Source organism: Dipteris shenzhenensis, chromosome 3 (assembly GCF_047967505.1).
Source record: "Dipteris shenzhenensis isolate YYH24624 ecotype China chromosome 3, Dip_SZ_1.0, whole genome shotgun sequence".
Classification (NCBI taxonomy): domain Eukaryota; kingdom Viridiplantae; phylum Streptophyta; class Polypodiopsida; order Gleicheniales; family Dipteridaceae; genus Dipteris; species Dipteris shenzhenensis.
Window position 1 is genome coordinate 64128425 of NC_141598.1, and position 72089 is coordinate 64200513.

At 42.6% G+C, this 72089-nt stretch overlaps 1 pseudogene; it reads right to left on the minus strand.

Moving 5' to 3' along the window:
- Positions 1-44031: 44031 nt before the first annotated feature.
- Positions 44032-45165, minus strand: LOC147904161 (malate dehydrogenase 1, peroxisomal pseudogene; annotated as a pseudogene).
- Between the last annotated feature and the right edge of the window lie 26924 nt (positions 45166-72089).

The following is a 72089-nucleotide window of genomic DNA, read 5'->3' on the forward strand; positions in this document are numbered from 1 at the left end:
TTGCATATCTGGGCATGCACATCCTGCCATATCTGCCAGGTCCTCTTCCCAGCCACGTGTCCTGTGCTGTACTCATGTACATCCTGCTATCCTGACCCGCCTGTACCGTGCCATTATCAGGGTCTGTTGTAGGCCCTTCACCAACCCACCACCCTCGCCATGCTGACGCCATCTGAAGGTTCCAATCCTGTGAGGTGCTACCCATGTGGCAGCCCCCTCTCTTTCTTCTCTCTTGGGCACATCCTGCCCTAGGTCTCCCTCCCCACGCACTCCTCATTTGGGGCTTACAGATGGGGAGGTGACCTTTCCAACATTGCTCTCACAAGGAGTAGCTTGGAGTGGAGGCTCCATCAAAATTCCTTCAAGATAACCATGACACGTGCATCACTGTAGAGACCACACGACCACATTTTTTGAGAAACTTGGCTATAATCCATGTTACATCATCATGGGCATCACTAAGCTTTTCTTGAGGGCATGTTAATGGTCTTTACATCACCTTCCATGTAGGTAGGTCTAGTCAATAGATCTACTTGCCACATCATCCATGCCATGTCAGCAACCTCATCTTGCCACATCAGCATGCACAATCACTAGTGCCACATCACTATAGTCCAATCATCTACACAATCAACAATATGTGCCTTCTATGCATAGAGTGCCACACAAACATAGTTTTTCTTTTTGCATGTGACACACAGCTATCCACACCATCCTTGGCCACATCAGCAATTTGGACCCCATCCTTGGATAGAGTTTGGCCTATCCTTCTAAGGGCCGTACCTTTTGATCCAGAGGGAATTTTGCAGCGCTCCAAAAAGAAAAATTGCTCGCCACCTCACGATTTACGCAATGGCCACATCAAATTTTATATGTGACAATTCCATGAGTCATAATCATTAAATCTTGATTATCAGAACCACCTCTTGATCCTTTGTAATGTACCCAACACTTAAAATGATTCAAGATAAAGTTCATTTGCTACATTTTGCACTTTGCGTGTAGTCTAGTTGTAGACTAGCACAGCCATAGAGGAGATCCAACTCCACCAATCCAAGTCAATCATTGCCACATTACCTGATTAGTTTCCATTGGCCCCAATCCCATTTGGTTCTATCATCGGTGTACACATTCACACATCTGACACTAGCTCAGTCCCTTGGCATTTGCCAATTCATCACTTAGTGTGACACTTGCCAGAGTTTTCCTTCTTGAATTCAGGATTGTTGCACACATCTTGTAGACACATGCCATCACACATTGTTGACTATTTTTGGCATTGGTTCCTGCACACATGCATCAGCCTTGTACAGCCTCTTGGTTAAGCTTAACACTCAGTTATCATATTCAATTTAACATAAGCCCCATAGTGGTGGCAGCTCTCATACAGTGTTCTCATGGGTAGACATTTTCACCGTTACACGGTCAAGCCTCTTGCACAGAGCACAAGACCTCCTCCAGCATGGAGCTCTTCACACATCATGCAGTTGATGAGACACTAGTCATGACTCGGAACAAGATCTAAGAGTGGAAAGAGAACCTTCTTTGACAATTTATTGCCACAAGGTATGTACCATTTTATGACATATACTCAATCCTCATTGGTCTTGAGAGATCAAATGTAGATGCTTCGGATGTTAGCATGGATCAGCCCGTAGTTTTTTATCATGCACAATCCTTGGTAAGCCCTCAGCATGAGGCACACTTCTCAATAATCCCTCTACATGTGGTACACACAGAAGTAAGACCTTAACACAAGGCAAATTTGATAGTAAGTCCTTAGTATGAGGCCGCAGAGTACGAGGCAGTCCCATCTATGTTAGTATAGTCTAATTCTAGTGATGTACAAGCATCACCTTTACACATGGATCCAACTCCATTTTTAGTCACACCAAATGATGCAGATACTCAGCAAGAGTTCAGTTAAAATCATGTAGTGTTTCAGCAGGTAAGTCCTTAGTATGAGGCACTCACATCTCCAACCACATGCCAATATATATGCCACAGTGCATTTAGCTCCTTAGGTGATTCCATTCTAGCATCCATCACTGATGATTTCACCTCTAACACAGAGCATATTTTGGACACGGATTCCACAAGAAGTACAAATCAACACATCAGCAGTCTTGAAGACATTCTAGAATTGACTCAGTTATGCTACATTGCACCACCCTTGGATCCACCACCTCTTTCAATCAACAGATCATTCCTCAACACGAGGATACCTATGCATTAGTGTAGTCCTACCCCATTGTAGTGGACATCATTAGGTTCTTCCATAGTGCAACCTGGGGAGACTCAATTTTTTAGCATGCACATATGGTTGTCATGTACAGTCCATACTTGATGCAGATCAGTGGTTGGATCCACGACTTTAGATTGATCTCTTCCTCGACACCTCATATGCCTCAAGGATATCCTATGTTTTCACAATTGTATTTTGGGCTTCTAGTCCTTTACACTATCAGCTCCTTCTCAGTGAGCCTATGATAGATGCTAATGGATGTTTAGCCATGCACACATCAGACATGATGCAGCTCATGACAGTTGAGCATACATGTTTGAAAGGTTGCCATAACTTATCATTTGTACAGGCCTCTTCATCAATAGAGCAGTGTATCATACTTTACCTTCAGCCTTAGATTTTCAACCCGTGGATCACTGTGTCCACATTGACTATGAAGACTTCTTTAACCCCTCATTATTTTATAGAGATTACACTACTACACCATACATCTGACATTGTTGTCAGCTCTTTTGGGTTGGTGACACCCGTGTATGTCACAACCTATTGGATCACGTCTCCATAGCTACATCGACTAGCCTCACATCTGGATGACTCTTCTATAGAGTAGCTGCACAATCTGCAATGACTTATGAAATGTTCATCCATGACATGTACAGCACGCAACCATACACACCATTGTTCACATAGTCATCTTTCGATCGGTCGATCTTTGATCAAGGTGGACTTCATGTTAAATTACACGGCATAGCGGAACAAAAACTGAACAAAGAATAGAGAGTACACAGCAAATTGGAGAGGAACAAAATTTTCCTTCAATACTGATGTAGTATAGATGATGGCTCCATCCACCTGTGCGCTCCCACAGTGGAGCTTAGATGGTGATCTAGACAGATACTAGTGTTGAGTGTTCACGCTCAACATCATGTGATCATGTGTGCATAGCACCATCACGTGATCATATGTGCATAGCACTAACCTTATAGAGTGCTATAGAGGAAAGGGTTAGATCCCCTAACCCTAACCCTAAAAGGGTTTGTATATATTCTATTTTTTCAACTAATTCTAGTGTACAGTTAGTCATTTGTGGTGTGCTCTCTAGCTGTGCCCTCTTTCCTCATCTCCACTCTTCTCCTCTCCCCTCTTCATATTTTGTCATGGTATCAAAGCTCCCTTGTCTTCCGCTGAGACATTGAGATTCTTGAGAGTGTGAGAGAGATTGTGAGATTGAGAGTTCTCTTGAGTGATTGTGAGATCCTTCCCTTCACTTCTGTTGAGAGAAAATTTCCGCTCATTTTGGAAGAAATTCCGTCCATTTGAGAGGAATTTCTGTTCATCTCTTTTGATGAAAGAGATAGGGAGAATCCGGGGACGAGCATTTTCTGAGCGAAATCTTCCGAGCGTCCGAGCGAAGGAAAAAAAAAGCTTCCAATTATGCATAAATATGGCAAAAATCGATCAGAAGAAAACATAGTTTCTCTTAGAAATATGCAAAGTATTATAGCAATGCCTATTTTATACAAAAATCTTTAGGTGAATCTGTAGGAATGGTGAGAGCATAATGGGATGGCTTTTGAAGAAACCCACATGTAGAGTAGACTTCTCTATGAAAATTCCCTTATGATCCTTCTTACAACTTTTACTTAATAGGGGGTGACATTGAAAACCCTCTCTCAACCTATCTTCATGAAAGAGTTTCTTCAAAGAAAACTCATTGAAGCAAGCCATCCAGGTAGTTTCGCCAGCGAAACCCCTTTGAAGCAAGTCTCCCAAGGTAGTTTCGCTGGCGAAACTACCTTGGACAGCACTTTTAAAAGTGACATAACTTTCATATCCAATGTCCAAATATAGTCATTCAACCACTCAAATTGATTGGAACACCCCATTTGAGCACATCTATGGAGTTATATTTTGGAAAATCTTTCATATATAGTATTAAATATTACATGTATTTTATGAGAGTGATATATAAGCCCAAGTTCATACTTATTTATAGTAATTTAAACTTCTTTAGAAACATGTCCATAAATATGCTATAAAAACACTAAAAAGATATTGCCATATGATATAAATGTGTTAATAAGTAATTATATATCCTTTATCAACTCGGTCTTCTTCAGTGCCAATAGACAGCTTCAACTATCCACATCGATCTACGACAAAGACGACCTGCGACCTTCAAGCAATGCCCTTGACTTGGCTAGTCCAAAGATGGGACTCAGAGATGACCTCTACAATGACTCGACTCCAAAGCTTGGCTCATGACCAAGAGCTCCTGAGGACGAGCCAGGACAAAGTCTCAGCGGCTCTCTCGACCAAACTCGAATGCCTTCGACTTGCAACGTCCAACAAGCTCACAAGAACAGTCGTATCAACTGGCTTCTGCGATTCTCAGCCTCTCCAGCAACTCAAAGGCTCTCTACACAAGGCAGCTCTTGAGGCACAGCCCATGCTACACAACAACCGCTTCAACAAAAAAGGCTTGGCCTTCCTGAGCCCGCTGCTCACTCGATGGCATGTATCTCCATTCAGATTGCAGTTCTGAGCCAATGACGGATTGCTGTTCCAAAGCGCAAGCTTTGATTCTCTTGTGGAGCGGCAAACCAAGAGCCATAGCCTCCAGCACAGCTGCGACTCCCGACGGACCTCCAACATGGGCAACGGCCATCCCTACGTAAGCTCCAAGCTCCCAGCACATCTCCCCTTACGATTCATAGCCACTCTACTCCAACAGCCATGAGCTGTAGCTCCGCGACGGCTCTAATAGCTGCGCCACCAACTCAGCAAATGGCAACGACCAAGTAGCTTCGCCACGGATGAAAACCGCCAACTCAAATGGCTCCAGCCGCAACCCATCTTCTGCAACTGCTCATAGCTCCAGCCAGCCTCAACGCCAAGGCTCCATAGCAAAGCCTCAGCAACGGGAGACGCGAAACTCCTGTCCGACAGTCTAACCACCCGAAGCTCCTCTACGCAAACCTCCGAACGAGAGGCAGCTCCCTCATCTCATGCAACAACGTCGCGATCACCAGCAAGCTCCATTGACAAAGAAACGCCCGACGGCAACGAAATCCACATAGATTCCGATGAATCTTCCAAAGATTCCGACAGACCACGAGGCGACACATGGCAAGGTCTTATCCTCAGGGTCAGGTTTGGTCATCAAGGTGCCACATCACCTTATCTGGTTAAGGTAACCCACGTACCGTAACCCAGGTTACCAAGCAAATAGGGTTGGTCTGTGTATGGACACGTGGCAGATAGGCCCTGACTAGGGTTAGGTCAATTGACCCTGGGTTTATTCATTGGTTATATTTTTGCCACGTGGCAACCTTATCTCCACACTGCCACATCAGCAATCCACGTCATCAGTGACATGTCATCAACCACATCATCTACCACGTCATCAGTGACACATCATCAGGCCATGTCACTAAGCCACATCATCAAGCCACGTCATCACTGCCATGTCACCTCTGCCACCTCAGCAGTCTAGTTAGCACTGACCCTCTGCAGGCACAGTCTCTTGCCAGGCACACTGTGCACACACTGCATGTGCACACTCCTGCCACCTCAGCACAGAGCTTCACTGGCACACCTCTTGCTAAGCACAATGCCACATCATCATTGCATGTGACTCACAGTGATACATCATCATTGAGCACCATTTGCACTCCTTTTACCCCTCCACCTAGATCAAGTCGTATCTCTTGATCCAGGAAGAATTTGAGGGTGCTCCAAAAAGGAAAGTCGCTCATTTTTTCGTACTCTACGTGCTCGTTACATCACGCACACATTTTGGTGCAAGTTACACTCACATTTGTGCCTCGCCGACAAAACCACTTCCTTCACACACATTTGCCTCTACATCGATGCATCTGACCCAGCACTTAAAAAGAACAAAAGAAAAGGAATTATTTGCTGCTCTTTCATTGATCGACGATTGGTTTAGATCTAGATCAGAGTAGACTAGATCGCCATAGAGGGGACGCTTTGAATTCCCCAAGTTGCCAATCTAAGCCATGCCCGAAATTCCCGACTAGTACCTACTCGGAGTCAGTCCATACGCTCACATCCGATTTCACATCATTACATTACCTGAAACCTTACGTTCATCAGTTCAGTGAGCAGACTTTAGAGTTCAAAGGCATTGTAGATTGATTCAGTGGGCAAATATCATTTGATTTCACACACACATGCCACCATTGTAAAGCCTATTTGGCTATCTCACAGCATCATGCACATCATTTTTTAGCCTTGTAAAGCCTCTTGGCTATTCTTGGCATCATTGCCACAAGCCTTGTAACACAGATCAGATCTTATATACTGCAATTCTATCTTCACCGACGGTACAGAGATTTCACTTGGCATCTTCAGTGTATTTGCAGTTGATTCATACAGAGCTTTTCAGGACACTTTTTGAGTACATTGTTTGCACCATGTCGACTAGCAACCTCAATCTGGAGGCATCTGCTAAGTTAGACAACTCCAATTATGGTACATGGAAATACCGAATGGAGACCATTCTTGTGCTTCAGGACAAATGGGAGTATGTCGATGGATCTATACCTAGACCATTGGCCGATCCAGCCACCAGTAGCTCTACTCCATCTGTTGTCACAGCACCAGCAACGGGATCTACATCGGGATCTACATCTACAACACAAACAGTTTCCGCACCAGTAGCAGATCCTGCCATTGCCCGAGCTCAAGCAGAATGGGATAAGAAAGACAAGTATGCCTATCACGTGATTAAGCAGAATGTGCAAGATGTCATGCTAGGACAGCTCAACACAGTCAAGACATCAAAAGAAGCATGGGATATGTTCGCAGCTCTCTACGAGTCCAAGAACACATCCAGGATTCTCACCCTGAGAAACCAGATCAACCAGAGTTTCCGCAATAGCAATGAAACCGGTCATGCTTATGTACTCTGCATCAAAGACTACAACAATCAACTTGCAGCAGCAGGAGAGACTATGAATCCCACAGAAATGGTTCAAGTAATCCTGAATGGACTAGGAGAAGGATATGAGAATCTAGTCCAGAGTATTGCCATCCAATGGCAAATTCCAACACTGGAAGAACTTCAGTCAGTTCTACTTAGTGATGAAGAACTCAGGACTCAGGCCATTCAAGCACATAAAGGTCATTCTAATGATCAGGCATTCACAGCTTCAGACAGAAGCAGAGGCAAAGGCAGAAACAGAGGTAGATCATACCAGAAAAGTGGTCATCATCAACAAAATCAAAGTCAGAATCAGCATCATCATCAGCATCATCCTCAGCAACATCAAAATTAGCAAAGAGGAAATCATTCCAACCGAGGAAGATTCCAAGGACGAGGGAATGCATCCACCAATGTGTCAAACATCTAGTGCAACTACTATCACAAGTTTGGACACTATGAAAGAGATTGCCGCAAGAAGCAGTATGACCAAGGCGGTCAATCCAGCAATAATTGAGGGAATTCCCGAGGAAGAGGAAATCATCGTGGTGGACATTCTAGTCACAGTCATTTTGCAAATGAACATGGCAATATGTTTCTTACAAGTGAGGAATTGCATCAGACTGATACTATGCACCTAGACAATGATTTCAATCCCAAAGAGGATTTCAGCTATCAAGTCGACCAAGTGGAATAGGATCCTTGGTACATCGACAGCGGTGCATCATCTCATATGACAAATCATCAGGAATGGTTCACAGAAATGAAGCCATTAAAAGGTCAAAAGAATGTCATCTACACAGCAGACAATACACCAAATCCGGTTCAAGGGACAGGTGTTATCCCTATGAACAATTTCACTGGTACAAAAGGATTAGTCAAAGATGTGCTCTATGTTCTGAAACTCAGCAAGAACCTTTTGTCAGTAGGTCAAATGACGGAACACAACTACAAAATCATCTTCGACGATGATGAATGCACTATCAGAGACAAATCCAAAAGAGGTCAGCTAGTAGCAAAAGGTGTCAAGGAAGGACGCTTATACAGGGTGCTAGCTATAGTACCAGATAAGCATGCCATGTCAACTCAAATGCAACAGATGCCACTATCTGCAAAAATGGCACAAGAGATATGGTCATGTCAACTTCAAGTACTTGTTAGATCTAAGGAATCAAAATATGGCAATTGGGATTCCGAAGCTACACTTTCTTGGAAAAGTTTGTGAAGCATGCTGCTTCGACAAACAAAAGCGAACCAACTTTGTCAAAAGTACCTCTCGTGCACGAGGTATTCTTGATTTGATTCATACAGATGTATGGGGTTATGCCCAGACCCGCAGCATCAATGGTTCACTTTATTACTTGACCTTCATCGACGACTATAGCAAATATTGTTGGGTCTACTTTCTGAAAGAGAAATCTGAAGTGTTTGCCAGATTTCAAGAATTCAAAGCCATGGTAGAAAACCAAACAAGCAGAAAGATCAAGGTCATGAGATCAGACAGAGGAGGTGAATACATGTCTTCAGCATTCATGAACTTTTGCAAAAATCATGGCATTTGAAGACAATGCACATGTGCAGATACTCCTCAGCAGAATGCAAGAGCTGAAAGGAAGAATGGGACTTTAGCAGACAGTGCTAGAGCAATGCTTAGTGAAAAACATCTTTCGAATCAGTATTGGGCAGAAGCAATAGCTACAGCTAACTACTTGCTTAATCAGCTTCCTACTGAACCGATACAAGGTATGACTCCTTATGAAGCATTCACTAGACCAGGCCACGCATTGGGCATCTCCGCAAATTTGGTTGCAGAGCATATGCCCACATACATGATGATCATCGCAGGAAATTGGATGTGAAGTCACGCAAATGCATCATGGTTGGCTACAGTGAAGAAAGCAAAGCATACAAATTGTATGATCCCATCAACCACAAAGTCATTATCTCCAGAGATGTAATCTTTGATGAGGAATCAGAATGGAAAACCTCACCTACACAGGAGATAGAAGCATCGACTTCACAGTCATCTACAGAACAGGTTGATGAAGAAGAGCAAGAATTGCCAGCAACACCCCAAGCAGCACCACAGCAGCTCAGACAGTCTACTAGGGAAAGCAGACCACCAGCCAGATTGACATATGCTCAGAAAGGCAAAGCAATTCAGGTGGAAACCACCAACTATGCTCTTATGACTACCATCATGGCTACAGAAAAGCCAGTGTACTTCGAAGACGCAGTAGACAAGCCAGAATGGCAAACTGCTATGAATGAAGAAATGGATGCTTTGTATAAAAATAACACTTGGGAATTATGCGACCTTCCACAGGAAAGAAGGCCATAGCCAACAAATGGGTATACAAAGTGAAGTACAATCCAAATGGCAGTACTCATAGATACAAAGCCAGATTAGTTGCAAAAGGATTTGCACAACAATATGGTCAAGATTATGATGAGACTTATGCTCCAGTAGCAAAGATGGATTCCATACGGTTCTTGATATCACTAGCAACACTCAGTAAATGGAATGTGTATCAGCTCGATGTCAAGAATGCATTTCTCAATGGTTATCTAGACGAGGAAGTCTACATGCAACAACCAACCGGTTATGTTGAACCAGGAAAGGAGAACAAGGTTTGCCATCTCAAGAAAAGTCTCTATGGCTTAAAGCAAGCCCCCAGAAGTTGGTACAGCAGAATTGATGAGTATTTTGATGATCTAGGATACATGAAGTCCAATGTAGATCATACTCTCTACTACAAAGTTCAAGGGGACGACATTACTATTGCACTTTTGTATGTAGATGATCTGATTGTGATAGGAAGCAAGGATAGCTTCATCAGCAAACTAAAACAAGACTTATCTGCAGAGTTCGACATGAAAGATCTTGGACTTATGCACTATTGTCTTAGCATTGAGTTCTGGAGAGATTTAGATAGCACATTCATGAGTCAGCTCAAGTATGTTGACAGTCTCCTGAAGAAGTTTCATATGGCAGATTGCAAGATTGCAGCCACTCCCATGGAACAGAGTTTGAAACTTACTAAAGATTCAGAAAAGCCTACATTCAATGACAGATACTACAGGCAACTCATTGGATCTCTTATATATCTGACAATCACATGGCCAGATATTTGTTATGCAGTAAGCTCACTAGCACAGTTTATGGCAAATCCAAAACAGTCTCACTAGAATGCAGCCAAAAGAGTCTTGAGATACATCAGAGGTACAAGACAGTTTGGGATAGAATACAGAGGAAGTCATCCACGGTTGCATGGATACTGTGACAGTGACTATGCTGGAGATCATGAGACCAAGAGATCGACATAGGGATATGCATTTTTCCTTGGTCAAGGTGCTATATCATGGTTGTCAAACAAACAACCAACTATTTCTTTGTCTTCGACTGAAGCAGAATATAGAGCACTCACTACAGGTGCATGTGAGGCTATATGGCTCAGAAGACTATTGTCAGAAACAGATTACTTTGATGAGTCAAAGCCAACAACAATATACTGTGATAATCAATCGGCTCAAGCATTGGCCAAAAATCTAGTATATCACTCCAGGACAAAGCACATTGATGTCAGAGAGCACTTCATCAGAGAAAGAGTGCTACTTGGTGACATCACACTGCAGCATTGTGATAGCAAAGAAAATGTTGCAGACATCTTTACCAAACCACTCGGTAAAGAGCTATTTGAGAAACACCGACTAGCTCTTGGTTTGATGCAAAAGAAGGACATTCCCATTAAAGGGGTGTGATGGAATGTAATGCTCAGTCCTTCTTTGATTCCCCAGAATCATCATCTTGAGGGAAGACCTACTTCATGATGTTGATCTTGAGGGAAGGTGTTGAGAGTTCACGCTCAACATCATGTGATCATGTGTGCATAGCACCATCACGTGATCACATGTGCATAGCACTAACCTTATAGAGTGCTATAAAGAAAAGGGTTAGATCCCCTAACCCTAACCCTAAAAGGGTTTTTATATATTCTATTTTTTCAACTAATTCTAGTGTACAATTAGTCATTTGTGGTGTGCTCTCTAGCTGTGCCCTCTTTCCTCATCTCCACTCTTCTCCTCTCCCCTCTTCATATTTTGTCAACTAGGTGAAGAGCTACAAGGTGGAAGATCTCTGCTAGAAGATCTGATCTCGTACAATGGACTGGGGAGGTTGCCTCTTTGTAGCTATGAGGGCAATAGTTGGATCAACATAGTCAGTGGAGCCAACTAGTCAACCTAGTCGGTGAAGCCGACCAATCAACCTAGTCGGTGGAACCGACTAGTCATCCATGGAATATTTAGGGAATATTCCCTATACCGTCGCCTCGGGGGCTCCCACGCTCGAATCCCCACCAGGGGGGCCAGCGCCCCACGTGGGACCCCCCAACTGGGGGTCAGCTAGCCCCCAGGCCCCAGCAAGAATAGGGGGCTCCCACACAGTCACCTTTCTACCATCAACGGTCTCATTGATAGACCTCATCTGACATGCAAGTTAGGATCCATCTAGTGTCTCGGGCTCACACATGGCTTCTCCTCATATGGGGCCTTACAACTTCAGCACCTTGGACCACTATTAGTTACCAGGAGGGTGGGGCATTGAGCATATCTAACACCCCCCCTCAATCTCCACCCATAGGTGAACTACCTTCTCAGCGCAATGCCGAGTCTCTGAAGATGACCTTGAAGCTGATCCTTTTCGAGTGCCTTAGTGAAGATATCTCCTCCATTTTGCTCTATTGGACAATAGACCAATTCCACTATCCCGTCCTCGATCAAATCATGCACATAGTGATACTGAATCTCTATATGTTTTGTGCACGCATGAAACACTGGATTTTTAGCAATGGCCATGCAACTTTGATTGCCGCACCTCAGCACAGCTGCCTCATCCTCTTGCACTCCCATGTGCCATAAGATCCTCCTCAGCCACACTACTTCACAAGCAGCAAAACATGCTGCCTTGTACTCAGCCTCGGTAGAAGACAATGCCACTGTTGTTTGTTTCTTACTGATCCAAGAGAAGATACCTGAACCTAAAGGAAAACAATATCCAAAAACTGATTTCCTGGAATCAACATCTCCAACCCAATCTGAGTCACAATGGCTAACCAAGGAAGTGCCCATACCATAGGTGATGCCGTAATCAAGAGTGCCCTTCACATACCTTGCATTCCAATGATTCTCCTGGGGCTTATTAGAGAACCTGCTCAAAATGTCAATAGCAAAACTGATGTCCAATCCGATGTTGCACAGATAGATGAGACTGCTGACCAACTTCCTGTACCTCTCGATGTCTACTGGTGGTGAGGCATCCTCCATAGACAACCTCACATTTACCTCCATAGGTGTAGCTATCTCCTTGCACTCGGACATACCAAATGCCTTCAAGATCTCCCTTGCATATTTCTGCTGAGAGATGAAGATCTTGCCTAGCTCTTACCAGACTTCAATCCCCAAACAGTAGTGCATCTAGCCTAAGTCTGTCATCTCAAACTCAGTGCTCAATATCTTTCTTGTCTGTTGGATCATGTGTTCATAGTCACCCGTAATAAGGAGATCATCCACTTATAGAACAATAATAGCAAATTCTCCACCTTTCATGTACACATACAAGTTAGCATCTGAGGCACATCTTTGAAGTTTAATTTATAAAAGAATTTGTCTATCCGTTGGCTCTTGCCGACTATTTCAGCCCGTACAGAGCCTTCTTCAACTTACATACCTTGTTCTCAGAATGGGGGGCCTCAAACCCTGGTGGCTGAGCCACATAGATCTCCTCCTTGAGGTCACCATTCAAGAATGCTGATTTAACATCCATTTGATAAACTGGCCACTTTTTATGAGCAGCCACCGATAGTGTTGTGCGAATAGTGGTCATTTTGGCAGTCGGAGTGAAAGATTCCTAAAAATCAAACCCTTCAACCTGCAAAAATCATTGTGCAACCAATCTGGCTTTGTACTTTTCCAAATTCCCATCGGCCTTGTAGTTTACCTTCCAAACCCACTTGGTGCCAATAACCCTTCTGTTAGGTGGTCGATCTACCATCTCCCAAGTCTCATTCTTCATGATGCTGTCATATTCTACTTGCATAGCATTTTTCCAATCTCGGTCTGCAAGTGCTTCCTCCAAACTCGCAAGCTCCTTAACTTCTGTAATAATCTTAGCCATCAAGGCCATATTGACAATGTGAGCAGAAGCCCTCCTTTGCTCCTCGATTCTCTGACACCACCTTGGTCCATCTACATGGTGCTCAATAGACATAGACATCTGGTTATCATCATCATAGAGCTGCCTTACCCATTGCAGCAATGGCTTTTTTGGTGGTGTAACAACAGGTTGGTGACTTATACCTTCATCATTTGATATTTCCTCCTCCTTTATAGATCCTGGGATAGGTCCATAGTGAATTACCTCTTCGCTTGATGATAAAGTGGAAGAGTTCTTCTCTGCCTCCACTGCATGTGGCTGCTCCCTGAACACCACATCGTGGCTCACTATGATCTCAGTCATACAACTTATAGGCTTTCTTCTCATCACAATAGCCTAAGAAGATACATTTGATGCTTTTTGGTTGTAGCTTGTTTCTCTCTTTGTCTGGTACATGTGCATAGCATTCATACCCAAAAGTTTTGAGATGGGAGACAAATGGCTTCTTATCGCCGCTGTAAGCCTCATGTGGTGTTTTACCTTTGAGTGCCTTTGTATAGCTGCGATTAAGGATGTAAACCACAGTATTGATAGCCTCAGCCCAAAAATGGTTTGGTAGTCCAGCACCTTTCAACATACACCTCCCCATCTCCACGGTGGTCTGCATTCGGCATTCAAAAACTGAATTTTGTTGAGGCGTATGTGGTGTCATCATTTGTTGCTTGATCCCTTTGCTCTTGCAAAAATCTCCAAACTCTGTAGAATCACCACCACCATCCGATCTGATTTTCTTCACTTTTCTCGAGCCTGTTTCATTTTCAACAAGCTGTAGCCATTCTTTCAATTTACCAAAAGCTTGAGACTTTTCATGAAGAAAGTACACCCACATCTTCCTACTAAAGTCGTCGACAATCAATAAAAAATACGAAGATCCCCCCAAGGCCTGTGTAGGCATCTTACTGCAAAAGTCAACATGCACCAACTCTAGAGGAGCGTTTGCTCTATTTTTGCTTTCTTGTGGGAATGACTTTCTCTATTGCTTTCCCATCATGCAAGCTTTACACGGTTCTTTGATTTCTGCTACTGCAGGTAAGTGAGCAACCATACCTTGCTTCTACATCTCCTTCAGCACTGCAAATTTGATGTGGCCAAATCTTTCGTGCCAAAGTCTAATTGTGCCCACTCCAGCGCCAGCTGTAAGAGCACTTAGCTCATACAAGTTGTTCCTCCTACTCCTATGCCAACAAGATTGCCAGCACTATCTAGAATTTTTGCTCCCGTCTTGTTGAACCTCACCTCATGGTCAAGGTCAGTTATGGAAGCAACTGATAGCAAATTTCTCTTGATTTGTGGAACATATAGCACATTAGATAGTTTCTTAACATCTCCATGTACAGAAACAAATGAAACCGTACCTGTACCCTCAATAGGGCATTTTGCGTTATTTCCAATCGTCACGGTGATGGGTTCCTGTAGAGGCTGCATGGAATAATATAGACCCTTCTTGCAGGTCATGTGATGGGAGGCACCACTATCCAACAACCATGAATCAGTGGTTGATGCTTCTTGAACTGAGGAACAGTCTTCCTCAATGGCTAGAAATAGATCCAACTTTGCTTCCACTGTGTTAGTTGTCTCTTTCCCCTTATTTATCTTCTTCAGGGTACTATTCTTTTCATCTGCTTCCTTGACTCGGAAATCTACAATCATATGGCCCTTCTTCTTGTAGTAGAAGCATTCTCCCTGAAACTTCTTCTTGCCATCCTTCTTTCTGTCACCACTAGTAGAGGACTCACCTTTGGTGGAGGAACCACCTTTGCCTTTCGTAGTGGCAAAGAATGCAGCATCCCCATTGCCGCCTCCATCTCGAGCTTTAAGCCTCAATTCCTCCTCCATAAGTAAATCACAAAACTCCTCAAATGACAATGGTTGGGGTCTCACCTGAGTGTTAAGCGCTGTTACCAATCCATCAAACCTTGGTGGACATATCTGAAGACACTGCCGAGCTAGCTCTTTGCTAGTCTTTTGTATCCCAATACCAACCATCTGGTCACACAAATTTTTGATTCGGATTATGAACACCTCTGCTATCTCTCCTTCATTAAACTTCTCTATTCTCGAGGTTCTAGATCCTTGTCTGATTTCGTGTCTCATACTGTCTCTTCAATATGTTCCAGGCCACATTTGCCTTAGATGTATGCTGAATTAAGGTCAAAACACTATCAGTAGTACTTGTAACTAGGGCACATAGAGCATCTACATTCCTATGTTCCAAGCTTGTAGAAGGTTGGCATTAGGAGATGTCATACTCCCCAAATTTGCTAGGTCGGGGGTTCCTTATGGTTCTAGGTCAGTCCCCAGTACTGTCTCCCGAAGCTCATATGAATCCAGAATAGTAGTAATTTTAAGCTTCCATAGAGTGTAGTTCGTACCATCTAGCTTGCCTTTAGTGAAGGCTGGTGGGCGAATCCTCAACGCCTGGATTGTTGGTGCAGCAGCAACTGCTGAACTTGAGCCGCTTCCTGTTGCCATCACTCCGTATGCTATTCAAGCCCTCACCTCTCTTCTATTCTTCGATCCTTAGAGCCACCTGGTGGGCTCTGATACCATGTTAAATTACATGGCGCAGTGGAACAAAAACTGAACAAAGAATAGAGAGTACACAAGAAACTAGAGAGGAACAAAATTTTCCTTCAATACTGATGTAGTACAGATGATGGCTCTATCCACCCGTGCACTCCCATAGTGGAGCTTAGATGGTGATCTAGACAGATACTAGGTGAAGAGCTACTAGCTATGAAAGATCTCTGATGGAAGAGCTGATCTAGTAGAATGGACTAGGAAGGGCGCCTCTTTATAGCTATGAGGGCAGTAGTCGGATAAATGTAGTCACTGGAACCGACTAGTCAACCTAGTCAGTGAAGCTGACCAATCAACACAATCGGTGGAACCGACTAGTCATCCATGGAATATTCAGGGAATATTCCCTATACCATCGCCTCGGGGGCTTCCACCACCGAACCCCCACCAAGGGGGCCAGTGGCCCCTCTGGGACCCCCCAGTTAGGGGCCAGCTACAGGCCCCAGCAAGAATAGGGGGCTCCCACACAATCACCTTTCTACCATCAACGGTCTTATTGATAGAACTCATCTGACATGCAAGTCAAGATCCATCCAGTGTCCCAGGCTCACACATGGCATCTCCTCATATGGGGGCCTTACAACTTGAGCACCTTGGACCACTGCTTGTTACCAGGAGGGTGGGGCATTGATCATATCGAACACTTCACTTTCTGCATATTTCCTTCCTCTTTTTTGGCCTATCTTCTGGGTTTCACAACTTAAGGGGGGGAAATCCATGTTATGTACAAGATCATAAGTTGTACTTGTATAGACTTCCGCTACATAGTCATTGTACTCATACATGCACCTACTATAATTATTTTCACTTTTCTTTCAAGTTTTGGATGCTATTGTATGTACCCCTACTTACCCAGTGCAATTTAAGAGGGCATATTGAGGATGGTGTAAATTGCACCATACCTGTAGGGCATAGAGGCAAAACCTAACCCTAACCCTAAGGGGTTCACACATGTATATCTTCATGTTCATGTTCAATACAACAGAGTGTACAGGTAGCTATATCATGCACGCCCCTCTCTCTCTCTCTCTCCCTCTCTCACTTTTTCTATAAGTGTTCAAACACACACACACACACATGCACGCACGCACGCATGCACACACATGCGCACATGCACATGCACGTGCACACACATGCATGCACGCATGTGCACACGCGTGCATGCACATACACATACACACACACAAGCATGCATATACACATGCACATGCATACCTGATACACACATAGGCAAGGGGTGTATAAACATACACTCAAGCATGTGGTCAAGCACACACAATCATGTGCAACATGCACACCCATACACATATGCACACATGCATCATCAAAAAATCATTGAATCACAATCATCTATCCACATGCATACATACATAGCATACACACACATATAGGAAATCAAACAACCATTCAAGGGATATAATGGAGCAACAATGGGAGGGTTCCCTACTAGTAATAGCAAGCTACAAAAAAGAACTCACAACAAGCCTTGCAATCATATGAAACAAAGTCATATTCAAACTACCTAGCTTGGACTTCCTATTTCATACAACAAAAAGGAAAGAACAAGATGAATAGTATTCATTAGGCATACCTTGAGGGCGTTTTGTAGGAATTGCATGAATTTGTAGGTGATTTTAAGTTAAGAGTTTTTGTTAGATCATGAATGATTTGAGATATGTGCGATCTTGGGTTTATGTCATTGTTGGTTTCTGGATATGCTGTGTATTCTTGTGAAGAGAAAGGTGTGGTTTGACTAGTAAATACATTCTTGTGTGGATATGCTACGGATTCTTGTGAAGGTAAGGGTGTGGTTTGACTAGTAAATGTAGTGTGTTGCATGTTGACAGTTTGTGATTGGAATGTTTATCCAAATGTGGTCTAGTGTTGAGCCATATATTGTTGTAGGTTTTAGAATCGGTTGCTTCATATATGATGTGCCATAAATTCCATTAGTTTTTTCTTGTGTGGTGTAGTATATGTTGAAGTCTCCCAATTGTATGTTGGAGTCATTGGCGGTATTTCATGCGCAGCAGGTGTTGTAGCAATTGAAGCAAAGTGGTTGTTTTCACGGACAAATCTTGTAAACATTTATGACTACAAAATATGTCATCTTAAGTGAGCTAAAAATGGTGAGTAAGCACTCACAACCCTCTTTGTGCATGTAAATACTCTTTGAGATATGGACTTCCTTGTTATAGCATGTAGCAATTCCATTTTATTGGTATCTAGTAATGATATTGAATCGCAAGGAAACCTTTTGTGAAGGTTGTATGTGGATTTCTTGTAGCCAAAGTAATGTTGCATTGAGAATGCTGGTAGTGTGTAGGAAGTCCTTTGCATGGGAAGGAAAGTATCATGTGTTGAGGGATTGCAGTGTTTGCTTGGTGTGCCTCTCATGCATGAAAGTAATTTGGTCATTTTACCAAGCGAAGTTGGAATAAAGCCTTGCATTTTCTTCAAGGACCACCCTATCAACCCCGATGCATTTTTTTCCTATTTTTCCAAGCAAATACATGTTTATGGTATCACATACTCGTAATAGCACAGTATAAACTAATCCATGGATTTTCATGTTGTGGTGGGGTCAAAAGCAAGAGTGTATATTGGGAGTACTTAGGATCGATGTGTTGTTTAATAAAGATAGTGGGAGAGAGGGAAGGAGTCTCACTTGCAGCTTTCTCACATATACAATGGGGGAATACACACAAAGGTGGAGGCTGAAAACAGTTTTCCTCTTCCTAGTTGTGAAAGCCAAAAGAACTCAAGTACAAAGAAATAGGAGAACCCTATATGTGGGTCTCAAACCAAACTCAGCTAACTAAGGTGGCATACTAACTAAGCCACGAACTAGAGTACATAAGGATAGCTGTCATCTAGCTATTATTCATGGGCAGTGTACCAACCGCATCTGCAGCTAACAAGTTAGTGACATAAATGCACAACGGTCACCCTGGCATATCACGAGTGGAGCTCAATATCTCAACACTCCCCCTCGAGCTCAATCCCAATTCCTGCACACCAAGTAGATCTCTGAACTTGCATAGCTTCTCTGCACCCAATGCCTTCGTGAATAACCTAATCCTCTGTGCTGACATAAACTAGATCAATAAGACCTAGTAAAACCTTCTCGTGCACATAGTGATAATGCACCTCAATGTGCTTTGTTCTAGCATGATAGACTGGGTTATTTGCCAAGTGTATACTGCTCATGTTGTCACAATAAATGACAATTGTCCCATCTATAGACTGATGCATATCATAGAGTAGCTTATGCAACCAAGCTACCTCACATGCAACCATTGCTGCACCCATGTACTCAGCCTTTGTGCTCGATAAGGCAACTGTAGGCTGTATCTTGCTACTCCAAGTGACTACAGCACTCCCAAAAGAGAACATATATCCAGTGATAGATCGTCTATCAGAAATACTACCAGCCCAATCAGCATCAGTGTATCCATGCAACTGTATTTGAACCCCAGTCTCATAAAATAGTCCATACTGCAATGTGGACTTCACATACCTGAGTATGCATCTAGCCGCATCCAAATACGGTTTCCTTGGAGCTTGCATAAATTGACTTACCAATCCAACATCATAGCTCAAATCTGGCCTGGTAATAGTCATATAAATCAAACCTCCTACTATGCATCTAGAGATAGTAGGGTCTTCTCGAAGCTCACCTGCATCTGCGCTCAGTTTCACATTCTACTCCAAAGGAACTGAAATAGGCTTACAGCCTATCATCCCATATTTGGATAGCATGTCCAATCCATACTACCTCTGCAAGAGCTGTATCCCACTTGGTGATCTAATCACCTCAATGCCCAACAAATAATGCAGCTCTCCCAAATCCTTCATCTTAAACTTCTGCTTTAATAGCATTTTCACATGAAGGATATCTTCATCACTATCACGTGTGATGATCAAATCATCAACATAAATGACAAGCAGCATAATACCTTTCTCTGTTTTTATCACATAAAGTGAGAAATCTGCCTTGGAAATTTGAAAGCCAATATTGACAAGATACTGTCCTATCTTGTCAGACCATGCTCTAGGTGCTTGCTTCAAGGCATACAAGGCTTTCTTCAACCTGCAAACAAACTCAGGATGAACACCATGAACATAACCTGGTGGTTGCTCCATAAAGACCTCTTCTTGCAAATCACCATGCAAGAAGGCATTCTTTACATCCATCTGATGTAAAGACGATCCCTTTGATGTAGCCATAGTGATGATTGCTCTTACAATTGCCATCCTTGCAACCGGACTGAATGTTTCTTCATAATCAATGCCATATGTCTATGCATACCCCTTGACAACTAATCTTGCCTTGTATCTGTTCACAGAACCATCTGCATTGTGCTTCACCTTATAAACCCACTTACAGCCAATTGCATTCTTGTCTTTAGGCAAAGGCACCAATTTCCATTTAGCATTTTCTTCCAAGGCATCCATTTCTTCATCCATGGCTTTCTCTTATTTTTCTTTCCCATGGCTTACTCAAAAGAAGTGGGTTCTGGATCCTGTATCACTTTGACCATATATGCATAGTGAATGGCTGTAAATCCATCATATTTCAGCCTATCCATAGGATACTTGACTCCGGTAGACCTGCACAAAATAGGCTCACTACTAGGTGCTCTCAAAACATCCCTGGTCTTCCTTACTACAGGTGTAACAATAGAAGGAATACCCAACTCATCATCAATGCTCTGTTCTCAGCCACTTGATTCACCATCCACATAAGAGTGACTTGCATTCACATCAAACATGGGCTGATCTACCTTCTCTTTTCCTTTTCATGATACATGTATACCACTATCTGCATTGCTTTGAGGAGATTCTCCTAATCTCAATCTGCCTGTCCATGGCAAAGTATGTGAACCACTGCTAGAGGATACTGCAGGTCCACTAATATTTTGTGACTGCTGCTGTGAATTCTATGCAGCATTACCATTTTGTGCATCTACATCATCAATCACATTTACTGGTTTATACCAGCTGCTCATCTCATCAAAAACAACATCTCTGCTCACTGTAAACTTATGAGTAGGAGGGTTATAGCATCTATACCCTTTCTATCCTACCAGTATATATTTAGTGTCATGCCATGTATTGCTACAGTGGGAGTCCTGTTCATTATGGAAACTGTTGTAGCAACTGCTTCAGCCCAATTATAATCTGGAAGGTCTTTTTCATTTAGCATGGCCCGGGATACCTCTCCAATATGCCTTTTTTCCTTTCTGCAAGTCCATTTTGCTGTGGGGTATGAGTGCATGAATATTGCCACTACCGGTATGACCTTTCTGTGTGTGTGTGTGGGAGAGAGATCTTTTTTTATACATCCTTTGAGAGTGTGGAATGAAAGTGTGTGGTACAATTATTCATGCAATCATCTATGTGTCTAAGCAAAAGCGTGTGGGTGCATGTGACCTAGTAGCTAAGTAGGGACTAACTATATGCTTTTTTTTGCTAGGATTTTCATAGGGTAGCTAGAACTCATTCATCTGTTCTGAGCTCTAGGTAAAATCGATTGATGCTACCTATATGTGCGAAGACGTACATATGCAAGTGAGTGCTCGTGATATAATCTAATCCTAACTAAGGAAGACTTGGTTTCCCAAATCTTCGTTTTTGTCGGGGATGGCTTGCGTGTTGATGTAGTAGCACTTCAGTCGGCTCCCGTTTATTGTTGTGTTGAATTGGACTCCATCTAGTGTTTCAAGTAGCACAGCTCCGATGGGATTCATCTTTCATACTCGGTAGGGTCCTTGACCTAGATACTTCAGTTTTCCCTTGTGTACTTTGGCATTGTATAACAGAACTAAGTCGCCTTCCTTGATGTCTTTAGCTTTCAGATTCCTGTCAAACCATGCCTTTCGTTGGCGTTTTTCTATTGTCATGGCATGATAGGCAACTAGTCTTGTCTCTGTATGCTTTTCCAACTAACATAGCCTTTCTTTCAAGGACTCATGATCACCCATGCGTTCCTATACTGCGATGCGTAGACTTGGTATTACAAATTCGAGTGGGACCACCGCTTTAAGGCCGTACACCAATTGAAAAGGTGTGTTCCCTGTACTGACCTTAAATGTGGTTCTGTATGCCCATAAGGCTGCATTCAATTTCTCTGCCCAATCAGAACGCTGTGGTTCTACTACCTTGGTGAGGATATTGCATATGATTTTGTTTGTGGATTCTGCTAGTCCATTCCCTTGGGGGTAGTAGGTTCTGACTGCTTTAGCTTCAGCCCATTTTGTAAAGTAATCAGTGGCCACAATGATGTAGCATGCCTGTGTTCCTTTTGCTGCTGGATGTATGGGACCCACATAGTCAATCCCCCATTTTTCAAATGGTTGTTGTGCAACAATTGGTGTTAGGGGATTGAAGTCTTTGTGTTGTGGTTTAATAGTCCGTTGGCATATATTACAGCCTTTTACATATTCATAGGCATCTGCCCACAGTGTTGGCCACCGGATAGGTATCTCTTGCCACAAGGATACTTTAACCAGCATGGACATTGCTTGAGCTCCATGCTGTGATGTTATTATCACTCCATGACTCTGGATACATGGAAGAAGGTCCACCATCAATAATCCAATCATTGCAATCCATTGGAAGATTTGGAAGATCCCCCGCCTGCATAAGCCTAAGAATCCACTTGCAAGAAACCAAATCTTGTTAGCTTGAGATTGATAGTGTCCTAAAATGATACACTTGGATTACTCCACACTCAGACCGATAGACAAGATGGCACATTAGATAGTGTCAACTCAATTTCCTTGTCAGAGTAAAGGAACTCTTCATGCTATCATGCAAAAATGGAAGGCATCCTTGAAGTGCAACCATCGACATGATCTAAAGAATGAAGTAGATCATTACATTTGTAGTCACTTGCACACATTCTCCCAGCTCTCCTCCAAAACTTACAACTAGCTCCATGGCAAGGTCACTGAGGGGTCACTAAGTTGGGTTTAGTATGTTTCCTTGAATATGTATTGATGGAACTCCTTCTTATCCCTTTGGGTGTGTTTATTGCCTACTACTATTTCCAAAATCTCTTTTTTCCTACAATTCAAAAAAGATCTATGTTGGTCTTCACATATGAAAAAGAAATATAAAGAAGGCATGATAGAGCAGATAGTTTAAGAAAAACATAAAAAAAGAAATCATGATAAAGTGAGAGACATTACTTTGTTGGCCCAATCTTTGCTGCACATATTATGCCCAGTTTTCCTCAATGACTTGTTCCCCAAGGACTCCCACGTGAGGGTAAAAAGAACCTGAAAGAAACCTTCTCTGTTTGTTGGGTTGGCTATTGCTGCTAGTTTGTGTCCTTTTAGTCTCACCTTATCCTCTACCCTATTAATTGCAACCCTCCTCACCTTCTCCAATTCTTCTATAGGCATTTGTTCTTCAATGACTTTCCACATCTCCTCTTCCTGCTTCTTGCTAAACTCTTCCTACAACCAAATCAAGGTTGGTAAAGTATAAGTGACAAGTAGGTACACTCCTTTCTTGAGAGAAGACAACAAGACCCAATTGAAATACCTTGAATGCAAACTATGCAAGAATCTCCATTGGTAGGTTATACCCCTGGGGCACCAACTCAATATGTAATATGTTCCTACCCTCATCCAAAATCAAGGGTATGGGGGGACAATGTCCATATAAAATATGCATGGATTGATAAACACACATATTACTCAGTCACCACAGAAAAGGTTGATGAAGAATAGCAAGAATTGCCAGAGACACCCCAAGGAGAGCCATAGCAACTCAAATGGCCTACTTGGGAAAACAGACCTACAACTAGATTGACATATGCTCAGAAAGGCAAAGCAATTTAGGTTGAAACCACCAAATAAAAAATTATGACTACCATCATGGCTACAGAAGAGCTAGTGTACTTCAAAGATGCAATTGACAAGCCAAAATGGCGAACTACTATGAATGAAGAAATGGAAGCTTTGTACAAAAACAATACTTGGGAATTATGTGACCTTCCACCAAGAAAGAAGACCATAGTAAACAAATGGGTTTACAAAGTGAAGTACAATCCAGACAGAAGCATTGAAAGACTAGTTGCAAAAGGATTTGCACAGCAATATGGCCAAGACTATGATGAGACTTATGCTCCAGTAGCACAGATGGATTCCATACAATTCTTGATATCCCTAGAGACACTCAGCAAATGGAATCAGTATGAGCTCAATGTCAAGAATGCTTTTCTCAATGGTCACCTAGACGAGGAAGTATACATGCAACAACCAACAAGTTATACTGAACCAAGAAAAGAGAATCAGGTTTGCCATCTCAAGAAAAGTCTCTACTGCTTAAAGCAAGCACCCAGAAGTTGGTACAATGTAATTGACAAGTATTTTGCTAATCTGGGATACATGAAATCCAATGAAGATCATACTCTCTACTACAAAGTTCAAGGGGAAGACATTACTATTGCTCTTTTATATGTAGATGATCTGATTATGACCGAAAGTAATGATAGCTTCATCAAAAAGATAAAACAAGACTTATCTGCAAAGTTCAACATGAAACATCTTAGACGTATGCACTATTGTCTAGGAATTGAGTCTTGGAGAGATTCAGATAGCACCTTCATGAGTTAGCTAAAATATGTTGACAGTCTCCTAAAGAAGATTCATATGGAAGATTGCAAGATTGCAGCCACTACCATGGAATAGAGTTTGAAACTTACTAAATATCCAGAAAAGCCTACCATCAACAATGGGTACTATTGCCAACTCATCGGATTTCTTATATATCTAACTATCACATGGCTAGATATCTGTTATGTAGTAAGCTCACTATCATAGTTTATGTCAAATCCACTCTTCTCCTCTCCCCTCTTCATATTTTGGCAATGTGGGTTAGCTCATGCAATCACCCCTTGATTGCCTCTGCTTCACCTAAAATGATGCTCAATAGCAAATTGAGGCTTAGGACAACAAAGTCTAAGGGGACAATTGCCTCTAAGCCGAAGCATATGAAAGGGTGTAATATTTGTAGTTACCTTATAAGCAGTGTGATAAGCCCACAAAGCAGAGTGTAGCTTGGTATCCCATTCAAACTTAGCGGACTGTACCGTCTCGGTGAGAATGAGTTTCAATGTCTTATTAGTTGACTTTGCTTCACCATTACCACAAGCATAGTAATAGTGGAGATTGTATGCATGATTTTGAATTCATTTTTGAGTAGCTGCATCACATCATTGAGAAAATGTGTCCCTTGATCATTGACAAGTTGCAAAGGGCATCCATACCTGCATATGATATTTCCATAGACAAACTTAGCTATACTCTGAGCTGAGTTGTCTCGAAGTGCCTTAGCTTCTACCCACTTAGTAGCATAATCAGCGGCAATTATGATGCGGCAATTATGATATACTTATTTTGAGTGAACCTGGTTGGTTTAAAAGGACCAACATCCAAACTCCAGTGTTGAAAGGCTTCCCATAGTATGGTTTGTTGCAAATGCATAGATTGATTAGCTAATAACCATTCAATATGTTAGCACATAGTACATTGTAGATACCCGGTCTAAGCATCCTTGAATAAGGTTTCCCACCATAAACCCACTTGCAACACTTTTCTAGTAGTGAAACTCCCCTTGGAAATGTCCTCATGACGGTGAGTCTCCTGCAACATGATAGCTCATTTATGTGGTAATACCCAACAGTGTAGAAACCCATTTGCACACTGATGATAGAGCTATCCACCAATCAAAGTGTATTTCCAACCCTTTAAAGCTAGTTGTCTGTGTTTGTCTCAAGGAATGGTTTCGAGAAATGTGCCTTTTGACAAGTAATCCACCAACTTTACATATTCATTCTCACTATAATCAACTGCAAACAATCCAGCATCTAGCACTTCCATATCGACTTCATATTCTTCCTCCGGTGCTGGTAACCTAGACAAACAGTCAGCTCCCACATGGCTCTTACCTAGCTTATAAAAAATTTTGAGGTTAAATTCTTACAGCAGAAGCATCCAATGACCAGCCTTGAATGATAGTCTTATTGATAAGATAAAGCAAGGCTTGATGATCCACATAAAACAAAAAGTGGTTACAAATAGTGCCTTAGTTTTTTTACACTAAATACCATTCCTAAAGCTTCTCGCTCAGTGGTGTTATAATTTGATTCAGTAGGTCTCCATAATCGGCTAGCATAATATATTGGATAGTCCAATTGACCATCTGTCTGAGCCAAAATAATATTGGATAATCCAATCGACCATTTGGTTGAGCCAAAATAATACCCAAAGCATAACCACAGAAGCATCCACATGTACATGAAAGAAAACATCCCACTCTGGTTGTTTGAGAATTGGGGTAGCCATTGCTCAATTTTTTAAATCATTGAAAGCCACACTAGTCAGCTCGACATTCTATTCAAACTTAGCATCGTTTTTGGTCAATTCATACAAAGGCGCCGCAATCCTGGCACGTCTTTGATGAATCTATGATAGAAGCTGATAAACCCCAGAAAAGAACGTCAGTGAGTTGTTAGCTACCACTCAGTTAATGGTACTTGTATTATAAAAGGTGAGTGGAAAAGTAGGCGAGAGCGTAAGGAATAGTAGCTGATAATTTCCTTGGAGCTGAATGGGCCTAAGCAGCTGTACAATGAGAGAAGAGAGGTACAAAACAATGCAATGGTTAGTCCACCCTTCAAAAGGTAGATATGTGTATGTTGGGAAGTGGGAGAGTCACAAGTCCATCATGGAAAGAGGAAGTGGAAACTAAAGAGTGCATTCCATTGATTTAAGAGGGAAGCCTCTCATTTTATAGAAAGAGAGTGATGGTGACCTAAATCATAGGCACCTCTCCTACATCAAAGGAGATGACTCCTAAATCAGTGGCACCTCCTCAAGGGGGAACCTTGTACTACATCATCACCGGTGTCATGGTCTAGACATCTCATAGCACTAAGTGTGCTTCACATAATCACACACACACATGATCATATGATTGCTACTAGAGCAAGCCCTTGATCACACAATTCCCAACATACCCCCCCTCAAGGGTTTGCCTCATGCTATGTCAAGGATACATCTAGTCACATAATTTCACATGCCATCTTATGGTGGTCATGGATAAATCTATGGCTAGGAGGATCTCATGCTAGCGAGATGCTAGCAAAGGTGCCCAAGGGTCAAGGTTTACAAAATGGGATAACCCCCCCCCAAATGGTTATCTCTCTTGCACATATGAGGATTGATCTTAGGCCTTTGGTGGACCTAGTTTCTCATGTCTGCAAGAGGTACTATGGAGGCAAACACACATCACATGGCCTACATCATATGGAGACCAGAGGTGATTTACAAAGACCATAAGGATAAAACACATAACATTCTTTTTGGAGTACTACTTCAGGTAGAGAACCTCAAAATTGACTACATGACCAAGTGATGATAAAAGCTCAAAGATATTGAACCTTAAAAGATAAAATATCTATTTTCTTCTGTCACAAAGTCTGTTACTTCATTTGCTAATGGAGTTTTTTCTTCAACCAGATTTGCCATGCCTTTCTTCTTTTCATTGCAAAACTTCTCAGAGTGATTGTTTTTGCCACAATAAGTGCAAGGATTGATCTTATAGCAATATTTTTCAAGATGACTAGTCTTTCCCCAATGCTGCATTCCTTGTACTTTCCCTTTGATGAAAATTATCAATGCAAGTGCTTGAGTTTGATCTTCTACCTCCCTTGAAGTTTTCTTTCTCTCATCTTCTTATAGAGCACTGATGATGCTCTCTAGTGTTGGTTGGGGAAGATTCTTCAAAGTAGTCACAATATAGTTAAAATTTTAAGGCATACTCTTCAAGAGCATAGCCATTGCATCATCTTCAGTGTACTGGAGAGTTGATTGAAGCCAATTTTGTCATAAGACTCCTCATAGTTCAAGAACATAATTTTCAAATTCAACTTAGAAGTATGAGAGCTAGCACCAAATAACACATCTAACTTATGCTAGCGGGCCTCACAAGGGGATTCCAAATCTAAATATGATGCACATAATCATCTCCCAAACCTAATGCAATAATTGCATGAGCTTTCTCTAGCCTTTTAGCATCTGTTGATGTAGTTGAAGTAGAGTCACTTGCCTTCTCTTTACCTTTGGTTGTGGTGGATTCACCTTCTTGTGTTGATTGATTCCCTGGCTTGACCAAATCCCACAAATTCTCCTTCATAAGCACAAATTTGATTTTCATTTGCTAGTAGTGTCCGATCTCTTGCAACAAATAACTATGAGTCTTAACAATACAAGTGCATATTGCAAGCCATAAAATCATTAAATCCTAATCTTTTTGCATCAAAATAATAGTATGGTTTATGTGAGTTTTCCTTCACAAGTTTTGTCACCTTCTATTGACATATCTAGGTGCTTGTTTCTTCTTCTTTGCTTTCATATACAAAGCATTGGAAGAGGCACAAGAGCTAGGCATTCTAAAAAAATATTACTAACTAAAAGTGTTACTGGTAGCAAATCACCCTCAACACTCACATGAACTGAATTCTATCATCAAATGTCAAAGAATTTCCACAATGACTTGTAGAGTACTAGATCAACTTGGTAGGCAAAATTCACATAACTGGAAAAGCTGGGAAGTGGCTTTCTATGCAAAAGTAAAGCTTGTATACCAAAGAAGAGCTAGCAGAGAGCATTGTTAAAATTGTGGGCTATAACTCCCGGTAGAAGTGCACCATTTCTGACTGTTGTTTCTATGATTTCACCTCACTCCAGCAAGCATTTGGGATCATATTTGAGCACAACATAGATTATGGCATATTGCAAGCCATAAATTCATAAAATCCTAATCTTTTTGCATCAAAATAATCGTATGGTTTATGTGACTTTTCCTTAAGAATTTACATGTTTTGAATCTCCAAAAAGCCATGGCCATGTGTATAGTGTATCCTAATTCTTGCTCATGTGCCATGTGTGTATTTGTTGTTGATTTCTAGATTTGACAAAGCACAAGAGGGTGAAGCGCTGCTTGCACTTGTAGAGGTGAACATGCAAATTACTTATTACTTCTGCTGATAGTGGATGGGTCATGTTAGTGTCCTTAATCTAACCTCGTCATATTAATTTCTCATTTTCTTGCACTGTTGATGGTTGGATAGAGTCCCTTTGCCAAGCACATTGGCACATGACGTTTTCTTGATTCAAACGTTTGGTTTGTCAGACAAGAAAACATTGATGAGATACTTTAGCGATGAAGAAGAAAAAGATTGAATTGATGCCCTTGAGAGAGTCTAGTAGAATGAAATGCACTCCATGGTATAACCCTAGGACGCTAACTCCCTTTAGTAAGAAAACCCATCAAAATCTTGAGTATGAGATGAATTTAACAATATGCCATCAGTAGAAATTATTCAAATTAACATGGTTGTGTTCTACACTAAAAGAGCTTCCAATATGTCTTTACACTTTGAAATTTGGGTAACACATGAAAAAGTTACATTAATTTGAAAGGAGATGGGTTTTCATATTTTAGTGTATTTTTTGTTTTACCCCCCCCCCATCCAAAAGACACCCCCCTTGGGCCTCACATATTATGAAAAATATGTACAAATCTTGAAATCTTGCATATTTGTAATGTATATACCTTATATTTTGAGGGTGGGGGGACATGAAATTTTTCCCTTGCATATTTGAAATTTTTAAAGCAGTGTACCTGATGTTTTCCATTCTGATTCCTCATTAAAGATTACATCTCTGGAGATAATGACCTTTCGGTTGATGGGATCATACAACTTGTATTCTTTGCTCTCTTCACTATACCCAACCATGATGCATTTACGTGACTTTGCATCCAATTTCCTACGATCATCATCATGTATGTGGGCATATGCTATGCAACCAAATATGGGGAGATGTCCAATGCGTGTCTTGTGTCCAGTGAATGCTTCATAAGGTGTCATACCCTGAATTGGCTCGATCAGAGGCCAATTAAGCAAGTTTTTTGCAGTGGCTATTGCTTCTACCCAATACTGATTCAAAAGACGCTTCTCACTAAGCATTGCTCTAGCACTGTCTACTAAAGTACTGTTCTTTCGTTTCAGCTCTTGCATTCTATTGAGGAGTACATACAAGTGAATTATCTTCAAATGCCATTACTTTTGCAAAAGTTCATGAATGGGGAAGGCATGTATTCACCTCCTCTATCTGATCTCATGACTTTGATCTTTCTGCCCATTTGGTTTTCTACCATGGCTTTGAATTCTTGAAACCTGGAAAGACTTCAAATTTCTCTTTCAGAAAGTAGACCCAACAATATCTATTGTAGTCATCGATGAAATTCAAGTAGTAAAGTGAACCATTGATGATGTGGGTTTGGGCATAAACCCATACATCTGTATGTATCAAATCAAGAATACCTCGTGCTCAATAGGTGCTTCTGCCAAAGTTAGTTTGCTTTTGTTTACTGAAGCAGCATGCTTCGCAAACTTTTCCAAGAAATTGAAGCTTAGGAATTCCAATTGCCATATTCTAATTTTTTATCTCTATCAAGATTTTGAAATTGACATGTCCATATCTCTTGTGCCATTTTGCGAAAAGTGGCATCTGTTGCGGTTGACCTGACATGGCATGGAAATATGGTATTGAAGCTAGCTTTCTGAACAAGCATCCATCCTTGACTACTTTTCCTACTAGTTGATATCCTCTACATTTTTCAAATATGACTCGGTAGTTGTGTTCCATCATTTGACCAACTGCCAAGAGGTTCTCGCTAAGTTTTGGAACATAGAGTACATCTTTCACCAATTTTTTTTTACCAGTGAAATTGTTCATAGAGACAATGCCTTTCCCTTGAGTTGAATTCAGTATACTATCTACCATGTAGATGAGATTCTTTTGTCCTTCTAATGGTTTCATCTCTGTGAACCATTCCTGATGTTTTGTCATATGAGATGATGCACCACTGTCGATGTACCAAGGATCTTGATCTGCTTGATTGACTTGATAACTGAATTCTCCTTTCGAATTGTAATCTATGTCAAGATATATTGTTTTAGTCTTCTGCATATCCTTGCTTGCAAGAAACATATTCTCAAGTTCATTGGCATAATGACTGTGGCTAGAATGTCCACCGCAATGATTTCCTCTTCCTCAAAAATTCCCTCAATTACTACTGGATTGTCATACTGCTTCTTGTGGCAATCTCTTTCATAGTGTCCAAACTTATGACATTAATTGCACTAAATTTTTGACACATTGGTGGATGCATTCCCTTGTCCTTGGAATATTCCTCAATTGGAATTATTTCCTCTTTGATGATGCTGATATTGCTAAGGATGATGCTAATGCTGATTCTGACTTTGATGCTGACTTTGTTGCTGATGATGATCACTTCACTGGAATGATCTACCTCTGCCTTTGCGTCTACTTCTATGTGAAGCTGTGAATGTTTGGTCATTGGAATGACCTTTGCATGTGTGAATGGCTTGTGTCCTGATGAGTTCTTCACCAAGTAAAACTAACTGGAGCTCTTCATGTGTTGGAATTTGCCACTGGATGGCAATACTCTGCACTAGATTCTTGTATCCCTCTCCTAGTTGATTCAAGATGACTTGAACCATTTCTGTTGGATTCATGGTCTCTCTTGCTGCTGTGAGTTGATTGTTGTAATCCTTGATCCTGAGTACATAGCGTGACCAATTTCATTGCTCTTGCGAAAACTCTAGTTGATTTGGTTTCTCAATTTGAGAATCTTGGAAGTCATCTTGGACTCATAGAGAGCTACGAACATATCCTATGCTTCTTTTGATGTCTTGACTGTGTTGAGCTATCCTAGCATGACATCTTGCACATTCTTCTTGATTAGATGATATGAATACTTGTCTTTCTTGTCCCATTCTACCTATGCTCGCGCAATGGCAGCATTTGCTATAGCTATAGATCTCGTTGTTGCTGGTGCTACAACAACAAGTGGAGTAGAGCTACAGCTGACTGAATCGTCCAATGGTCTAGGTATAGATCCATCAACATACTCCCATTTGTCCTGAAGTACAAGAATGGTCTCCATTCGGTAGTTCCATGTGCCTTAATTGGAGTTGTCTAGCCTAGCAGATGCCTCCAATTGAGGTTGCTAGTCATAGACATGGTGCAAGAAATGTACTCAAAGTGTCTGTGAAATCACTGTCTGAATCAACTACAAAACACTAACTGCATCAAGTGAAATCTGAACTATCGGTGAAGATAGAACTGCAATGTATAATCCAACCTATTACAAGGCTTGTGGCAAATGATGTCGGGAATAGCCAAGAGGCTTTACAAGGCTTGAATGAAGTGCACAATGTCGAAAAATAGACAAATAGGCTTTACAATGATGGCATGTGTGAAAAATCAAATCATGTGCAATCTGCCCACTAAACAATCAATCAATACCTCTAAACACTCTGAAGTCTGCTCACTGAATTGTGGAACGTTGGGTTTCAAGTAATGTGATGATGTGAAACTGCATGTGAGTGAAGGGACTAACTCTGAGTACGAATTTTTTGGCATGTCTTCGATTGGCTGCTTTAGAGTTCTCTCCACTATGGATGATCTAAAATACTCTGAACGAGATCTATACCAACCATCGAGCAATGAAAAAGTAGTAAATAATTCATTTTCTTGTTCGTTTTAGGTGTTGGGTCTAAAGCGTTGATGTAGAGGCTGATGTGCATGCAAGAAGTGGATTTGTCATCGAGTCTCAAAAGTGTGTGATACTTGCACTAAAATGTTTGTATGATGTGACGAGCACGTAGATCATGAAAAATTGAGCGTTTTTTCTTTTTGGAGCACTCTCAAATTCTTCCTAGATCAAGAGATATGGCTTGATCTAGGTGGAGGGGCCAAAAGGGTGAAAATGATGATGTGGTGATGATGTGGCAACTATGCTCACATGCTGTGACTGTGCCTGCCAAGGGGTTTGCCTCCGGGGCACTGTGTGATGAGATGGCAAGAGGATTCACATGCAGTGCACAGTGTGTCTACAGGGGTTTGTGCCACATGGCACATGCTGAGGTGGCTACTGAGGTGGCAGATGGATGACATGGCTATGTGATGAGATGATGTGGCTGGAAGAGCAAGCAGGGTGCATTCGTTAGTGGTGTGCAGTGAAGATCTCCGATCACATATGGCTATGACGTCATAGGGCAGTGCTGAGCCGATTAGGCCTTGCTGAGTCAATTGGCTATGTGGCTGGCTTGTTAAGCGCTAGATGGCAAGCTCGGTGGATGCCAGTTGGCGTAGGAGGCATTGTAGTTTGAGGTCCCTAGGAGATTATTACTGTTGTGAGGTGGTCCATTGAGCAGGTTGGTGGGTGGCTAATGGACTAGTCGTAGGATTCTAAGGGTCATTGAGAAAGTCGTAGTCCTTCATGTCAATGGATGGCCAGTCGTCGCTAATGAGCTCATGGACGATCTGCTTGGAAGCAGAGCTATTATGGCATTAGAGACCATGGAGAGGCTGGTTGAGAGCTCGGAGGTCGTTGCCCATCATGTTGGATGAAGTTTGTTGCTCGTCGATGCTAGTGGCTGCTGTGCTACATCAGTTGGAAGAGAGGAGGTCACCTTGCTTCAAGCAAGGTGCATTCATTAGTGGTGTGCAGTGAAGATCGCCGGTCACAAATGGCTATGAGGTCATAGGGTAGCGCTGAGCCGATTGGGCCTTGCTGAGTCGGTTGGCCATGTGGCTGGCTCGTTAGGCGCTAGATGGCAAGCCCGATGGAGGCCACTTGATGTAGGAGGCATTGCTCCGAGGTCCCTAGGAGACTATTACTATTGCGAGGTGGTCCGTTGAGTGGGTTGGGGATGGCTGATGGACTAGTCGTAGGATTCTGAGGATCATTGAGAAAGTCGTTCTTCGTGTCGATGGATGGCCAGTCGTCGCTAATGAGCTCATGGGTGATCTACTTGGAGACGGAGCTGCTATGGCATTACAAACCATGGAGAGGCTAGTTGAGAGCTCGGAGGTCATTGCATCATGTTGGATGAAGCTTGTTGCTCATCGATGTTGGTGGCTACTGCGCTACATCAATTGGTAGAGAGGAGGTCACCTTGCTTCAAGTCACAATGCCTTGTGAAGCAGCTCGGGTGCTAGAGCCGCCAGTAGCTATTGTTGCCTGCGGCTAGAGGTCCGGTTGGAGGAGTCGTCGATGGGCTTATGGCACTGCAAGAAGCTTGTTGGATGCAGCGGAGCTTGTTGGAGTGAGTGGAGAGCCATATGCTACCTCGGGCTCTTCACTGGATGGAGCCTGTTGAAGTGTCTCTTGCATGAAGGCTTGTTGCTAATACCAGAGCCGTATGCCCGTAGGTGCTACCTGTTGAAGGAGCTCATTGAAGTTATGGAAGGTGTAGTAGCCTTGCTTGGTCATAGGAGCCTTTGGAGGTAGGCTTAGCCTTTGGATTCGAGAGTCAATGAGATGCTCTTATTAGAGCTTGGCTAAGCCGATTAGAGCTGAAGGCACTACTCGAGGTCCTTGATGCAAATATCTCTCTTAGTGAAAGCACTTTGCTCCATTGAGAGCATTAAGAACTCTCTCTCTCTCTCTCTCTCTCACACTCCCTAGAAGTGGAGAAAAAAGCATGGGAAGGAGTATCAAGGGAACAAAGACTCTGCCAGCTATGCAACTTAGATGAAGTGGAAAATGAGGCACATGTTCTTTTGACATGTCCGCGATATGAGCATCTAAGAGAAGATTTCAGCAATGTCACGCAGCATCACAACAGTTTGGAGAGCTTACTTTCCCATCCTCACCTCGCAGCCTTGGGCAATTACATTACCAAGGTCCTTGCATACCGTGACCAATGTATTACACAGGTAGCAACATGCTAGCTGTCCACTCCACCCTTCTTCAAAGAAGGAGACTTTTTGTAACATTCCATTGGGTCCCATGGGTCGATTTCAAGCCCCCAGAGGATGATAATAATAGTTTCTTTCTTTCTTTCTTTCTTTCACACACACACACACACATAGAAGACTATGAAGTGAAATCACAAACACTCAAGAGAGAACAGAAATATGGACATAAATTTTCTCTCAATAGAGGAAATTTTCTATTTCTCACTGGAAATCTTTCATCATCATCAGAATGAAAGGATGGAAACACTCGATAATCTCTCGATCGATCTCTCTCACTCTCACAAGAAGGATGGCACCTCAACGAAAGGCAGAACTATGCTATGATACCATGACAAAATATGGAGGGGAGAGGAGAAGAGTGGAGATGAGGAGAGAGAGCACAACTAGAGAGCACACCACAAATGACTAACTGTACACTAGATTTAGTTGAAAATGTAGAATATATACAAACCCTTTTAGGGTTAGGGTTAGTCTATTAGGTTAGTGCTATGATCACATGATGTTGAGATGGTTTCTCAACACACCTAGATAAGTTATGCCTTTGAACTACCTAGTCACAGATGGTAATACAGTGTAGAAGGAAGGCATGGAATGATTGGCATATTGTGCCTAAGCATTTGAAGAAGGGTATGCTTGTGTTACTCTATATTGCTAAGTTGGGGCCTATCAAAACCAATTTTAAGTTCGGTTGGAATGGACCCTACCGCATAGTGGAAGTCTTTGATAATGGGATAGTGTAACTCGTTGATTTGGAAGGTAATGTATTTTCAGAGTTGTACAATGGAAGAAAAGTAAAGCCATACCGAGCAGCGAATTCTTCATACAAACAGAACTCGGAAATAGATAACTTGATTGACAATGCCTCGGTAAACTTTTCAAAAGGCAACATGCTAGCTAGCTATTTAACATGGTGGAACAAATGCATCATGTTCCACCATGTGCCATATTAACTTTGAAGGCTTATTAGTGGAAAATCATCATGTTGAAGCAAGGGAGGCTCATGCACCCATTGATTTAATAGGAACTACAGTTGCAGATTTTGATCAACTACATTTGGTCAGGAACTTTACTGATCAATCTCACTTGCAAACTCAATATACTTCATCATCGTGATCTTCATCATCTTCAACAACTCCGTTTGTGCTTCCCCTTGCTACCACTTTTGTGTTTTAGTCATCCTCTTTGAGCTCTCTTTCTCCATTGTGCCAATCTATTCTCAATCTCTAGCATTTTCCTTATCCATCTTCTTTCTCTGTGTCACCATCTGTGTCATCTTTGTCATCATGGAGAGAGCAAAGCGGCAAGTCCGTTAAAAGAGAAAATGGAGCTCTTGTATGTCTCCCCCACACCCAATAGAAGACTTCTCCAACAACGTTCTTACAAGCATCTTGAAGTCCAACCGTCTTCTGAAACTCACAGAGCTATCGTGGAAGGATGTCTACGACGAGGAGTTGGCGGAGGATCGTAGACTCATAGAGGACTCATATGATGCGGATGAAGAGATAGTCTTGTCATCAACAAAATGCACATTAGTATCACCTCAGAGTGGCTAAAGAAGGCCTTCTGGTTGAAGCAAAGCACCACTTCTACAAAGTTGGCAGATGCCAAACAGTACGATCCTTACTTCGAAGGAGGAAGCTACTCATGGAATCATAGGGATATCTAATTAACAAAGTCCTGAGGATGAGGGCTTGAAGCCAACCTGCAGGTTCCTAACCAAGTTCATCGAACTCAAGAAAAACATGGGGTATGTGTAAAGGCAGTATGTGACTCGAGTCATCAACATAGCAAAGGACCAGGTGACAGTCAACTAGTTCTCAAATTTTGAAGGCATTTGAGAGCGCGGTCAACAAAGTCCAGACCCATTGCATGCTCGGCCCTCACCTGTGCATGTTTTACCATCAGCTGATGTTCGGGCAAGAGCTTTGGCCAGGAGCACTACCTTCAAGCAGAGCCAATCCATTGGGAACTCAACAGCGAGCCTAGCAACCATGAATAGTAGGATGAACAAGGGACAGGTGAGCATGAGGTGGAGAAGGACAAGGAACAGAAATGGGAATGGGAGGAGGAACAGCAAGAACAAGAGGAGGAGAAGCAACAGGATGAGCAAGCCACTGGACAGCAAGAGGAAAAGAGGCCAAAGGGAATAGCGAGCATGGCACCTCCTAGCCAAAACAGGATATCTAGTTGGGGAACGGTGACAAGGGCACCTCCGAAGGGTAAAAACAAGATAACTCAAAGATGAATAGGTAGAACACCTCTGAGGATAAGGAAAGGGAGCAGGGTGAGGAGACAAGAGAACAAGAAATGCCCAAGGAGGACCGAGCAGATGATGCAGGGTTGTCACACCAAGTCGAGCAAAAAAGGGGTAGCTCATCACTCGCTCCATCTATTGTGCCTCCACCTCCTTCACCTCTTCAGAGCCTCACATCCATAGAGCCATTTCCCCTATACCCACTTCTTACAAAGGATGTGTGAAGATTGTGGGAGAGAGGGAAGGAGTCTCACTTGCGGCTTTCTCACATGCACAATGGGGGAATACACACAAAGGTGGAGGCTGAAAACAGTTTTCCTCTTCTTAGTTGTGAAAGCCAAAAGAACTCTTTTACAAAGAAATAGAAGAACCCTATATGTGGGTCTCAAACCAAACTCAACTAACTAAGGTGGCATACTAACCGAGCCACGAACTAGTGTAGATAAGGATAGCTGTCATCCAGCTATTATTCGTGAGCGATGTACCAACCGCATCTCCAGCTAACAAGTCGGTGACATAAATGCACAACAGTCACCCTGGCATATCGCAAGTGGAGCTCGATATCTCAACACTCCCCCTCGAGCTCAATCCCAATTCCTGCACACCAAGCAGGTCTCTGAACTTGCGCAGCTTCTCTGCGCCCAATGCTTTCGTGAATATGTCAGCTACCTGATCCTCTGTGCTGACATAAACTAGATCAATAAGACCTAGTAAAACCTTCTCCCGCACATAGTGATAATGCACCTCAATGTGCTTTGTTCTGGCATGAAAGACTGGGTTCTTTGCCAAATGTATACTACTCATGTTGTCACAATAAATGACAACCGGCCCATCTGTAGACTGATGCATATCATAGAGTAGCTTATGCAACCAAGCTACCTCACATGCAGCCATTGCTGCACCTCTGTACTCAGCCTCTGTGCTCGACAAGGCAACTGTAGGCTGTTTCTTGCTGCTCCAAGTGACTGCAGCACTCCCAAAAGAGAACACATATCCACTGGTAGATCGCCTATCAGAAATACTACCAGCCCAATCAACATCAGTGTATCCATGCAACTGTATCTGAACCCCAGCCTCATAAAATAGTCCATACTGCAATGTGGACTTCACATACCTGAGTATGCGTCTAGCCGCATCCAAACGTGGTTTCCTTGGAGCCTGTATAAACTGACTTACCAACCCAACAGCATAGCTCAAATCTGGCCTGGTAATAGTCATGTAAATCAAACTTCCTACTATGCGTCTGTACATAGTAGGGTCTTCCAGAAGCTCACCTGCATCTGCGCTCAGCTTCACATTCTGCTCCAAAGGAACTGAAATAGGCTTACAGCCTGTCATCCCATATTTGGACAGCATGTCCAATCCATACTGCCTCTGCAAAAGCTGTATCCCACTTGGTGATCTAATCACCTCAATGCCCAACAAATAACGCAGCTCTCCCAAATCCTTCATCTCAAACTTCTGCCTCAATAGCATTTTTACATGAAGGATATCTTCATCACTATCACCTGTGATGATCAAATCATCAACATAAATGACCAGCAGCATAATCCCTTTCTCTATTTTTCTCACATAGAGTGAGAAATCTGCCTTGGAAATCTGAAAGCCAATAGTGACAAGATACTGTCCTATCCAAGCTTGGAATTATAGGACCTCTGCATGAAATAATATTTTGTACATCGCAATAGCTTCTAGGAATTATTTACATAATTTCATTCTGGGAAAGAAACTTTAAGTTTCCAAAGTATGAAAGGGAAAAAGAGCATGAATCTCCAAGTCTATGGAGGCACAACAGTTTTGTTAGGTACTATTATGCTTTGCCTATTAGGGCAACACCTTGAGGGACATGCTACCCTTATTTTGGAGACCCTACAGAGAGCATCCCTCCTCTCTTTCAAAGCACCACTTAGATCCTCCTTTCCCACTTAATAATGGCTTTGCATGATAAGGAATGGAAGCAATTCATACAGCACATGGTAGAAGCACAATCACTTGATTGTGGTTCAAGGATGCAATGAAACTTAAAGATAGTTGGTCAGAAGGAAGAAGCGATAATCTATGGGTAGTACATGTAATGAGACTTTCTATACTCCACGTAAGCCATAGACTTAATTGAATGGAATTTAGGCATTGAATTCTAGCCAAGAGTTCCCTATCACCATTTTGGACTTTTGGTGTTAAATTCTAGCCCTATCACAATTTTGTATGCATAGGTTTGGAAGATAAATGCATTCCTTCTTTGTCATGCTCGTACCTTGGATGTTTTAGAGCCTCACTCAAGCCCCTATGGGTTCTTTGGCACAGAATGCCAATGCCAATCAATATCAACCCAAAAGACTGTAGATAGAGATCTCTTGTTCTCCTTGCCAGGCTGCCCCCCCTTCTTCTATCCTCCTAAGCCTTGGCATTCCCCTTCCTCTAGCTTAAAGCCACCCCTTCTTGCCTTATCTTTCTCATCCCTTTAATCAGTTTGCTACCACAAACTCTCTTACCATTTTTCATCCCTCTCAAGCTATAGATGCTACTTGGAGTAGATGTAGTCTGACAAGAGGTGTTCTAGGGGCATCCACTCCCCTTTGAAGCTACCTTAGTGCTATGTGCACTTATCGGGAAATCCTTGTTTGTTATAGATTAGCTTGGGCTCATGCAAAATCTATGAAGGCATTCTCTTCCTCAAGTGTGCTACTTTCTTTCCCTCTATTCACCACCTAAGGAGAGACTTTGTTTTACTCACATGCTTCTGGAACAACTCTCTCATAATCAACCAATCTTTGATCCTCCTAGAGGACTTCATTCTTTCTGGCACAATTCCATTAATCTATTTTCTGGGTTTTGTTCCCAAGAGGGGAAGTGCAAGTAAGTGTGCAAGATCTAAGTTCTACTCATTGTATATAGATTTCCGCTGCATAGTCACTGTGCTCACTCATGCACATCCTATCCTAATATTTGTTGAGTTTTTCATTTTGTCCTTTTGTTACTAGCATATGCAACAAAAATCCAAAAAGATCTTGTGCATATACCCTTTGCTTATCTAGTGAAATTTAAGAGGGGTTGTTGAGAATGGTGTAAATTACACCACAGAGATAAGCCCTGTAATGGTGCATATTTCATCAAGGTGAACACCAAGAAAAAGATATGTGCCTTCTATGGAGCACCCAATCATACTATGGAGTATTGCCACCTAAAAAGGTTTTCTCTACAGTTGCTCTCCAAGAGACAAGCCCACTACAACTCCAAAGAGAATGAAGCATATCATGTGAAGAAGAGCTACATCAATAACAAAGCAAATCTTGCTAAAGGAAGGACTCCATCAACAAATGAAGAATCAAATTTTATGGTAGATTGGGCTTTCTAGAGTCCAACACATTGAACTTTAGTCATCACTTGGTCAATTTTGAGGTTCTCTGCGTGGAATAGTACTCCAAAAAGAATGTTGTGTGTTTTGTGTTTTATCTTTTGTAAATCACTTTTGGTCACCATATGATGTAGGCCATGTGATATGTGTTTACCACCCCCATGGTACCTCTTGCAGACATGAGAGACTAGGTCCTTACAAAGGCCTAAGATTCATCCTTGTACATGCAAGGGAGAGAGAACCATTTGGGGGGGTCTATCCCATTTTTGTAACCTTGGGTAACTTTGCTAACATGAGATCCTAGCCATAGATTTATCCTTGACCACCATGAGATGGCTTGTGAAACTATGTGCCTAGATGAATCCTTGACATAGCAAGAGGCAAACCCTTGCAAAGGCCCCCACATAGGGTGGTACCTATGATTGTGGAGTTCCTATGATTTAGGAGTTACCTCCTTTGATGTAGGAGAGGTGCCATTGATTTAGGCCACCCTCTCTCCATTTCTATAAAAGAGGGACTTCCCTCTCAAATCAATAGAACACCCATTGTGATCTCTTTTGTGTTCTCACTCCTCTTGCCACAATGCACCTATTCTTTCCCACGTTCCAACAATGGTATCATTAGGCTAGCTACCAAGGTTAGGTTTAGACCTCAAAGGAGTCATTACCATTTTATAGTGTGCCCTTTGAATTAATAAAGGCACCTATATGTTCAAGATCTTGATGGGACATTGTAATTAGACACTACTTATGCAACATTGTACTAGACTTCTTCGATAATATTCTCATCTCAAGTTCGCCTAAGCAAGGCATTTAGAGCATATGAGGTTAGTTGTTTAGGCAACAAAGAATAAGTCCAAGTATGATTTTTTTGTAAGTCAAGTACCTGGGTCATATTCTCTCTATATAAGAAACATGTATGGATAAAAACAATTCTTATGCCATTTTCATGTGACCTATAGGCTCATCGTGGCTTGCTGACCACATAGCAATATTCCATTGGCAAGACTATGCATCACTAATGCAACGTTGTATTAAACTTCTCTGACAATATTCTCATCTCAAGTTCGACTAAGCAAGCACATTTAGAGCATTTAAGGTTAGTCTTTTAGGCAGGAAAGGTGTATGTGAAAAAGTCCAAGTGTTACCTTTTTGTAAGTCAAGTACGTGGGTCATATAATCTCTAAAAAAGGAACATATATGGATAAAAACAACACTTGAAGCTATTTTATTGTGACCTAGGATCACAATGGATTGCCGACCAAATCCATTGGCAAGACCATGCATCACAAACAAGAGTCTTGATGTTTTCAATGGTGCCCGAGCTTGCCGGGAAGAAGCTACTAGCTGGTCTATCAATGACCCAACAGCGACCTCTCCTATCGGAAGTGCAAGGTTGAGCGCCAAGTTGGGCAAAGATGGGATATGTTGACAATAGATTCTCCACCTCTTCATATGCGGGTTTCGATTCTAGGCACGATGCTTACATCTCTCTCACTAGTATGCGCGTCGTCAATGGATTCTCCATCTCTTCATATTTGGGGTTTCGTTTCCAGGCATGAAATTTACATCTGTCTCATTAGTATGCCTTTACTGACAGTCCAAGAGATCAATGTTCAAGCATAGCGAGATACTTCTTCTAATACAGCCTAGAACGGGCCTTAATGTTGGGAAATACTATGCCAATAACAGGGTACAATCTCAAAATAATGGTCCCGTACAACGGCATGTGCAGGAGAAGAACCATACCCAACAATACTTACCAAGAGTCTACACAACTACTTACAGGAAGTCTGACCGAAAGTACTATATTCCAAGCTATAAACCGCACATCGAAACTGTCACGGCTATGTCTTGACCATCTCTGGCGGTGGACCCAAGTATTGCATGGGAAACTTTTCAGGAGAGCAAAATATAAATTTATCTTGCAGCCAGAATGAAGTTTAAAGCTGAAGGCACAGATATCTACTAAGATAAACTGAGAAAAACCCTAAATTTAAAGAGACAGCAAAGTAACTACAGAGGTGGCTAAAGACAACGGCAACCCAAGTGGGTAAATAATACAACTTAAATGCCATATCTACCTTACAAAGGCCTCGAATATATATAATCTTACAAATTCAATTTATTTGAAAAAAAAAAGAAGAGTGCGCCTGCATGTGTGTGTGTGTGTGTGTGTGTGAGAGAGAGAGAGAGAGAGAGAGAGAGAGAGAGTCACTTGATAAGCAAAGCTATGCTTACATTCTCATCAGTCACCAAGCATAAGTAGCCATCTAGCACGTAAGCAAGAGAAAAGAAGACTTGTGAAATACTTGCTCCCCCACATGAGAATAGACTTGCCGTACGCTACAAATCGATTTGTCTTAGTTTCATCTCCTTGGTTTATTGTTTAATTCATCCGTAGATTACTTACCCATAAATGAAACAGAAGAATTCACTCGATTGATAGGTTGGTCATGATCCAACGAGAACATGTTTCTAGTGCCCTCGAACCCTGATGCCCACTCTACATTTCAACACATAAACCTGGACATTGGGCTACAGAAACTGTAAGTAGCAACACCTCTGGACTACGAGTGAAAGCATGTAGTTACATGAAAAAGTCACCATGAGACTAGCAAATTCACTTAACTTGCATCCCAATTTTTAAAAGTATCAATGCCATTTGCACCTGGAAGGCACTAATGTCTATACAGACAAACACCAACAGCAAAGATTTTTCTACTACATGAAATCTGGAGAGGAATTCCGTGATGCAGTTTTCATCAGCTGGAAAAAGGCCTGCGGTATCTAAAGTGGCTCAGCTTCAACAGTTGCCTCTTTATAGAAGCTAAATTTTATAGACTGAAAACTCAGTCTGCACTCAGGTCTATAGAAAACCTCTCCTGTGACAGCTGAGTTCGACTCATGCTTTGTATCACGTGAGTCGTATAAAAACCATTAAAATGAGGGGAAGAAGGAGAATAAAGTTCCTGCATAGTGGATCTAGGCATAATTGTCGTCTAATAGTTGTACAAGGTAACATAAACCTGCAGGGCACATACTTCAAGGATCCAGAGCAAGAAAAAGTTTCAGCCTTGTGTAAAACACCTCATTACTAGATTCATCTCATGGATAGCTATTCAACCCCAAAAGAGCCAACGCAAACCAGGAAAGGACGCATCTTTAAACCGAGACTACAACTTTAAATAAAATTCGAAGCCAGGGCATCTCTGTATCAATGCTATGACCTTGAAGAAACGGAGCTACAGTTGAGCTCATGCAAGTAGAAATTATACTCGCATTAATGATTAGGTCACTCAAATCCTTCTCGATCGCAGACCAAGATTGCCGTTTGGTACCTGATACGTCGTTGCGCTGGCTATCACGCAGAGGTAGGATAACCACAATCATCTCCCGAGATATACCTGCCAGGTCCCGACTCACTGGAAGACGGCAGTACACATTAAAACCAATCATGGTACCAATTAAGGTTACTCTCCTTCCTCTGGCAATCATTGTTTGACGTAGTCTGCAATCCGAAAGTAGCGCTCCAGAAACGTTTTGCTCTGGACAAAACTAGGCGGTTCCCACTACGGAATCTTTAGGGGCAAACTCCAAACCTCTCTCAATGTTCGCCTTCAAAACTGGCAGAAGTGCGTTGTAGGAGGCTTCCTCGTACTTATTCATGTCAACAAAATCCTTTCCAACCATGTACTGAACGCCGGCTGGACACAATTTGAAACGGGTGGCAAAGTAATTCACCCGCGTAACCGCATTTTGGACTAGGCCAAATTCGAATATATCATCCTCCCCAGCTAGAGCTCGTAGACACGAGTTTATAAAAATTACAGCAGCCCTACCTTGGGCCTCGGCATCCTGCGTACCAGCTCTGATCTGCGTCGTAAGGTGCTCTATTTCTTCCTGGGTGAACTGACAACTGGGCTTCGTCTTGGAGAGAAAAGGAAGAATTGTGATCCCATCGTGACCTCCAACGACAGGCACCTCGACATCCTTAGGGTTTAAGTTCTTCATCTCCGCTACCAATTCGCTGGCTCGGACCAAGTTGATTTTGGTCACTCCAAAGAGTTTGGAAGGGTCGAACACCCTGTAACTTCTAAGCACGTTTGCTGCCATAGGTACCATGAAGTTAAGTGGATCCGTGAGCAGATGTATCCAGGCCTTAGGACAGTTCTGGGCCACGGCTTGAACAAGGGACTTTACTGTGCCTGCATTAATCTCAAATAGCTCTTCCCCCGTCATACCGGGCCTTTTTGAAGCACCAGAAGCAATCACTACCATGTCCATGCCGTTGAGGCAGCCCGCCAGCTGGGGAACGCCCTGGAATCCAAGCACCTGAGCAGAGGCATCGGATTTGCTCACCTCCGAGACGACCTCGTCGACGTTGACGACATCGTAGAGGTGAAGGTGGGAGACTAAGGGCGAACGCCTGGTGAGGAGGGAGAGGGGAGGTCCGACCCCTCGCGAAGCGCCGAGGAGGGCGATTTTGAAAGGGCCAGGGGAAGAGGCAGGAGGCGGAGGGGAAGGGGAAGGGGAGGCATGGGCGGAGCGGACGAGGGGGGGACGACGACGACCAGAGGAGCAGCAGCAAGGTGCCAAGAAGAAGAAGAAGAGGGGTCGCAGGCGACCAGCAACAGAAACAGGAGGAGGAACAGCAAGAGGACGAGCAGCAGCAGCAGCAGCACTTGCCATTTCGCCTACTCGCAAACCGTCCCTAAAACCCTCCCCAAAAAGAGCACCTGCATTTGTTGCCCTTTTGCACGTGGAGGGCTATCGGGCTTATGTGAGGATTCTCTCCGAGGTGATAGTGCTATGGTGGTGCACACGGTTGTGGAGGAGGATCCCCTCTTGCATGCACGAGCTCTGAGTGTGGTTTTGTTCTTGCTGAGTTGTCTAAGGGACGTGAGAATTGGAGTGTGATGAAAGATGCATGTGCTAGTGGAGGCGAAGTAAGGGCATGGATTGCAATGTTCCTATTGAAAACTTCAATTTGAGGGAGTCAAATAGCATGCTCCAAGTCTTCTTTCTTTGGGTGTTGAAGCTTAACGGCAAGTTGTTTCCTACAGAGAGTCTTATGAATCTTCTTTCTTTAGGATGATGAAGTTATCTTTGGGTATCTCTGTGTGCCACATGATAACGACTATCCCCTTGTCGTTATCATGTTGAAGCAAGTTGTTTCCTACAGAGAGTCTTATGAACCTAGACAACTCGTCTAGGCTTTGGCTATTGTATCTTTGGATGGAACATCGATATCAAGTGCCGTCGCAAAATTGGTGTGGTCCTCTTGACCTAGCTAACCGCTCTTACCACTTGATGCCCAAATCCTTGCATAAGTCACGGATATTATCGCACTTCACAGATTGTCACTGAAAAGCTTGACAAGAACAACTTCCAGGCATGGAAGTTTAGAATGACGAATTTCTTGATGGGAAAAGGCTATTGGGAATTCATTACAGGAAATGAAGAAGAACCTGTTCTTCCTAATGTTCCCAGTCAACAGGAAATGCAGGCATTTAAAGGATGGCATGAGAGAGCCAGGAAAGTTATGTACTGGCTGTCTATCAGTATTTCGGACTCCATGATTGTGCATATTCAGGATGCAAATACACAAAGGAGGCATGGGATACTTTGGCAAAAATGTATAGCACAAATACGCAAGCCAGGAAAATGCAACTCAAATAGGAGTTGCACAATGTGCAGAGAGAAAATTTGAGCATAAATGACTACCACATGAAAGTGAAGAAAATTGCAGATGCACTTGCTTCCATTGGGTCGCCAGTGGATGATGATGATTTGGTTTCTGTGACCTTGAATGGTCTAGGAAAGGATTATGCACAGTTCCAGACATCCATTGCCGTCGGTGAAAAATTTCTTGATTTTGAGGAGTTGATTGCTCTTCTAATTTCTGAAGAGCAGAGAAATGGGGGTGCATCTTCTTCAGCAGGAACTTCAAAAGAAACTGTCTTCTACTCAAATGCTGGCAGAGGTAGAGGCAGAGGTAGAGGAGGCCGATCTGCAGGCCGTGGTAGAAATCGGAATATGCAGCAAACGCAAGAAAACCAGTCCTATGCAGGAGGACGTGGTAACTCTAGAGGCAGGGGGAGCCAAAGAGGTCGTGGTGGATGGCAGAGAAGCCAAAATGCAAACAGCAATGTTGAATGCTACTATTGTGGCAAAATGGGTCATATGGCTAAGGACTGCTACAAAAAGCAGAATGACATTATGAATGGAAAATTGCAGCAAGGCAATTATGCATCTTCTAGCAGGCAGGGTGATGACAGAAATGAGCATCTTTTTATGGTGCAGCATATGACCAATGCTGTGACAAGTACAGAAGAACAAAATGATGTGTGGTATGTTGACTCAGGTGCGTCAAACCACATGACAGGTCATGCAGAATGGATGCAAGATGCAAGGAAGCTGGAAAAGCTAGGATTTGTGGAGACTGGTGATGATACTGCACATCCTATTGTGCAGATTGGCAAAATTCCTTTGTCTATGCAGGATGGGAAAAAGAAATACTTGTCTGATGTATTTCATGTCCCGAACATCACCAAGAACCTGGTTTCTGTTGGTCAGATGGTTGAGCAGGGCTTGCAGGTCAGATTTAATCCTCATGGATGCTTTGTTGAGGATATGAAAAATAATGGTCGCTTGATAGCAAAAGGAAAGAAGAAGGGCAGAATGTTTACGTTGGATGCAGACATGCCTGAATTGAGTGCAGCAATGTTTGCACATGGGACCGGTGTAGTTGCAAATATTGATATCTGGCACAAACGCATTGGTCATGTTAATATACAGCGACTTAAATCAATGCAAGCCCAAAATATTGTTGCAGGATTGCCTAAATTCAAGGTTGCAGAAATGCACAAGGTTTGTGAAGCCTGTCAATTTGGGAAACAGGTAAGGAAACCTTTTCCTAGGCATATTCAAGAGAGTAAAAAGCCATTGGAATTAATCCACTCTGATGTGTGGACTACAAAAGCTGCATCTATTGGAGGCTGTCACTATTTTGTCACATTTATTGATGACTTCAGTAGAAAACTGTGGGTGTATTTTATGAAAAAGAAAAGTGAAGTGTTTGGGCACTTCAAAGCTTTCAAAGCTATGGTTGAAAAAGAAACAGGCCTGCAAATAAAATGCCTAAGGTCAGATGGAGGGGGAGAGTACCTCTCAAATGAGTTTGCAAGGTTCTTGCAGGAGCATGGTATAAAGCAGCAATATTCATGCAGCCATACCCCACAGCAAAATGGAATTGCAGAAAGAAAAAACAGGCATATTGGAGAGGTATCTCGGGCTATGCTAAATGAAAAAGATCTACCAGATTATTATTGGGCTGAAGCAGTTGCTACAGCAGTCTATATAATGAACAGGACTCCCACTGCAGCAATACATGGCATGACGCCAGAGGAGATGTATACTGGTAGGAAACCAAATATTTCTCATCTGAAGATTTTTGGTTGCATTGCCTATGTCCATGTGCCAGATGAGTTGAGGTCCAAGTTGGATCCAAAAGCTGAGAAGTGCGTGTTTATTGGTTATTCTCTGCAGCAGAAAGGGTATAGATGCTATAACCCTTCTACACGTAAGTTCACAGTGAGCAGAGATGTTGTTTTTGATGAGATGAGCAGCTGGTATAAACCAGTAAATGTGATGATTGATGTAGATGCACAAAATGGTAATGCTGCACAGAATGCACAGCAGCAATCACAAAATATCAGTGGACCTGGAGTGTCCTCTACCAGTGGTTCACATACTTCGCCATGGACAGGCAGATTGACATCAGGAGAATCTCCTCAAAGCAATGCAGAAAGTGGTACGCAGGTATCACGAAAAGGAAAAGAGAAGGTAGATCAGCCCATGTTTGATGTGAATGCAGGTCACTCTTATGTAGATGGTGAATCCAGTGGCTCAGAATAGAGCATTGATGATGAGTTGGGTATTCCTTCTGTCGTTACACCTGGAGTAAGGAAGACCAGGGATGTTTTGAGAGCACTTGGAAGTGAGCCTATTTTGCGCAAGTCTACCAGGGTTAGGTATCCTGTGGATAGGCTGAAATATAATGGATTTATAGCCATTCACTATGCCTATATGGTCAAAGTGATACAGGAACCAGAACCCACTTCTTTTGAGCAAGCCATGGGAAATGAAAAATGGGAGAAAGCCATGGATGAAGAAATGGATGCCTTGGATGCTAATGCTACATGGGAATTGGTGCCTTTACCTAAAGGCAAGAATGCAATTGGCTGTAAGTGGGTTTATAAGATCAAGCACAATGCAGATGGTTCTGTGAATAGATACAAGGCAAGATTAGTTATCAAGGGGTATGCACAGACATACGGCATTGATTATGAAGAAACTTTCAGCCCAGTTGCAAGGATGGCAACCGTAAGAGCAGCCATTGCTATGGCTGCATCAAAGGGATGGTCTTTACATATGGATGTAAAGAATGCCTTCTTGCATGGTGATTTGCAAGAAGAGGTCTTTATGGAGCAGCCCACAGGTTATGTTCATGCTACTCATCCTGAGTTTGTTTGCAGGTTGAAGAAAGCCTTGTATGGCTTGAAGCAAGCACCTAGAGCATGTAGATCTTCTCCCTGCACAATTGAAAGTCCACTTGTACGGCCACAGTTTGATCATCCATAGGGTCTAGTCCTTCTATTGCAGCCTTGCAAATTGATACAAGCCCTAATCGTTTCAATTTATCTTGGCAAGCTCGAGCCTCTTCTATTGCCTGCTTTTTCATCCAGGCAACTTTTTTTTAAAGATCCTTTTCTTAACGAATGGCTTGTAGTGTTTGGAGAGCTAAGGGGCCATAATAATGTTTAAGCTTACTCCCGTTAATGTAGCATCCATTTTGACTCCATCAAGGGTCTCGATGTGGCGTGACCCTGATATGGGCCCATTCCATGATATTTAAGCTTATGCTTTTGGTATTCATCATGTTGTACAATAGCACAAGGTCATCTTCCTTAAGGTCCTTGTTTCCTAGGTTGCAATTGAAGCACCTTTTTCAACAAAGTTTTTTGACCTTGATAACATAAGATGCTCTTAATCTCATTTCATTGAGCTTTTCAAGATGTATTAATCTAAATGGCCTCTTCTCATAGCCTATCTCAGACTACCACCCTTAGGCTTGTTGGCACTATAGATTCCATGGGCATTACTACCTCAACCCCAAATGCAAGGCTAAAGGGCATGGAGTTGGTCATGATGTTGTATTTTGTGCAATATGCCCAGAGTGCAGTGGTGATTTTGTGCTCCCAGTCATTGCAGCTAGCCTCTGAGTTTTAGTAGAGCTCTTGGCTTGGTTGTTTGATCTAGCGTAGTAGGCAGTGGATTTTATGTGAACAATCACGAACTCACTCATTAGAATACGAATTGTGTCATAAAGTGAGTTCCACAATCGCCCATGCTTTTGAGTGGGAGGCTGAAGCATGATATAACATTCTCATATAGGAATTTGGCCATTGCGCATGTGTCAGCCTTCTTGGTAGCCTTGGCTTTTGTCCACTTTGTAAAATAATCGGTAGCCACAATAATATGTCGGTCGGGCTTGGGTCCCTTTTGCTGCATTGGATTGATTGGTCATATAAAACAATGCCCCATTTCTCAAAACGTTGATCAGTAGAACTCCCCTTCCATCAAAGGCATATAATCTTGCTTATGAGGTATGGAGGTTTGGCCTAGTAGGGGTCGCAACACTTGGCCCAACATAGGTCTGCTTGTAGCACCTTACGGGCTGTGAGCTCTCCTGCAAAGTGCCCTCCTACAATGCCCAAATGGGCTTCTTCCAACACCTCTACGAACTCATCCTTGTGGACATAACTATGTCATCCTTACCCATTCAATAGAGTTGGATGGCTATCAATTGATATAGTGCCGTGTCTTTGAGTGAGTTTTTGAGGAGAGTGGGAAATCTCGGCATAGTTATAGATAAATATATGATAGTAGCCCTTATGCCCATTAAATCTCTACACACCCTTTGCATTGGTAGGGGGCGATAGCTCCAAGGTGAGCTTAATCATGTTGTAACCCATAGAAATCTCGTTCTTGGATACAACATGGCCTAATATAACCTGTGCTTAACCCAAAATTGGCATTTGAGTGGATTGAGGCAAATAGAGGTGACACCTCTTAAAAAAAGGTTAAAGATATTTATCCCATGCAAAATGTATGCATAGGTCATCCAAAAACACCTCTAGGAAATCCCTCAAGTATTCCTTGAAAGTTGTGATCATCAACTGTTGGAATGTAGTAGAAGCATTGGTGAGCCCAAAGAGCATTGCCTTGGAAGAGTATACTCTCCATTCCATGGCAAATGTTGTCTTATATTGATTCATTGGTGCTATTGATACTTGATTGTACCCCAAGAATCCACCCAGGAAGCTATAAGCCTCCTTTCTTGCAACTCTTTTTTAGCACATGATCTGTAATGGGCAGCAAATAATGGTCTTTACGTGTTGCAGTATTGACCATTTTTAGATTTTGACACATACTCGGATTTTGGCATTCTTTACCAGAACAATGACAATGGGGGACACCCAGTCTGTATGTTCGATCTCATAAATGAATCTTGTGTTGATGAGTTTTTGTATTTCCTCCCTCACAATCATTGTGTATTTGGGATTCATAATGGTAGGGCCTTTGCCTCATCGGTCTAATGTCATCCATATTTGGATGGCATGTTGCACGACCCTGAGGGGCATGCCCTTCATGTCACTATACTTCCAAGCAAAGCAATCTTTGTATTCTCATAGGAGGGAAATCAAGGCCTCTTCTTGCCTGATTGTGAGGTCATTGACTATATAGACCGGTTTAGGGTCTGTCCCTCAGGACTCCCATAGGTTGGGATGTCACTCCATCCACCAGCTTAACCATAGGTTGACCCAGCACTATCGGGTGACTTTGCTAACACATGCACCTCCATCCAAGGTTGCAGTGGCACTCTTGTTTCGGTAGGTGATTGGGAGCACAGCATTGGTGTCATCACTTTCAAAGTATCGGCCTAATTTATTGATTGGCATCTTAAGTAGGTTCTACTCCTTGTAGGGGCTTCTATCATGGGTAGCTCCTCAAGGTGGCCATCTATCAATTGATCCAGGATGGGATTCCCTCTTAGTAGGGTTGGAATATGCATTTTCACTTCTATGAACAAGAATGTGGTTAGCCTGGGTGATAGGCTCTCAACCTTCTAAATCTAGCTCTTCAAAGCCATAAAAGGACATAAGGTCCTCTTCTATAGCCTGATGCCATGTGGGTCCTCTTCGAACATTTTGTGCCTTAAGAGAGTGTCTCATAGATATGCCACCTAATTCTTCCTCATCCACCTTTTCCAAGATTCATAGTTTGGATGTATCGTGTCCGCACCCTTGATTGTTATGAGCCATTACTCAAATTTCTCTTGATTGTTGTGCCTCAACAAGGCATTGCTTTTCAATATCAGGGTCGAGGTATTCATTATGACCCATAGGAGCTGTAAGATGGTACCCCTCTTGCCTTATCCTTGCTCTTAGGCCGTGGATGGTTGGATTTGGAGCTAACATGGTGTGTATTAAAGAAGTGGAAGTGGATACAATAGCAGTGTCCTCACTGGACCTGCTTTGAAAAATAACTCTGCCTGATCCTTTCCTACTTTCACAGCACCCTTGTGGCTCATATCCCTAAGTCCCCTCTCGATACTTAACAAATTAATGTTGGTCTTGGGATCTGTGGTCGTTCTACGATACTTTGCATTAGGAAGTCCTTATAAAACGATGGTCCACCTTGCAACCCAAACACAATGGAGCATTCAAGTTATTTGCATTTGATGTGGGCATTGGTTGATCATCCTTGTAGGAGCAGTCCTTCAAGAAGTGAGGTCATTGGCATTTTTAGCAAGCCACTGGTTGGTCAGCTAGCATGTTGTAGGGACACTCACAAGCTCGGTGTGGTCCTTGACACGTATAGCATTACATAGCTGGTCTACATGTCAAGCTATTAACATTCTGATCTCTTTGAGTGGTGGATCTTTTTGGTACATCGGGATCTATTGTTCATCTTGCATGATGTAATGGCTTATCTAGGCGGACTGGTATAGGGAACTCTCATATTGCAAGGAGTCACTTGCCAAAGGGGCATAATCTAGCTCCTCCCACTCATTGGGTGGCTCCTCAACGATCACTTGGTTCATAGGGGTGATCCAAGGTGGCGGAGGTTGAGGTCCTAATAGGTGGAGGTAAAGGGAGGTTTTGAGCCCTATATTGCCCTTGGTTTGGTGGAGGGGGCTTTGATCCCTATATTGCCCTTGGTTGGTAGAGAGGGCTCCTTGAATAGCCAATTTTCCCTAATTGAAATAATTTGGCAATGAGAGCAAGGTTAGAGGCTTCCTTTGTTGGTACATTGGCTAGGGGATAACCTTAGGATGTTGACACTAAGATGCCTCATGATTTCCTCATCTAGCACAATGGGCACCGTAGAGTGTCGACCTCACCCTAAGGTGGGGGCACTCATTGGTGGGATGGTTTCCCATGTAGATGCCACACCACACATTACCTATTTTAGGATATAGGTGAGGATTGCTTGAACCTTCCCTTGTTAATACCCCCTTAAATTGTTGGGCTACCCAATTCAAGAGATGAGGGATCACCTCATCGATATTCATGCCTTTAGCAAGTGAAGTTGTCTCCCTATCTTTACCCACACTAATAGTTTTACCTTGTGGGACACGTCGAATGAAGGCACTTGTGACTTTTCCACTTTGGATTTGTCTTTCATATTGTCCTCTAAGAGTACTGTAGTCTTGCTACACAACTCAAATGATGTGGGGTTGAAGGTGAAAAGATGATGATGAAGCTTGGCATCCCTTAGCAAAATGAGGAAGCGCAATAGAAATCGCTCATCACTCATCCTCTCATGAGGCTCGCAGTGGGCATTCAAGTGTTTGATTCTCGCAATATAGTCCCATGAGGTCTCGTTGTCCTTCTACTTTACCTCATACAATTGGTTAATAGGGATCCACTTGGGACCAGTGGAGACAAACCCCACTATAAATACTTTTATTTAGAAGCGTCTCCTAGTTAATTTTCTCTTTAGCACTTAGAGCCCTATACCATTGACCTTATCCAAGTCACCGATGTCCATGAAGGTCTCGCAATTTTGTTCAAACCTCTCCACATGGGACACTAGATCTCCCTCTCTTAGGAACTTAGTGATAAGCTTGGAGATGGTGATTGGTCTACTCATTGAAGAGTTGGTATCCCTTCCGACAAAGGTTGGTGGCACGTCCCCCTTCCTAGTTCTTGCAATAGGATCCTCATAGCCTCATCAATGAGTACTATTTGTGGCGCAAGAGCAATTGCTAGCAGGGTTGGCATGGTGCCATAATTAAGTGGCACTAAGGGTGCATAGGCATTGCATTAGCGAGTCCCAACCCACTAGGACCTAGAACTAGCACTAGTGGTGGCCTTGGTTGTATTGGCTACACCACTGAGGGCCTATGAATAGGCACACCAAGGTTGGTAATTGATTGATAAGGTGTAGCCACCAAGGGATAGGGAATGTCTTCTGGGGCTCCACCTGGGCTCCCACCCAAACTGGGTACAAAGGGGGGTGAGGAGCAATTGTTTGTGGGAGCATGTACCCCCAAAGTCCATCTGTTCAATTCCGTACATCTCAAGGCTTGGCAGGTAGAAGCTAGGTATCCTAGGCTCAAAGGTTCCAATGAAGGATGTCTCTCCCTCATAGAACTGCACACAAGGCCCCACAGGATCCATCGTTGAGGTGGGCATTGGGATGTTTTGCAGCTTCCTGATGTAAATATTGGTGGAAGGCGTGTGGCTCCTCAAGCACTCTAGTTTGCCTTGTAAATTGATTAGCCAAATGAAGGTTAAACAAACCAAACCTCCCCATAAAGTTGGAGAATGATTCCCTAAGCCGTGAGGATGTAGTTGATGGTGTGGGAGATTGGGGTTTGATTTGAGCTAGAGTTAGGAGCCATGGAGGGCCCCCAAGATTTGGGTTTTTACCCCACTTTTGCATCAAAGCTCATTGCATCCTCCAAGATCAAGGTGTCTGTGTGTGCAATACTATGCACCAAGTATGAGCTTAATGTCAAGACCTCAAAAGGAATTGCACTGAGGTGTTCACTCAACCAATTACAATATTATTAGAGGCATCCTCCTCAGGCTTGGGTTCAATTCCTAGCATTCTACTAGACCTCATGTGCATGCCTGCCAGGATGCTCCAGTTAGTTTCAGTACACTGTGCAATTCTAGCCTTAAAGTAGTGAGTCGCTGCATTAGCCTTAACGAAATGATGTGGGTCACTACATTATTTGCTGGTTGATGCGTTGGCTTATCCACACATAGTGGGCTGATTTCGAGTGCATCTTATGACTACTATTCTTAAAACTACCCTATCAAATGGAATCACTTGTAAAGGGCTATCCAGCCATTGATTTAAAGGTATATTATTACAACTCATCTGAATGGATGACTATGCTAGCAAAGCAGTGACTCCTTAACGTGGTGACTTCAATGTAGCGACGACTTTGTATGGAAGTGACTTGATAATAAAGAGACAACTTCTTAGCACATCAATTGGTTTATAGCACTAAGACTGTGAAGTTGTAGCATTGTCCATAAAGCAGTGACTTCAATATAGTAGCAAATCCTATAGTAGTGACTTAGTGGTTGCTACGTTAATCCTAATGATGTGAGGTAACCTTCAATATGACAATTGTCAGCTCAGGTACTGCCAGGCGTCAAGTAGGTCAAGTAGGTGAGGTAGGTGTCAAATAGCAGTTAAAGCTGCAGGTTGATGCTCTTTCAGATTTTTGAGTTTCTATGCAAGGTTTGAAGGCTATAGGGGATGCTAGATGTTTTCAAAAGGGTGACTGTAAACACATTCAAACCACCTCTAAATCTTCCTTATAACTTCATTTCTTAGTGTTTGTTGTGATGTTTGACTACATACAAACCATTAGCAATCCTCTCTACTACCTATTCCTATGAATCAACACCAAAAACAACAAAAAAAGCTCCAATCAATCAAAATGCTTGAAAAATAGAAAAGGAAAGCTTCTTGTTTTCCACACTCAACTATCCACTCACACTTCACCTATACTACAAAATCAAATCACCTAGTTAAGCTAGAAACAATGAGCAATGGGTGGACAAAGAGAGAAGGCTTATGCATTGAAAAAACATACCTTAAAGCCCCCTACAATGGTTCCAAAAATTTGCAATCTCTGGCAAGGGCTCACATGTTGTGGGCATCTTGAAGGTTGCCAAGGGAGCCTCTCCTCCTGCTACTCCTTGTGGAAGCAATGCAATCACAAACCACCCTTGATTGTCACACTCGAGACTCATGAATTGTTGCAATATATTTCCAAGAGAGAGAGAAAAGGGGGAGGGGAGATGGAAGAAGAGAGGGGAGGTAGGAAGAGAAGAGAAAAATGAAGGGGGATGGAGTCAAATACAAAGGCTCTACAATGGAAGTAAGAGAAGACGCAAACACATTGAAGAGAAAGAGAGAGCTCTTATTCCAAACTTGTGCATATAACAATGAACACCAAAGTCGACCATTTAGCCTTTTATACATTCCATCTTTTGAAGAGAGGGACAACCCTACTCTCTCTCTCTCTCTCTCTCTCTCTCTCTCTCTCTCTCTCTCCCTCTCTCTCTCTCTCTCTCTCAAATCCATCTTTTGAAGAGAGGGCCAACCCTACTCTCTCTCTCTCTCTCTCTCTCTCTCTCTCTCTCTCTCTCTCTCTCTCTCTCTCCCTCCCTCCCTCCCTTCCTCCCTCCCCCCCTCTCTCTCTCTCTCCCTCTGTCCCTCCCTCCCCCTACCCCCCCCCCTCTCTCTCTCTCTCTCTCTCTCTCTCTCTCTCTAAATGGCCTTAGAGCCAACCCTTCCTCCCTCCCTCCCTCCCTCCCTCCCTCCCTCTCTCTCTCTCTCTCTCTCTCTCTCTCTCTCTCTCTCTCTCCCCCCCCTCTCCCCCCCTCCCCCCCCCCCTCTCTCTCTCTCTCTCTCTCTCTCTCTCTCTCTCTCACTTGGCCCATACGGCTCCAAGTAAGATCGTGTATAGTCTACCTCTCATCCTATCATTCTTCTCTGCTCTACCTTGCAAAACATACGTTCTCTTTGGCTTGCATAGACTGTTAACCATGGCGATAACATGTCCCTTGGCAGTAGAGAGCATGAAGATGAAAAGACCCGGCCACACACATGAAGAGAATGAATACTATGTCAAGATCAAGAGTGAACTAATCCTTGAGTTGCACCCAATACATCCCGAGGAGCTAGTTGTGGAAGGTCCCTTGAGGCAGTGGCATGAAGACTCCAAACATTTTTCAACAAAGAGCCAGGATTTAGAATCCATCTATGAGTAACAGCAGCAAGCTGAGCCATGAGCATGGCCATCAACCAATTGAGCAAGCTTCAAGTCTAGAGATGAAGCACACCTTGAATTGGGAACATTACACAGCAAAGGAAATCCATGAGCAAGCCAATGATGGTTGACGAGTCTTATATCAAAGGCAATAAAGATCTACACAAGTAAGGAAGGTGGTGTAGGAGCTGAGCCATGAGCATAGCAGCAAAGTTTCATACCATGCCTTAAGCCCTAGGGGGGTTCACCTAAAAAAATTTAGTGTACCACATGCATTCAAAAGGAGGGGTATTTTAATCTAACTTGTTGAAAATTTTTAACAGAATTACAATAACAAGAGGGGGTCTTTAATTAAATTTTTCAAAAAATTCACTTAGTTCATAAGTGAAGAGGAGTGTTTTTATTGTGGGAGAAATTTTAGTTGAGGGGTTTTTTTAATACCCTTTGAACGCATGTAATACATAGGGTTTCTTAGTAGTGCACCCCCTGAGCTCAAGCCCTTGAATCAAGACAAGGTATTGATTGAGAATAGTACGTGTGATGGGAGCCAAGATGTTTTGAGTCTAGGTAAGCATATGATAACGAGAGTCATAACTAGCTCAAGGAAAGATAAGCAAAGTCGAGATGAGTTTCTAATGGTCTGAATACTGCATGCAAGTATTGATGACTCTTTATAAAACTCACTACGGCGTTAGCATCTTGCAGTACTAGTTGCCCAAATGGCAATTGTCCAATATCCTTCAACAATAAGTTGAGAGTATGAGTGCCACATGGCACCCATGTCAGAGTGGGATACTTTGCCATGACCATCTCACTTGCGGTCTTGCAATTCGACGCATTATCTATTACTAATGCAGTAACATTCTCAGTACCACCAACTTTGCGAATTGCTCTTTCGTATTTTTACAATATATGCCGAAGTTTTTTCTTTTAGAGACGTATCAATACTCTCCAAAGACATAGTTCCCTTGGGAGTAATGGACATTACATTTATCAAGGGTCTGGCCTGCTTGCTAGTCCATCCATCAAATGCAAGAGTGCACCCATATGTAGGAATAAAGTCCAATATCTTTTTTTTCAAGCAATCCACCACAGCTTGTTTGACTCTATCAAGATGATCCGTATGCATTTTATTATAATCTGGCAAAATAAATCCTGGTCTAGCACATGATTTCAAGGCATTATGAAACATGTCATCTCTCATGACATTGAATGGTATACCATTTTTAACAAATGCTTCTGTCCATCTTAAGTGCTCTTCATGCACTTGTTGTCGAAGAAATCCATCCTCCATAGAAAATTGTTCTCCCTTTTTCCTCTTCTTTACCTGATAGACATTAGTCACACCAAAACTCACCTATAACCCGCTTGCTAGCATATCTACATCACTTTCATGTATGGATACACTCCTCGCATTTATTGGTGCTTCTCCTTCAACTGTCTCATCAACCTTAGTGCTCACATCTTGTTGATTTGCACAATTTCTTACTAGGTTCGGATTAACCACTTTCTTCACTTTCTCTAAATATGATTTGCTCTATCACCTATCATATTCTTCTAATTCTGTAGTCAATCATTGTCCAGCAATTCTCATTACAGCGGCTTCGCTTGCTACCCTAGCCGCAACATTAAATCCTTTCAACAATCATAGATTTCCAAATCAAAATAGCAAATCTATAGCTCTTAATGGCTTTAAGCGATTGTGTCTCTTAGAATGAATAAAATCGTATGCACTCCAATTTCGCTCACATGCACCTGATGATGCAGCAACAGAGAGCACATGAGTTGCAACATGCTACAACTCCAATGTCTCTCCACCATATTCCTTCCACCAAGCAGGTGCAATAGTCGTCTTAATAGCATCAAGATTCCAAGGATCTCCAAAAGAGCCTTCACGATTTGTATATCTCACTCGTTGCTGTAAGCCAGTTTTCCTTGATCTCCCAGAAGTAAGTTTTTACAAACCTATCGAAAGTTACTTATGACTTCAAGATTCTGTGATTGAGCATGCATTTGATATTGTGGATGTACTGCAAATGCAGCTGCATGCAAAGGGGTCTGCATTTGCTTCCATCTCTTATCAGCCAAATATACCACTTGTTGCTTCTCCCTCGAGGCAAAGCGCACAAATTCTTTAACTTGTCGTATTGCTTCTGACATCTTCCAATATACTTTACCCATAACAAAGGCATCAGCATCAACCATCCTCAATATTGTTAAAAATGGCTCTACACCTTTTATTCTTTCGACATTTTTCCAAAATAGAGATGAGGTAGATGGGCATACAAAGGCCAAACAATGAGAGATTGATCTAGATTGTTGAGCAGTCCATGCAAAGGCAACAAAGGCCATTAATGCCAATGCAATTACTCGATCTTAGGGAACAATACCTAGTACCAAAAGAAACCACCTACAACCAAAGACATGATTGGAAAGAGTAGAAATAGGTGGTATCCAAGGTGGCAAAGGAGCTCAAAGAAAAAGCACCTGCAAATTGATCTACCAACAACCAGGCAGAACCTTGATCTACCAGCAGTTGACTAAGCAAGGTGCATCCTCGATGAGCAAGTCCAAATTCAAGATGAGCCAACCAATTGGCCTGAGCTCCAAAATGACCCAAGCATGGGAAGAATTCTAAAATATGAGTAAGCCTGACAATGGTTGAGATTTTCCAAGTGCCTCCTTATTGTTTTGAATTCCTCATTGAGAAGCATAAATCCGACTAGAAGCCTATGTTGATGGTGGATTCCCTGGTTGCCACTTTGGTCATTGATCACCCTATGGGTGATGAGGTAGTGAGTACTTAATCTGAGTAGGCATCATCTATGAAATTGATCAAAGCAAGTGGCTATTTCCAATTGTGGTGGTGCCCAAGAAGAATGGGCAGGTTTGAGTTTGGATTGATTACCAGATGCTCAATGCTCAAATATTGTTAGATCCATTTCCAATTCATGTCATTGATGGCATCCTAGACCAAGTTGTATGACACAAGGTGTACTTGTGCATGGATGGGTATAGCGGGTATAATCAAATTGCATTGGCACCCGAAGACCACCAAAAGATTGCATTCATTATCGACTTGGATGCATATCCTGGCAAAGTTATGCCATTTGGTCCATGAAATGCACCATCAACATTTCAAAGTTTCATGGTCGAAACCTTCTGCGAGTATTAAACTAAGTTTATTTGCCATATATCTAGATGATTTTGTGTACTTGGTGGTAATCTTTGTTCATTTGGCTTGCCTTGAGAAATTATTTGCCAAGTGTAGGTAGGCAGAATTCTCCTTAAATCCAACCAAGTGTGTATTTTGTGTCAATATTAGTATATTATTCAATCATGGAAGGTATTAGAATCAAGCCAAGCAAGATCCAAGCCATCAAGAAGATGCCAAAACCTCAAGAATTTGACACAACTCAAATCATTTGTTGGGTTTAGAAGATTTTATAGGAGGTTTTTAAAAGGCTTTGCCAAAATCATAGCAACTCTTTATGAGCTCATCAAGAAAGACACCAGAATCCTATTGAATGAGTTGTCATTAGTGACATTTCATGCTCTTAAACAATGAGCAATTGAGATGCCAATTCTGAGGAAACCTAGATGGGATGTAATCTTTCATGTTCATGTTGATGCATCAGGGTATGCCATTGGCATATATTTGGCATAGTTAGATGGTACAATGGATTACCAGATTTACCATCCTACTGGCTTATGACACCTCCCAAGCACAACTATAGCACAATTAAGCAAGAAGTTCTTGGGATGATTTCTAGCACAACTATAGCACAATTAAGCAAGAAGTTCTTGGGATGATTTCTAGTGTCGAAAAATTTTGACACTATTTGCTTGGTAATCCTTTCTTTTTTTATGTTGATCACCAAGCTTTAATGTATTTGATTAGAAAATAGTCATTCAAGGATGAACGACTAGTGCCTTGGATGCTACTGTTATATGAATTTAATTTCAAAATTATTCACAAATTGGGAAGTCACATGCAAGTGTAGACAGTCTCTCATGTTTGCTTGCCTTGGATCAAGACACCAAGTTTCATGTTGCATTATGAGCATATCGGATGGCTTATAACATGACCATAAACTTGACTCCATTTCACATGGCATTTGGTCTAGAAGTTGTGGTCACTTTTGAGTTACTTGTTTTTCAAGTCTCTTGTAGTCATGGAGCATCAGCTCGGGGAACCAAAAGCTAGCAAAAAGTGCATACATTAACTTGCAAAGCTAGATAAACTACAAATTCTAGCAACATGGTCACAATAGCATTCAATGGTTTAGAAGGCATGGCATGAAGGGCACATTAGTATAAAGAACTTGATGAAGGGTATGCTTGTTTTGTTATATGATACCAAGTTGGGTCATCTCAAACAAAATCTTAAACTTGGATGGAATGGATTGTCATTGGTCCGCCCCCCTGACTCGAACAGGTCCATCTCTGATAACACTATGGCATTCGACACTTAATTGAGGTAATTCAACCTTAGTCGGAAGCTGCACTAGAGTTAGGCACATATTTGGAGAAGGTGGTTGAGTAAGGCCATAGGAAGTGTACTTTCACATTGGTGTGGTATACTAGGAGTATCTGTGCATTTATTATAGGAGCCACATGTGCAAGTGAACATTAGTAGAGGTGGAAAAGAGACATTGAGGAGACCTGGGGTCCTCCTATTTTATTGTATGCCCACCTTTTGTGAAGGATGGATTGATTGATACAAGATGTATGTTTGGGAGTTGAGCAAGAGCTCCTCTAGGAAAACATGGTTTCACTTCTTATTGCAAATTCTATATCTCTCTCTCTTTCTATTTAGATACACTTTTAACAAGGAACCTTCCCCCTATTAACACTCCTAGATTTTGTTATCCACACTCCTCAAGGAAGTAACTTACCCACCCTCCTCATGAATCTGAGTGCTATTGCAAAAAGTTTTTTGCAAAGTTTTGATTGCAAAGTCTTGCAGGTAATTCTCACACTAAAAGAATCTTTCTGAAGTCGCACTATGTTGCCTCTAGTGGAGATTGATATTTCTATTTGTGGCTTTTTTTTGTAGGCATGGCCTTTTGCTAGCCCACACTATGAAAGCCCCTCTATTCCTTGATTGCAAACAACTTATGTAGGCTCATGTTTGAAGGAGTGGGTGGCATTCTACTATCACAATGATCCTCGATACCTTTCTAAAGTTGTCACAGTGGCAATTCTTCTTTTGAACACGCATGTAGATCTAGCTAACATGGGATGCATGCACAAACTACTTTTGTATTGGACTTGGCAGTAGCTGGAAGGTTTTTCCTCCTTGGAAATCTTGAAAATAAAGACTTGCAGAACAAAAAGAGGAAAAGGGTAGTCCCAAATCCTTGATGGGTTGAAGTCTGTGTAGTCTAGCGGTGGTGAATCACGTGTTGAGGGGATATTGGAAGAATGTCATCAAAGCCTTTACTCTAGAACAACTCCTTGTGGGAGCCCTTTATGCACAAGCCACACTCTTGTGTCACCCAAGCATCTACTGGATTGTGTGTGAGCGATTCCACAAGGGGAAAAGAGAGATGGGGGGAACTTGGGGAGAGGGAAAGGGAGCAGGAGATAAGAGAAAGGGGAGGGAAGAATGGGGGAGGGGGATGGTGGCAATCACAAGATAACTTAGGAAGAGGGAGCAAGAAAACTCAATGCTAGAGAATGTAGAGAAAGAGAGAGCTTTTATTCCAAAACTTGCAAGTACACAATGAAGACCAAAGTCAAACTTTTGGCCGTATATACATTTCCACCTTTTGAAGAAGGAAGGGCTAACCCTTGTACTCTCATGTACCTCTCTCATGCTCATTTTACAACCACTTGGGTCCATTTGGCTCCAAGGCAAATATCATATTTTGGTCCTCTCGCTCTCTCCTACATCTCGCTTACTTTACATGGTACATGAAGTGGCTAACATGCCCCTCTTTATATTCACAATCCATCCTTGGATTGTGTTCTGTGCATGATGTTGAGGTCTTGAGGGCATTGTTCATGATGTAGTATCGATCGAAGGTTCTATGGGAGATGCAAGAAAGTGGATGGAGCAGCTTCCAAAAGTGTGTCTTGAACATATCTTCGAAGGTCTAAATGTGATGACCATGAAGATTGTGGACACATATATAAAGGTGCATTACTTGAGGAAATAAGGGATTCTCATTCAAATTGGGGAAAAAATCGGCACGGAGCTACAGATGATGCTCTTCAGCCACCATAGGGAGAGTGTAGGTAGGTCCCATAGCAAAAGGACTAGCAATCAAAAGAAATGCATTGTAGAAACCACTACAATGTCAGGGACTTAGGAGAAAGTATTGTTAAACTCCTCCATTTGAGCATCCAAGGCTAAGGAAGAGGCAACTTCAGTTAAACCAGGGGAAGTTGTATGCTATATTGGGATCCACTGCATGCATCTTTTTAAAATCAAGCTAGCTCCACCTTTGTTCTAGTCCTACAAAGCAATAGGTTTGCCAAAATGTTGTATGCTTCAAAAATGGAATCCATCATTGAGGCTGTAGACCTGCATCTGCATCTACGTGGGGTACTTGGTTGTAGTTTGTCTTGCTGTATCTACCCCATGTATGCCCTTCATTCTAGTGCCACCACTTTTGGAAGATGCATTGGATGAGTTCAGTGAGAGCTCGCACCTCCATGATGTCTTTCTAGGTGAGGTGGAAGCTTTGCAGCTTGCCTTTCCATCTATTGACATTTGCCACGTCCACAATCATTTGAAATGAAGTGATAGCATCATACCATGTGTCGTGGTCGAGAGTGGTGTCTTATGGTTGTTGGTCCTCTTCTTTGTGTGGATGTTGGTCAACCCGTTCTTGACCTTCTTCTTCATATGCCCCCTCCACATCTGAGAAGAGCATGGGTTTGAGTATGTTGTACCAATGAGCGGTACCCATATCTTCTGGCCCCTCTTGTTCAAGAGGCTATTGTTGCATGTTTGATGTGTTGTGTTGTGATGTGGAGGGCTATGAGGTGGGGCTAGTGCTTGTGTGGTTCCCCATGACTAGAGAGTTGGGGCCTGTGCCAAGTGTTGTGTCAAGATGTGAGGAGAGTGGTGGTTGTGGGGGGGTCGAATTAAAAAGGTCCCAAACCACATCCATATCATCAGGTTGTAGATAGATAGGGTATGCCACATGTGAATCATCAAACTGACTTATGCCAGTTTGAATCATATTATGAAGGGCTTGGAATATATTATTGTACAGTACTATAATGCCGATAGGGGGATATCTTTCACTAGAAAACTTGAATAGGTAGTGGAATATATACTTGACATCATTCCTATCATACCCTTGCATCCATTCAAGACTTCTGTGGAGGATTCCGAGATCATAGGGTTGGTCTTCTAAGGCTGATGCCTTGACAAGATCTAGAAGAGGCATAGCCATGGTGAAGTCTATGGAGTCTTGTAACACTCTAGTCCATGCCATGAAATTATATACAATGGGAGGGTAAAAGAGTGTGAGGATGTCCATACCAATCTCCAAGACTATATCCTCATGGAAATACACCATAGTGATGATTGGATGGGCTTGGGTGGTAGTGTGGCGAAAAACCTTGTTGAGGTCATGTAGTGTAAGGGTGTTGTCAAAAAGTATGTCGTGGGGAAGGACGGCGGCAGCTATAGTATGAAAAAAGTAGTGGAATGTGTCATCAAAAAGTGCGTGAGTTGAAACAAAGGTGGAGGCATGGGACAAAACTTCTAGCAACCTCTTGTGAATAAGACCTTGTTCCTCCTATGGAGAATTTGATGCCCGATCTGCATGCAGGCAAGTCTGGACTATTAGGGTTTGATGTTCACATGATCGGGGGTAGCTGCATGCAGTTGGTCAATTAGTGCATTCTCTTGCTGCACTTGAAGCTCCAAGGCTCTTTTTTCCTCTGCTACTTGTGCATGCTGCTCTTGGTCTAGCATGGCCTGTCTCTACAAAGCCTCAAAGTCTACTAGGAGGGTATCGATTTGGGAGCATTCTATGGCCAGGGCTTCTTGGATGAAGGCCATCTATTTGTTTCTAGCCTGGCTATCCTCCACCATGAGTTTTTTGTACCCCTCATTAAAAGTGTAGGTGCTGGATACTATGCCTCTACCAGGTGTTGCTTCTCTAAGGCTAGATTGGGGTATTCATTTTGACCCATTGGGCTTACATCCCATCTACATGGATGTGCTTCACCTATCGTATCCCTCTCCTCATGACATGGTGTAGTGGGGTTTAAGATCGACCGTGCACGTCCTGATGATGTCGAGTGGAGACCATTGTAGTCTCCTCATCTGAGCCACTCTAGATGATGACCCAATCTGAGACTTTCCCTACCTTAACTACACTTGTGCGGCCCTTACCCTTAGACTCAGAGGTGGTTTCTTTTTCCCTATTAGCATTTTATGGATCTCCTTACTCATGGCCTTAGCTTGGGTCCTCATGATCACATTCAAGGAAACTGAGGACACTTAGCCTCTCTCAATACTTAGTAGGTTAATGCTGGCTTTACGATTAGGAGCTAATCTGGGAGTCCTCCTCATGGGACAATCTTTATAAAGATGGTCCACTCCACAACTAGAGCATAAGAGAGTGTTCGAATTGGTTACTGTTGTCTCGGATGTGGTTTGGTCATCCTTGTATGGGCAATCTTTAAGGAAGTGTGGTCCCTGGCACTTATAATAGGCTATGGTTTGATTGTTGGTAACTGCCTTATAAAAACACTCACTAGCATAGTGCGGGCCTTTGTAGCATTGGATAGCTGGTCTCTTATTCACAGTGTTCATATCCCTGGCTCATTGCATTGTAGGAGCCGTTTGATGGACCAAAATATGTTGCTCATCTTACATGACATAGTGACTTATCTGACTTATTTGATGTGCAAGACTTTCATATAAGTGGGGTCAGATGCCACGGTAAAACATAGTCAGGGTCCTCCCATTCACTCGATGGCTCTTCAATGATCACCATGTTTTTGGGAGTAATCCAGGGCAGCAAGGGTTGTGGACCTAGAATCGGCAATAGCAATGGTAGGTTTTGATCCTATAGCGGCCCTTGGTTGAACTAGGAGGGCTCCTTGTATGGCTAGTTGGCTTTGATTGTACTGATTTGGTGGTGTAGGTAGGGACAATAGTTGCCTTTCTTGGAACGTGGGCGGGGGCATTGACTTGGGGTATCTACACTGTGGAGTCTCTTGGTTTCCCCATCTAGCACAATGGGCACAATAAAGTGCCAGTTGTAGGTGAGGGCACTCATTTATAGGGTGGTTGGCCATACATATTCCACACCACATGTTGTCCTATCTTGGAAACAAGTGCAAATTACTTGGGCCTTCTCTACCCAACCCACCCTTGAGATGTTGAGCCACTCATTAGCACTATCAAGTCTAGGGACGCCACCCAAGTGGTTAAGGGAACAAAAATAGATGAGCTAGCCACGGATCTGTTATGTCTTGCTAGTGTGAGATACTACAAAAGGAGCAACGGGTGATTTTTCCGATTGTGCTATATCCTTCATATTATCATCCGGAATCATTGCAGTCTTGCTATATAGCTCGAAGGATGTGGGATTTAAAGTAACCAAGTCGTCATATAACTTGGCATCCCTTAATCCAATGAGGAATCAAGGCAAAAGCCATGCGCCACTCATCCTCATGTAGTTTGCAGCGATAATTTAGGTGTTTAATCTTGGTAATGTCTTTCTAGAGGGTTTCGTGTTCCTTATGCTTAACCTCATACAACTAGTTGATCAGGCTCCATTTCAGCCCCATGGGAGTGAATCACACTATAAAAGCCTTCCTTAATGTTTCCCGATTGATCCTTTCCTTAGCTCCTAAGGCTCTATACCATTGTCCTACATTTCCATCGAGGCTAAGACGGAGTGCATTCACTTTATCCAAGTCATCAATGTCTCTCTTCTAGTCCTAGCCTCGTAGGACTTGGGGCTGGCATGCGTGGTGGGCTCCGGTCTACTAGTCTCATTGGTATGGGCCTTAGCATACTTACATTTATGTTAGGCATAGACCTATAAGATGGAGCCATGGGAAAAGGAGTACCTTCTAAAGCTCCTCCCAAGTGATATTGATTCATATGAGGGACCATTGGATGTGGTAAGGTGCTCTCCCCAAAGTCATTTGATCATCTCCCTACCCATTGGGGCTTGGCCAAGACTTAGACGTTCTTGTGCAAGATGGTTCACCCTCATAGAATTGAACACGCAGTCCTGTAGGTTCCCCAACTGCGACGGATATAGGAGTTTTTTAGCATTACCTGATATGGACATTGGTGGGGGGTCTTGCAGTCCTTCGGCCACTCGTCTGCCTAGCAAAGGGGCTGACTAGGCCAGGGTTAGACAATCCAAAGCGTCCCATGAGATTTGAGAATGACTCCCTCAAACACAAGGCTATAGTGGAAGGAGTGGGGGATTGGGGTCTTATGGAGCTAGAGTTAGGAGCCACCGAGGCCCTAGGATTTGGGTTCAAGTTTTCCCTCATTTCAACTTCAAAGTTCATAGCATCTCCTGAGCTCGAGGACTCCGTGTGTGTGGGACTATATACTACATATGAACTTAAGGTCGGTCGAGATCCCAGATGGAACTGACAATGCGGTGTTAGATGGACCGATTAGGATGTTGTTTGAAGCGCTATCCTCCGATTTGGGTTCAACACCTATCACCCTCCCGGACCTCAGGTGCATGTGTCACCTACTCTGCCTGGCTCCCCAGTCAAAATCAGTCTCTATGCCTTTCTATCCCTTAAAATAGTAGTCGTTACATTAGCCTTAAAGTAGTGACTCAAGGAATCATTGCGTTGTCAATTGTGTCAGTGTGTTAACAATATAATAGCAGCTACTACATTAGCAATATGGCAACGAACTGAATAATGTGATGGGTGAGTAAAGCAGCAAGATTGGGAAAGGTTGATTGGTAAAGCAATGAGGCGATTGCGCAATGCAACGGGTCAAATATAACAGGTCGATTGGTAAGGCAGCGGGTTGTAAGTAGCTGCATTAGCCTTAAGGCAAGAGTTGAGCTTTGAAGTGACAGTTGGGAGTTCATTAACTACCACATATTATTAGGTGAGGTGGGTAGGGTGGGTGGCAACAACTAGTAGTCCACGTGTTAGTCGTTGTGTTCTAAAGCAATGACTGATTGGGTCCCTAGTTTTATAATGTAAAGTAGCGACTCACTGACCATCCTCTCCCAAGACTTTTGCTCTAACCACTCCACTAAGCCACAAATGTTTTCTTTTCTCCCCAAAAAAGGAGGACTCTATTAATGCTTGAAAAAACACCATATGAATCAGCTTCCAAGAGGAGTAAGGACGATAAGTGCAAATAGGAAAAAGACAACCCTTAGAAGAGAAACCATGTGTCCATAGATCCTAGCTCACTACCTAGGGTATCTCTAGAATGGGAGCTAATAGCCAAGGTGGTGGTCTACATATCTAGTAGATATACCCCAAGGAAAGGGTGTAAAAGAAGATGCCTACATGCTAGGCCTTACAGAAATGCTCCTGCCTATTGACAGTTGCTCTCAATCCTAGAGTACCACGCTGCCAAATGGTAGACATGTTTAAGATGATATCCTGCCATATGGCAATGAGGGTAGCTATTGTAGTGATCTGCTATCCTCCCATCACCCGACTACACCACGTGACCTAAATGTTCTAAGTAGCAATGTTGGACACCATCTCCCAAACACTGACCTTTGGCAAGGGCATCGAGCATACATGGGAAGGTAGCAATGCATCATATATTTCTATCTAAAAGATCCACTAGCCATGGATCAATTGGGAAGGCATGCCCTCCCTCCATGAGCCATCCCCCCCTGCATGTGAGCCACTATCCTGAAGGTTGCTGAGCCAGATTCTCTATGTTGTAGAACATCCCCACATGCACTAGGGGAACGTCTCCAAAACTCCCTCTATGTAGCAGAAGCATCTACCATCTACCTCTCCATCTGCTCTAGTTGGAGGCCAATAGGAAATTCAAGCCACAAACCTTGGTGGAGGGAAGGGATTACTTATTTAAACTTGTTTGGCAAGTTAAGAGCTATGCAAGGAAGGGCTCATTTAATATAAACTTACTTTGGTGGAGGGAAGGGCTCATTCAATATAAACTTAACCACCAAATTAAGAGCCATGGATTAGTACCTCGGCTTCCGACTTTGGCTTTTAGGCTCTCCAGTCTTCAACCCTAGTTTCAAGCCACCTTTTTTACATGTCTTTTTAACTTTTCTGCACTTTTCATCATGACATGCTTGCGTCGCTATTGTAAATCAAAAAATCTTATCAAAAGAATGCCCATGTTGGTCATTTTGCAAACAATCTGGACATGACAAAAAGCATTGCCCACATTAACTATGTACTTGTCCATCACTCCAAGCATTGCCCCACCAACTTTGAGAGTGCTTTAATAATTTAGTACATATTTGGGAGGAATCCAAGAGTAAGTCACCCATGCACTCATGTGGTATGCACGCAAGGGTGAGGCTTATCTTTTTGCAAATTTTGCAGTTAGAAACTCGCATTGTTGCGCATTCCAAAATGTTACACATGCATGCAATAACCAAAGAAGATGAGCCGCATTACAAAGTTAGAGATGGCACTGTATGTCTAGAGATATGTGAGCACCCGCCACTTGTACTTGATGGTGAATTAGACATGATCAAGTTTGATGGAACATGGGAAGAGCCTATTAGCCAACAGAGCCAGGAGAGGTCCTCAAATTCCTTTAACTTCATGCACTCACCACCTGCCTCTTCCTCTATTGACAATGATCTTTGCTTTGATCTAGAGCATATGTACCTTCCCATTGCGATCGATCTGACTGCTATTTTTAAAGATATTTGGGATGCTCCTAGCCTCACATCAAACTTACCCTTAGTTTTGGCATATGCCCATTGTATTCTCCAGGATTTGAATGATCATATCTTGCCTCTCTCCCTCCATGGTGCTCCCTTTCTCCCAGCATACCCACACCTATGCCGCATGCATTGCAATGCTTCCGCCATTGTTTCGAGATCCCAAGGTATTGGCATGATGATCATCTGATATTGGAGATGTATATGGACTTTTGTATGCTACTATTTGGACAACCATATCAGTTTTTGGCTCTATGCCTTTGTCATTGCCATATGGCCCACCATTCTTCAAGGCCCTACTAGTGTCTTTCAACACACTAGGAGGATGGAGTAGCTTTCTTGTTTGTCGCATCCAGAGTCCATGCATGATATTATTGCTTATTGTTGTGAGCCTCCTGGCTGTGGTGCTCTAGAGCTTATGCCAAAGCTTGTGTGATTTATGGTACTCCCACATTAACTGAAGTTAGCACTTCTTCAATGCACCCTTTGATGGGTCCGCAATTCTTGGCTTATTTTGCAACTAGTCCGACTGTCCAACTAGACCAACCAAATGTGATTGTTTGACTGATACACTTGGGCCCTAGACCTGATTTGCCTCAGGTTTTAGTTATTTATTTTCTATCGACTACAATGGCTCATGTTATATCTAATGGGTTCTTGGCCTTGGTAGTTAGTCCTAAAATGGTGTATGCCCGCGGTTTCTCCCCTCTTACTTCTCCTCATGCATTGTGATGGTTTGGTGGACTTTCATCTATCCCTTTAGTGTGCAAAAGTGTTACTGGTCTGACCCACCCAACTCCAATAGGTCCGTCTTTGGTCACATTGTAGCATCCGACCCCTGATTGAGGTCATTAGGGCTTAGTTGGAACTACATGGGAGTTAGGCATACAATTGGAGGGTGGTTGAGTTAGGCCATAGGAAGGGTACCTTCACATTGGAGTGGCATCCTAAAAGGAGTATCTGTGCATTTATTAAGGGAGCCACTTGTGCAAGTGGACATTAGAGGAGCTCGAAGAGAGTCATTAAGAATACATTGTGCTCCTCCTATTTTATTGTATGCACACCTTTTGTGGAGGATGGATCGTATGATGAGAGATGTGTGTTTGGGAGTTGAGTAGGAGCTCCCCTAGGAATCCATAGTTGCACGTGCTATTGCAAAGTCTCTATCTCTCTCTCTTTCTATTTTGATACGCTTTTAATAGGGAAGCTTCCCCCTATTAACATGGATGCTCTTGGCTCAATGAAGTCTTCAACGATGGGGTAGTTTAGCTAGCTAATTTATAGGGCCAACTAATATTTGAGCTCTTTAATGGAAGCTAAGTCAAGCCTTACCAAGTAGTGGCATGTTTGGTCTTAGTGGTTAAACTAGTTTGCATGGGAAGTCTCCATGAGGAGTGAGTGGCTCAAATCAAGCCATACTAAAGGATATCACAGAGACGATGCAATTCACTTATCCTAAAGCGGCACATGCCCCATTAATTCTAGCGGTAGATAATTCATGATAAGCCATTTGGCTAGGCCAAAAGAAAAAGAGGGCCTACCCCTCATTGCACTTGGCTTTCTCATGTATTTTGAGCTCTTAATTCTACTTGTGCTGAACAAATGTTAACCCCCCGAGACAAGGGAGTTGGTTCCTATAAAGTTTTGCAAGATAGAGCAGAGAGAAGGAAAGGATGAGAGGAAACAATGAATTCTGCCTTGGCATATGGCCCAAGTGCTTGTAAACCAAGAAATAAGGAGAGTGGTAAGGAGGAATAGGGTTGGCCCTCCCTTTAAAAGGTGCTATGTATAAATGGCTAAAAATTTGACTTTAATTTTCAGTTGTATACTTGCAAGATTGAGAAATAGAAGATCTCTCTCTCTCTCAAAGAAGTATTGTCAATGTTTCTCTTGCTCTTGCCTTTGTGAATTCCTCTCAATCCCTTTCCCCCTTCTGGCTTCTCATGCTTTCCCTTCCTGCTCCCTATTGGAAAAGCAAACCTTGATAGGTGTGTGTGACCACCGGGTAGTAGGTGTGTTTAGCTAAGCAATGATGTAGGTAGAAATGCCACCTAGATTGATTGAGAGAATCATGGATCTGGGAAGATGCTCTCTTATGAGCTCATCGATGATGTCAAATTCTTTGTATCTTTGCCTACTTAAAGGCTTCTTTCACATGAATAAACATACTCGCTTCTTTGTGTCTCTTCTCTTCAGAATGATGATTCAAATTCACCCCCCATAGCCTTCTCTCAATCTCCAACAATTGGTATTAGAGTAGGTTTCATCCTCCCATGTCTTGAAAGGTTTCTACAATTTTCTTTGAAAGACCTCTCTGCTCTACACCATTGGTTGTGCACTTTCTAGGATCCTTAGAGTCCTCCATGAATTAAGAGGACTTATAG